Source organism: Poromitra crassiceps (genome assembly GCF_964638095.1).
Source record: "Poromitra crassiceps genome assembly, chromosome: 7".
NCBI lineage: Eukaryota > Metazoa > Chordata > Actinopteri > Beryciformes > Melamphaidae > Poromitra > Poromitra crassiceps.
This window is the reverse complement of record NC_139628.1, coordinates 58,164,634-58,236,722: the sequence shown is the minus strand read 5'-3', so window position 1 is coordinate 58,236,722 and position 72,089 is coordinate 58,164,634. Positions and strand designations below refer to the sequence as shown.

The 72,089-nt window shown below is 43.9% G+C and overlaps 5 protein-coding genes across 5 annotated transcripts in view; 4 read left to right on the top strand and 1 right to left on the bottom strand.

The window, feature by feature from the left end:
* The window catches only part of LOC310779986 (tripartite motif-containing protein 16-like), a gene marked incomplete at its 5' end in the record, with an annotated part of 5,429 nt that extends 4,406 nt beyond the window's left edge, over positions 1 to 1,023 (bottom strand). The window contains one exon of the mRNA XM_083640512.1: positions 793 to 1,023. Within this exon, the coding sequence (XP_083496638.1) occupies positions 793 to 1,023 (231 nt within the window). The remainder of the gene's footprint in view (positions 1 to 792) is intronic.
* Positions 1,024 to 26,044: 25,021 nt separating this feature from the next.
* pfdn2 (prefoldin subunit 2) lies at positions 26,045 to 29,457 on the top strand. The gene is made up of 4 exons (XM_083640526.1): positions 26,045 to 26,138; positions 26,625 to 26,713; positions 27,459 to 27,582; positions 28,075 to 29,457. Exons 1-4 carry the CDS (start codon positions 26,058 to 26,060, stop codon positions 28,264 to 28,266), a joined length of 486 nt encoding a protein of 161 aa, XP_083496652.1. The 5' UTR covers positions 26,045 to 26,057; the 3' UTR covers positions 28,267 to 29,457.
* A 1,907-nt stretch (positions 29,458 to 31,364) lies between these two features.
* Positions 31,365 to 36,369, top strand: b4gat1 (beta-1,4-glucuronyltransferase 1). Its single transcript, XM_083640517.1, has 2 exons — positions 31,365 to 32,683; positions 33,860 to 36,369. Exons 1-2 carry the CDS (start codon positions 31,583 to 31,585, stop codon positions 34,049 to 34,051), a joined length of 1,293 nt encoding a protein of 430 aa, XP_083496643.1. The 5' UTR covers positions 31,365 to 31,582; the 3' UTR covers positions 34,052 to 36,369.
* A 17,596-nt stretch (positions 36,370 to 53,965) lies between these two features.
* On the top strand, positions 53,966 to 60,332 carry six7 (SIX homeobox 7; the record flags this gene model as incomplete). Its single annotated transcript, XM_083640525.1, has 3 exons — positions 53,966 to 54,373; positions 58,104 to 58,267; positions 60,119 to 60,332. The coding sequence occupies 3 exons, from the start codon at positions 53,966 to 53,968 to the stop codon at positions 60,330 to 60,332; spliced, it is 786 nt and encodes a 261-aa protein (XP_083496651.1).
* Positions 60,333 to 62,886: 2,554 nt separating this feature from the next.
* The window catches only part of LOC310779992 (actin-related protein 2), a 9,269-nt gene continuing 66 nt past the window's right edge, over positions 62,887 to 72,089 (top strand). The window contains exons 1-9 of the mRNA XM_083640519.1: positions 62,887 to 63,016; positions 64,559 to 64,669; positions 65,793 to 65,951; positions 66,723 to 66,852; positions 67,110 to 67,246; positions 67,510 to 67,659; positions 68,969 to 69,114; positions 69,310 to 69,442; positions 70,755 to 72,089. The exon at positions 70,755 to 72,089 is cut by the window's right edge and continues 66 nt beyond it. Of these exons, the coding sequence (XP_083496645.1) occupies positions 62,969 to 63,016; positions 64,559 to 64,669; positions 65,793 to 65,951; positions 66,723 to 66,852; positions 67,110 to 67,246; positions 67,510 to 67,659; positions 68,969 to 69,114; positions 69,310 to 69,442; positions 70,755 to 70,925 (1,185 nt within the window). The 5' untranslated portion in view covers positions 62,887 to 62,968 and the 3' untranslated portion in view covers positions 70,926 to 72,089. The remainder of the gene's footprint in view (positions 63,017 to 64,558; positions 64,670 to 65,792; positions 65,952 to 66,722; positions 66,853 to 67,109; positions 67,247 to 67,509; positions 67,660 to 68,968; positions 69,115 to 69,309; positions 69,443 to 70,754) is intronic.

Sequence of the window (72,089 nt, the reverse complement as noted above, 5' to 3'; positions counted from 1 at the left end):
CTTTCAAGTGATGCAGTGTAGGAAACTTAAAAGATATATTTTGGGGGCACATTTTGGGTTTCCAAATTCCAATCATGGAAGTTTGAAACCCTCAGTAGTGTTTTGCTTGCACCTGTGTTTACCCTGCCTTTTCGACACAAAATGGCCCCCGTGAGAAGGCTCTATTGAATGAAAAGGAAATTATAGAAATCTTGGGGCCCCTGGATCATGTTTTTTTTAGGGCATTCTGAGATTTATGGGGGCATTTCTGCCCTTGCCCCTGGCTAAATTACACTTATTACTAGTACATATTACATCAGATTGGTATGGGGCGAGCTGGCTAAACAGGTACTACATTGCGATGGGATCATGTCTATGTTCCCCGGGTTCTATATTCCCCGTTTTTCACTAACCTCTCCCAGCCCCCACGCCAAACCTAACCTCCCCCCATGCCTAAACCTAACCTCCCCCAGACCCTAACCCAAAACCTAACCTCTCCCACCCCCACGCCTAAACCTAAGGTCGGCATTGCGGGTGGTCGGTATAGCGGGTGGACACCATTTGGAAAAAACGGGGAACATAGGGATGACCCCATTGCGATGGTAATGTGGGCCAACGAGTAAGCTAACTAGCATTAAGGTAATTTTATAGCCTGCCTAACTTATTGCACTTCCTGAGTAACGTGCCCACCACTGTGAGTAACGAGCAACAACGTTACATGGGGTGTGTGTGACAAAAGTGATAACGTTACAGTACAGGTCTAGTTATGGACTGCTACGATTGTCCACTTCCGAACTTATTTGTCCAGCTCACCTCAGCCAGCATGTTGTTCCTCCTGAGAGCAGGCCTGGGAGTGAAGCTCTCCCTGCACTGAGGGCAGCTGTACACTCCCTTCTCTTCCTCCTGGTCCCAGCAGCCCTCGATACAGCTTCTGCAGTAACTGTGTCCACATAGCAGAGATACTGGCTCTTTGAGAAGGTCCAGACAGACTGAACAGCACAACTGATCCTGGTCCAGCACAACTGAATATTGCTGCTCGGCCATTTTACAGACAACCACGCACTTTCACACTTTCACACTTTCACACAACACCAGCAGCCTCTGAAAGTTTCGCTTTCTCTGAAAACACGCGCGGAAGAAGGAAGGGGTTGGACTTTCTGCTTCTTCATTGGTCTTGATCCTTAGCAACACAAACGTTAAGGCACACTACCGCCGCCTAGTGGAAGGCATAAACCTTAAGATACCTCTTCAAGTATGGAGGCATATTCAATCAAGATCCTTTGCAGAACACCACACTCACTCACTCACACACACACACACACACACACACACACACACACACACACACACACACACACAACTGACAAATGCAGCTTGTTTCAATGCAAACATCTATATATAAAATTGAGATGTGGGCTGTTTGTGTCAAGTTCTGTGTTCTTGACTTGGACTTGAGATTTGTGAACAATCTGATTTTTGTATGTATTAACATTAAGTAAAGGTCTACTAATGATAACACCATCTAATCAATGCTGATACTATATGCTGATAGATAAGGAGTGAGGATAATAACATTATATGCTTTGAATTCCTTAGGTTTAGCTATGCAGCGTTCTAAGCAGACGGGATGACATGCGGCAGATGATAGAACGCTCATCCATAAGAGACTTGACTTGGACTTGTGAGCAAATACTTGACTTAGTAGACTATAGCTCAAAGACTTGAGACTTGACTTAGACTAGACATTTACCATTTAGACTATAGCTCCAAGACTTGAGACTTGACTTGGACTTGCAAAAAATGACTTGAGCATGTCTGCATTCTTTCATAAACTCACACCACTCTGACATGTCCACACTTGGCATTCTTCTTCTCCATCCGCTTACATTGTGACCACTTTCAGATGTTTTCTTTTTAAGATTCAATGTCAATTTGAGGAGAAATGAGTCCAGACCATCACCTACATTAATACATCCTAACCATCACCTAATACATCCTGACCATCACCTACATTAATACATCCTGACCATCACCTAATACATCCTGACCATCACCTACATTAATACATCCTGACCATCACCTAATACATCCTGACCATCACCTACATTAATACATCCTGACCATCACCTAACACATCCTGACAATCACCTACATTAATACATCCTGACCATCACCTAATACATCCTGACCATCACCTACATTAATACATCCTGACCATCACCTACATTAACACATCCTGGCACAATGACACGATCAAGTCACAGTGAAATGACAAGTGCAACCACAGCTGTTGTCAGACTATTACTTTGGATCTTCTGCATCCAAATGGATTTTGTTTCAGTAGTTTCTGTCAGATGACTATGTCCATTATATTCAGTGGCATTCATTGCAGTTACAGTATCATTAATGTCTTTTATGCCCAGTTTAAACCAAAGATTCACCACGAGATGAAACCAGCCTCTACCACACCATCAGCCAAGCTGGAGTCAAGATGAGACAGGCCAGTTTACAACACTGCAACTTTTCCCTGCAAGGTTCTAAAAGGGTTCCGTCTGGTTGAGAATCGTTGGTGTAAACTGGGCTTTTTAAATGCCAGACAATTCAAGGTATTAAATTCCAGGGACAAACACTAAAACAAGATGACCAACACACACTCATCATTGACTCGTATCTACTTTATTCACGTGTGTGTTTACACATTGACAGCAAGTCATAGAGTTCAACAGTGAGAGAATTCCCCATTCATTTTCTCCATGAAGGTTTAGAAAAATCCATATATAAAGAGTTTTGAGCCTGGAACAAAGCCAACCAGCAGCTACTGAATCCTAAGTGACCATTAAACAAAGTAGGGTAGGCTTAGGCGTAGTTCCAGGCTTAAAACTCTTTATATAAGGATTTTTCTAAACATCTATGGAGAAAGTGAATGGGAAGGGAGCTGACAAAAAGTGGTCACTGTTGAAGTCTATCGTGATTCAACCTGCTGTATGAACCTGCTGTATCGCCAGTTCAGCAACAGGGCTTTGTTTGGAAGTAGCAGAAGAAGAAGGACAGAGTAGTTATCATGAACAAAGAACAAAGAGAAGAGGAACTCAAACTGCATCAACAGAAACATCAGAGGAAAAATACGTCACAGTCCTGGAGACACTGTTTGATTGACAGGTTATCTCTAGCCAGGCTATTGATTGACAGGTTATCTCTAGCCAGGCTAGCCATTGTTGGCAATAACAGTTGATAACAAAGCATTTTGTGGGTATGTTGCCCATACAAACACTGCAGCAACATGTCCACACAGAGAGAAGTTAGACAGTGCTCTGTGTACAACTGGTTTAATGAGACACAAACAAGACACAAGTGCCAATAAACAGTCTTTACTACGATTTTAACTACTGTTGATGCACGGAGCAGCCATCTTGGAGTTTTGAGGGCGGGGCGGCTGAGGCTCCTCCCAGTTTGGCAGAGAAAATCCTAACACTGGTGACGTCACCGTCAGAGCTGATGACCTTTGAACGGTCACATTCCCATTTCCCAGTTTGGATGCAACAGCCCATTAAAATTAATGTGGAACAGGGGCGCCCCCAACTGGTCAAATACGGCAACTTCTCACCTTACGGCTAATGTGGATCACAAATGCCGTCACGGGTGATGAACTATGTTAAACAAAGGAACAGGTGGCTGTATGCGAGCCCGTGTAGCGGGCGAGGCCGAGCACGCACGTGTAGCGTGTGAGCTGCGTCTGCGAGCCCGCGAAGCGCGACGAGACCTCGAGGCCAAACCAACGAGGCAGACACGGTGTGAAGAGTGATGATGAGGAGGAGGAGGAGGAGGAGGTGGAAGGAGGAGGAATGAGCGCTGCCAGTTGAGTGGGCGTGGCGAGGGGACGCTAACACTGGTGCTGCCTACTTGAACATGGAGCACTGCAGTGCCTCAGTGGCTGAAGAGTAGCTCAGGATGTTCTTAAGGAACTGAGTCAGCTCCTGTCGGGTGCGTTTGGCTGCTTTCCTGTATGTCATTGACAGCAGCTTGGTGCACAGGTAGTGCAGCCACAGCACGTTAGAGTGGGGATGGAAGGGACTCCAGTTGTTCCTGGTGGAGGAGAGACAGAAGAAACAGAGCGCTGTCAGGACATGAGTCACATGACCATAGAACATTTCACTCGGGCCAAAACCTACAAATGAAAAAATAAAGGATAAAAAATATATATATATTGTTTCGGTCCACCGTCCAAGTGAAATGTTATAGTCTCTCCTCATTCTAAATATAGCTGAATCACTTGGTTTGACCCAGTAAAACTATTTTTATAAGCATTTTTACTAAATGTCTATGGGAAAATAAATGGCAGATGAAATCTCTTGGTGCGTATGCCTAAACCGAAAGTGGGCGAGGCTTTGGCTCTCTCTACTGAATGTATAGACACAGCACACAGACTCAGTTACCCAGCAGCACGCACACACACACACTCTTACCCGTTCTCCTCTCTCATCAGCCTGTAGATATCAAACTGGTAGTCCCCCTTGCCCATGAAAAGTTCCTCATCCTCGGCTATGTCGCAGGACACCGTCAGGCCATCTGGAGACACACACACACACACACACACACACACACACACACACACACACACAGTACATGCTTTACTTTATTTAAGGAAAGAGTCTGGAAGTATACTTCTGGGTTGGTCAGTGGAGACGTGAAAGGGTTTTTAGAATGGGGATTTCACTTAAATACATAAAATAAGGTCTGTGGTTCACAACAAGTTTATGGGAACGTAAATGTGGGTTCAGCAGGATAATCTTCACAAACGTTATAACCTTTATGACTTTTGGAACGTAAATGAGTTTTTTTAACAACCTTTTTAGAAAACGCTTCAAAGGGCATAAAAGTGATTACTGCATGTCACCGCCCCCCCCCCCTTTTTTAAACTCTAATTGTCTCCGCCCAGTTTTAACAACAGCTGGGACATGGTCCAGTCAGCTGGGACATGGTCCAGTCAGCTGGGACATGGTCCAGTCAGCTGGGACATTGGTCCAGTCAGCTGGGACATTGGTCCAGTCAGCTGGGACATGGTCCAGTCAGCTGGGACATGGTCCAGTCAGCTGGGACATGGTCCAGTCAGCTGGGACATTGGTCCAGTCAGCTGGGACATGGTCCAGTCAGTGTAACTGAGCGAAGCGTTTAGAGACTGAGAACTGAGTCTAGCCACCATGTGATGTGATGTGATGTGATGTGATGTGATGCGGTGCGGTGCGATGCGGTGCGGTGCGGTGCGGTGCGGTGCGATGCGATGCGATGCGATGTGATGTGCGCTAGTGTGACAGTAAACAAGAAGGATCCAAATAAGTCATATCTTACCAATCTCTAATCTGGAGAGCGAGTAATCAATGACCCGGACGAGCACACCTCTGTTGTCCAAAGAGTGGACTGCTCCATTCAGGATAAAGCTCCCCTTCTTTTGCTCGGTGGTCTTGACCAGCACGTTGCCCCAGTGGAGGTCCCTACAAGGACAACAATGGGAGGTCAATCTCTGCTCCCACACAGACATCACCCTGACGCACACATACATAGCAACAGAAGAACCTACGACGTCAGGGATCCTCAACTTGCTTTGCCCGGGGGCCACTTTCGTGAAATGATAGAAGGCCAGGGGCCAGTTAATAAACAAACAATATACATTTTTCTGTAGCGGATTGTAGGTTTTTGGGGTGTCAGCCGGAGTTTAGTCTGACAATGTTGTGCACACCGGATAGTTAGTTAGGTTAAGTACATACATAAGTGCCTGGGTAGCGAGCAGACGGCAGTATTTGACAATTTAGCAGCTAAATCATAGATTATTCAAAGATATTTCATATTCCAGACTGAAATGCTATAACAGAAGTGGAGTATAATTGGCCAGAATGACATGAACATTTGGACACTAAAGGCGCTGACAAGGTTCTGTGCAGCATCGACTTGGAGCCTTGCCGCACACAGCGAGACTGTGCATACTCGAACGTAACTCGTCCAAAACACATCCAAAACGTTATCGTGTCGTTTACCAAGAACTTGCAATCATGTCGGTGGGCGGACATTTGATTGTCCCTCCATTTCAAAACTCATTCCGGTGAGCCTGCAGAAGGCTTTGCTAGATGAGGGACAAGCACGTTAAATGAGGAAATGGCATTTCCTCATTCCTCACTACAAGGAGTTGACGCCGCGGAGTCACATTTTCGAGGAGCTGCACGGCCCCTCCGCCGAGCTGTGCCGATAGGACGCCCAGCTGCGGCGACCCCCTCGGCGCAGTCAGCGCCGGCGATTTCGCTCGAGCATAATTTGCGCCTTATTCAGCAGGTATCTTGCATGTTGCGTTCAGGTGCACTGTAAAAATATATATATATATATATATATATATATTTTTTTAATATATATATATATATTTTTAGGGCTGTCAATCGATTAAAATATTTAATCGCGATTAATCGCATGATTGTCCATAGTTAATCATGATTAATAGCAAATTAATCGCACAATTTTTTATCTGTTCTAAATCTACCTTAAACCGAGGTACCTTAAACATGGGAGCTTTGTGCAAAGATGCACTGTTGTATTAATATGGGTAGTAGCTATTATCATTAGTATGGGTAAGTATTTGGCCATTGGTATATTGTTATTATTACTACTGTTACTGGGAATACACATCTCTCAGGATGCTCTGTGTGAAATTAACCTGCTATCCAGGAGCAGCTGTGTGCCAGCTCTCTCTCCCCCTTTCGCTTTCTCTCTCGGTCTCTCTCTCCCGCTCTCCGTTGGTCTCTCTCTGGTCACCCTCCTGTCTTTCTCACTGTCTGCCTCTCTCTCTAGTCTCTCCCTCTCTCCACCCCCCGCTCTCCGTCTGTCTGTGTGTGTGTGTGTGTGTGTGTGTGTGTGTCTGTGTCATGTGTGTGTCTCTCTCTCTCCCTGCAACGGTCTGATTGCGCTGACGCGCTCTCTCTTTCTCTCCCTCACCCAAAATGCGGGACAGCTTCTCAATTTGAAGCTGAACTTGCCATTATAACAATTTTCTTCCTCCTTTTCTGCTCACGGAGGTTTCTTTCTGCTTGCTATCAACATTACTGCTTCCTGATTTCCAAAACTACGGCGCGGACCAAGGCTCAAACATAACAGAAAGTGCATGCGTTAATAGGAATTTGAGTTAACGCGATTAACGCTGACAGCCCTATTTTTTTTTATTAATTCCATCGCGGGCCACACATGTGGCGGGCCGCAAGTTGAGTATCACTGACCTACGTAGTACATACAGACGTGTGTGTGTGTGTGTGCACTACCTGTGTTCGAAGTGGAGCCCCTGCTCAGCTACAGCCAGGGCAGCAGTGACCTGGTGGAGGACGCTCTTGGCCGCCACCAAAGAAGTCAGCTTGATGATAGAAGAAAGAGAATGGATCAGTGTTTATGTATTCACCTTATGTAGCCCCGCCCACTTGACCCAGGTGTGTTATGACTTCCTGTTCAAAACACCGCCTGTTTGACCTGCTCACTAGTACTGTCCTGTCACAGGAAGTGTCAACACAACAGGAAGTAACTGGCTGAGCCCTGTGTTGGAACAAAAGGTGAATAAACGCGCTAAAAGGGTTAGCTCGTGTGAGCTGAGCCGGTGCGTTTGCAAACACATGAACGTACAGTGAGCGTCGATAACGGCGCTCTTATCACGTTTTTCTCGCTCTCTCACCTCGATAATTGCCCGCATGGTGTTTACATGCGTGTGCTAAGTTACATAAGAATACAACTGGTTTTGCCGTCTTCTGTCTCCTCTTCCTACCGGTCCGCAGGCAGGGCACAGACAGACAGACAGACAGACAGACAGACAGACACACACACACACACAAGCAGACAGACAGACACACTGCGCTGTGGACTTGAGCCTGTTTGTGGGCTGCGTTTGTTAAGACAGCAGCAGTTACCCAGACGACGAGCAACGGTAATACCGCAATTTACTTTCAGAATAAATGTACTCAAATTCTCACCTTCGGAGAAAAAAGGTATTTCAACGAAGGAAACAGCAAAGTTAAATACTGATGTTAAGATGACATATGGAGTGAAAGTGTGGCTGTAAAAGCATGAGTCAAAATTAATATTAAGGTTACATTACATTTACATAGGTTCACGTTACAATAAGAGTTTATTTGACACTCATGCACTAGATGGGGGGGGGGGGGGGGGGGTAAAACTAGCCATGCAACACTAGGCTCCGCGCCCCGCTCGAGTTTTGCCACCTTGCGCTGCGCTCCAAGTTCTAATTGTTTAAACTTTGACCTATTTATTTACCGCTGAGCTTTCTTCCTCTGCTCTACCTCGCGGTGAGAGGGGAGAAGATGCCTTCTCATGTGGGGACAGCTTGAGCTGTGCAGATGCTGTGGTGACGTTTACCTTTCGGTCCGTTCCATTCCAGTTCTCCAGGTCACTCCCGCCAAACTCAAACTCCAGGATGAGAAAGAGTTGGTCCCTTTCAAAGAAGTCTAAACGGACACACAAAGACAGCTGTCATATGGGCTGGGAACAGTTGGTAAGAATATAAAATCTTCTGCACTATTTTGCAGTGCATTTTTCTGTGGGAAATGTGCATTGAATGTGAAATATATAGATATAGATCATATAGATATTCTTTCCTCCTGCTGACCTGGTCTGTCGTTTTCAGAGACTTTGCGTTGGTCAAAGGCGTCCCAAGCTGCCAGGATGGCTGGAGGGTAGCAGCCTCGTACGCAGTGTAGACTGTGAAGGAACCACATAGAACCACAGACACACATTACACAGTGTAGACTGTGAAGGAACCACATAGAACCACAGAGACACATTACACAGTGTAGACTGTGAAGGAACCACATAGAACCACAGACACATCAAGTCACATTACACAGTGTAGACTGTGAAGGAACCACAAAGTAGGGATGTTCATCAATTATCGAAAATCGATAATTGATCGTTAAGGAATTGATTCGATCATGTGGAATTTTGATCGATTATTATGATTATTATTAAAAAAAAATTTTTTAGCGGACTAGGTTTGGGTGGAATTCGTTCCTCCTCGCCCCACTCCATTGCACAGCCGACTAACGTGAGGTGGAGCTTCATATAGTCTCTAGTTTTCTGGCTGGGCACGGGCCTTTGTGCCAACAAAACTGTTTTAAACATGGGGAATTCACACCGGCATGCGCCGGGGACACAAACAAACGCACCCAGCGGTCTGAGGACCTCAGTGAGGCTCAGGCCTGTTGATTTGACTCTTGTGCCGTCAGCTAAGCTGGAAGACGCCGATTGCCTTACATCATGTAACCTGACATGTAACATGTTTGTTTACCTGGCCACAGTGCTAGTGTCTGATATTCTTACTACACAGTGGCATCGCCATTATAGCTGGTCAAGAACGTGCAACGTTATTACCAGAGACCAGAGTAAAAAAAAAATATATATATATTATTATTATTAACACGTTGACTCTTGGGAGAAGTGAGAGAAGGATGCTTACTTATTTAATCCAATGAAGCCACACGTCTGGTTATTCTGCTTCTCTTTCAGGCTACTCAGCTCCCTGGTAGAAAAACACACTCAACATTATTATACACATAACATTATATATATATAACATTATTATATACAAGGCATCTCGCGCGCTACACGCGCTCGCCCCTAGCTCAGCCTCGCCTGCCCTATTGCCGCGCGCGGGTGTGTGTTGCTCACTAAATGTTATTGCATCAGTGATTTATATATACAGTAGATAATTATTATTATTATACATTCCATCGTGATCATGGCTTGTGTTTAGTATTCGTCAGCTGTCAAATCTCACATCTTTAGTGTCTCAGCGGGTCAAGAGCAATTCTCCTCCCCCACACACACACACGCACACACACACACACACACACACACACACACACACACACACACACACCAAATCACATCTGGCTACAGCTCAAATGAGGGTGGGGGAGCCTCAATAACTCCTGTGAGGAGCCTTTTGGTCATCTGTGCATATCTACCAATGGATTAGTGTGTAGAGTTAGTGTGTTGCCATTTTCCATGCATTATTATGAAAGCACGTTAGCACGACATGTTGGTGTAGTTAGTAGTTACTTGGAAATTATAATCTCATGCAGAATTTCTCCAAAGGTCTTCTGGTCCGCTCCATTGACCTTCTCACTGCCCTCGATTGGAATTATCTATAAAGACAAGGAGGACAAGGATCATTTTAGTCAGCAACACACATATAGGCACGCCAGGCATGCGCACACACACACACACACACACACACACAGAGCGCTAAAAAATGTATGATAAATCTAAACATTGCCTCAAACATTGCACTAAACATGAGATATCTTGAGCACAAAAGTACCAGAATTTTAACAAAGTGCAGAAAAGAAACATGGATGTAGAATTAACTATTACAACTGTACAAATTCAAAGTGGCACAAGAGCGATCGAACACACACCTTTAGTGCAACAGTGTCTCCAGACGCGTTGGTGGTGGAGAAGACCTCCCCAAAGGTTCCCTCCCCTATCTTCCAACACTGTTCTATACGCTGAGGCAGAATGCACTGCTCCCAGGGCAGTGCCGCCTGCTGGTCACATTCAGCAAACACCTTCTCTGCGTCCGACAGCTCCCCTTCCTCACACATAGCCTGCAGAGAGGAGGCAGGTCGCAGGTCACACACACACACACACACACACACACACACACACACACACACACACACACAGTCAGGAGGCTTCTATGGTGCATGAGAGGGTGTGTTACAATGCGCCCATGTTTGTTTGTTTGTTTGTATGCATGTGCGTGTTTGCGTTAATGTAGGGCTGTGCAATTAATCAAATTTTAATCTCAATTACTATTTTGGCTTCCCGCAACCATGAAAACAAGATAGTCGAGCTAAAATAAATAAATTATATATTATTTATTTTAGTTAGCCTATTTATTTACCTTTTTGTTTTGTTTTTTACTTTATTTTAATTGATTTCTGTTTTTCAGTTCATATTTAAATTTCAAAGAAATGCATGATTTTTTTCAAGTTCAATAAATGCATGATGTTGCCAGTCAATGAGTAATTGCGTTAAATAATCGTGACCTCAATATCAGTCGAAATAATCATGAGGAGGATTTTGCCATAATCGAGCAGCCCTACTGTACGTGCGTAGGAGATCATCTGTGTGTGTTTTTGCATGTTTGTATGTACATGGCTGTGTGCCTGCATGTGTGTTACACAGTTGTGTACTCTGCATGTGTGTGTGTGTAGTACCACAGAAGCGCTCCTCAGCAGCTGGGACGCGAAGCGATCACGGTCACGGAACTTCCGAAGGGGCGTGGCAAAGAGATCCTGACTAAGATCTACTAGCTCCGCCCCTCCAGGAAAACCTGGCATACGGGTACCCCCTGGAGTAAGCATCACTGGGGGAGGAGGGGGGTGGGGGGGGAGGAGGAGGGGGGTGGGGGGGGGGGAGGGGGGTGGGGGTAGAAAAGAAAGATCAAACTTAAAGTCCAGGAAAAATTAAAAATGCATTTTTTTCTTTTTTAGATCACATCCCTGGTTATACAGTGCACCTATTTAACAATGTATGCAATTATTAATATTGTTATGTTTCTGATTTTGAAGTCATACTTGTCGTTACCCAGGTAAGATGGCGGATGATTATCCCACGCTTAATGAGTTATTGAGAGAGTTGATTTAAACACGATTTCAGACGGAAGCCCGTCTTTATTGTCACACGAACACATTACAACACACTCATGCTGACGGTGGCCGGTGAAATATGTCCTCTGCGTTTGACCCATCCAGGCTTGTCCTTTCCTCCGGGGGGCAGGCCGGGAGCAGTGGTCGCTTTTTCTTTCCAGCGCCCGGGGACCATCATTGGACCAACTTCAGATGTTGTCGTCACTGGTCGGATGACGATCTTCTGCATGTTTTTAGTGGGGGGTTATGTACGGAGGAACCCCCTGGGGAGCACGGGGAGAACATGCAAACTCCACACAGAAAGGCCCTTTCGACGAGATAGCCCACCTGGGCAGTAGGCACTGAAGATATGGGGGGGGGGGTGTCACAACTCCAGCGCCCACAGCGTCCCAGGCGAGAATCGAACTCAGGACCTTCTAGCTGTGAGGCGACAGCGCTACCGACCGACTGCGCCACCGATTTGAGTGAAGTTGTGGACCAGTGACGTCATTTGTGAACCTTTCAGACTACAGACTAGTGTTATTATGTCTGTGACTGAACCTTTCAGACTACAGACTAGTGTTATTATGTCTGTGACTGAACCTTTCAGACTACAGACTAGTGTTATTATGTCTGTGACTGAACCTTTCAGACTACAGACTAGTGTTATTATGTCTGTGACTGAACCTTTCAGACTACAGACTAGTGTTATGTCTGTGACTGAACCTTTCAGACTACAGACTAGTGTTATTATGTCTGTGACTGAACCTTTCAGACTACAGACTAGTGTTATTATGTCTGTGACTGAACCTTTCAGACTACAGACTAGTGTTATTATGTCTGTGACTGAACCTTTCAGACTACAGACTAGTGTTATTATGTCTGTGACTGAACCTTTCAGACTACAGACTAGTGTTATTATGTCTGTGACTGAACCTTTCAGACTACAGACTAGTGTTATTATGTCTGTGACTGAACCTTTCAGACTACAGACTAGTGTTATGTCTGTGACTGAACCTTTCAGACTACAGACTAGTGTTATTATGTCTGTGACTGAACCTTTCAGACTACAGACTAGTGTTATTATGTCTGTGACTGAACCTTTCAGCTCATTCAAATGTCCACAATTCAGCGTGCGTGAGTGGCAAAATGCAACAGTGTGTGCGGTACCCTTGGTTCTGTGTGTGTGTGTGTGTGTGTGGTTCCCTTGGTTCTGTCTGTGTGTGTGTGTGTGTGTGGTACCCTTGGTTCTGTGTGTGTGTGTGCGGTACCCTTGGTTCTCTGTTACCGCTTTCAGACAGACACGGTTCTGGTTCTGGCTCTGGCTCCGTTCTGGAGTCTCAGAACCTTGGTGCTTTCTGGCGAACCAGCCCGTGTTCACACCAGTTTAAGCGGAACCAAAGTGGGAGGACATTATTCGGTAGTCCTTCTTCATTTTTTTTAATTTTTTTACGTTTATTAATTATTTGGTCTGGCGTTCGAGTGAACCCAGCCTTGGCCCTCTCTTCTGCAAGTTCAGCATATGACTTGCTCTTTCTTGTACTGCTTTCTAGCTTTTCTTGAGATTCGGTAGATGCCCAAATTGCCACTAAACATTTGGTTTCCTCAGGAGACCACTGCAAATTATTTTTCTCTGTGTTGTCACTGCCTTCTTCTCCTTCCTGCTCGTTTTCACAGCCTAGAATGAGACACGCCCACTGATGATGTCACAGTTCCCAAGGAAAACCAACTATTTTTTGGTTCCGCTGAGAACCAACTTTTCAGGTTCCGAACCAATTATTTTTTCGGTCTGAACGCGCCGGCCAGTTCAGATTAGGGTTCTGGAACCGGAACCGGCACGGAGCCCTGCCGGTGTGAAAGCCCTATACGTGTGTGGTACCCTTGGTTCTGTGTGTGTGTGTGGTACCCTTGGTTCTGTGTGTGTGTGGTACCCTTGGTTATGTGTGTGTGTGTGTGTGTGTGTGTGTGTGGTACCGTTGGTTCTGCGGTGAATAGAGAGGGCAGCTTTGGTGTGGCGCCAGGTGTGTGTCTCAGGTATGAGGCCGGCCATCAGAGAGGACATGTTTTGTCTCATTGGGGTGGACAGCATCACGTCTCCAGGCAGCTCCTAGAGACAGACAGGACAGACTGATGTCACAGCTTCCTAGAGACAGACAGGACAGACTGATGTCACAGCTTCCTAGAGACAGACAGGACAGATTGATGTCACAGCTTCCTAGAACTAGGAGCAGTGGGCAGCCGCAGTGCAGCGCCCGGGGACCAACTCCAGTTGAATGCATCTCCCAAACACAATGAAGAAGAAAAATCTGATGAAGAAGACGAACAACGAGGAAACGAGGAACGAGGAAAAAAAACACATGCACGAAACTTGCTGATCAAAATTTGTTTTCCGTCAACATCTGATGATTCTGAAAATTGTGTAGGCATTTCCTGAAGATTTTTATACACTAAAACCGACATCTCTGGTGTAATAATTATTTTGAGAAATGTGCCTATGGTATGTTTCCCTGCCAGCGGGCATAGAAGTCGGCTTCTAATTGGTATTTCACGGCACTTTCACATGTGCGCTACTGAAGAGGGTAGGCTCCGTGAGTGATGAACTTTTTAAAAATTCGTTTTCCAGCAACACCTGACAGTTATGAAATTGTGTAGGCATTTTCTGAAGATTTTTGTAGGCCTACAAATCCGACATCTCTGATTGAGAAATGTGAGTATGATAGACTATAATGTTTCCCCTGCCAGCGGAGGAGGCAGCGCATGCAACAAATAATCTGCTCACATGATGATCATGTTCTCTCACCTTCAGCGGAGAAAGTTTAGTGGTAAATACCAGTAGGTCACAGTTCAGCTCAAATTTTATTTGATTTCATGTACAGGCCAGAACTGGCATGCAATGCTCTGCTGCGCTGAGAGGGAGGTGCGGCTCTCCCCATAGACAAGCAATCGTGTGGGGGGCTGTAGCCAACTGATTAAAATAAATGGTTTAAATAAACAATTTCATACTATTTACAATCTTTGCTGAGCAATATTTTTGTACAAAAATAATTAAAGCAGGTCCCAAACTGCCGCAGGTCCCATATTGACACTAGTGCTGCACGATTTGGGGAAAAGGTGCGATTAGCGATTAGGGTGGACAATATTGCGATTGCGATTGTGATTGCGATATAATAAACAAGAGGTTTTTTTTTACCTTTATTTATACAGGGGGAGTCTCACTGAGAGCAATGCTCTCTTTTTCAGGAGTGCCCTGTTCACATTCACACACACATTCATACCTGGAAGCTGACCAGTACAACCACAGTCTGATCTGCTGGCCACTGATCAGCTCCACTGGAGCAGTTGGGGTTAAGGCCTTGCTCAAGGGCACCTCAGTGGTGGTAATGAGGGAGGGGCAAGCGCTGCCTTTTCACTTTCCCCACCCAGATTTATCCTGCCGGTCCCGGGGATTGAAGCTCGCTTCTCTAACCGTTGGGCCACCACTGCCACTAGGTATCTAGGGATGTGCCGGCATGAGTTTTTGACGGTATGATAACCTTGGACAAAAATACCACGGTTTCACATATCACAGACTAAAATACATGAAATATGTTACAATTTAAAATATATTAAAACTAAAAAAATAAAACAATTTGAAATTAAATTATCTTTACAAAAAAATAAAACATTTTGAGACATTTGCCTGTCCCAAACATGTAAAAAAGAAACACCAGTCAAATAGAAACTGCACTGTGTTACAGCACATAGAAGATGGCTCAGCAAAGTTGCAAAGTTAGTTACCGTAAATTCCGGACTATAAGCCGCGGCTTTTTCCCCGTTTTTTGGCCTTTTTTGGCCCCTGCGGCTTATATAACGGTGCGGCTTATCTATGGATTTTTTCCAAAAAAAAAAAAAAAATCTCTCTTTTTTAGCACTCTTTCTAACTATAAATCCACTTGTTTTAATTTCCTCTCTTGCCCTCTTTTAACAACATAACATAACATAACACAACACAGGTAAGCAGAAAGAAAAAGACGAAGCAATCACGCCATGAATGAGGAAATGACTCACCTGCTGGAGGCTGGAGATACACGGCTTGGGCTAAACTTTTACTCCGTGAAACACTATCGATTAAGTCCGACATCGCTCAGAGGTTTTGAGCAGCTTGAAAACAAGTTTGAAAACGTGCAGAAGTCCATCCACTCACTAAAGAAACTAAGGCAACCGTGAACAGAGTTTATAATGCGGAAAAGCGCATCAGCGCACTGGAGGACAAAAACAACACAGTGAGTCCGAAAGTGGATAAAATGCAAAAACATCGAAACGCTGCACACGCAGGTTGATGACTTAATCAGCAGGAGTAAAAGAAATAACATTCGCCTGATCAATGTAAAAGAGGGAGCTGAGATTGGTGACACGGACGCTTTCGTGGCAAAATCCTGTGTTACATCCTGGACCTGAAGGAAGGCGAGAAACCACCAGAGGTGGACAGGGCACACCGGGCGCCTCGGCCACGTCCAGACCCCGGCCTGCCACCGAGGGCCATCTTCATCTGCCTACTCCGCTGGCCCGACCGTCAACTCATCCTCCAGGCTGCGGGGAAGAAGCCCCTCACCTGGGAGGGTACGCGCTTTTTCGTCCGGCAGGACCTCTCCGCGTTGGTGCAACAGAAACGCGCAACATACAACAGCATCATCGAGTCAATGGATATCGCTTTGGCGTACTGTACCCAGCGAGACTCGTCATAACCATTGATGGACAGCGGCGGAACAAGAGCTCAAAGTGAAACTGCCGAATATCTTTTGAGTTGGACTGGTCAATAGTACTGTGAGTAACTAAAATAAAAAAATAAAAAACGGAATTCTCTCTTCTTTAGCACTCTTTCTAACTATAAATCCACTTCTGTTTTAATTTCCTCTCTTGCCCTCTTTTCACCACACCGCGGACACTGTGTGCACTGTAAAAAAAACAAAAAATACCATTAAAACACCCGCGGCTTATAGTCCGGTGCGGCTTATATAAGAAGAAAATAGTCAACTTTGAAGGTGCGGCTTATAGACCGGTGCGCCTTATAGTCCGGAATTTACGGTACATGTCTGTCCAGCAATACTAATGAATGATACACCCCGTTTATTTATTTTGTAGCGACAGATGGCCTTAAACGCCACACTCACGTGACGCTTCTTGAGAGAGAGAGGTGAGAACGTGCATCTGCAGACTTTTAACGAGGGGACCATGAAGGCGTCATGTGACAGGCTAGTTAGCTAGCCTGGAGGTGATGCTGCCAGTGCTGGCAGCTGCGACAGTGTTTTGCTATCAACCTTGTTAATCTCGTTATATTCTTCATCACAGCGGGTCATCCCCACTGTGTACTTAATCGCGCACTAGTTCTGCATAAGCACCTGCAGCTCTCTCCTTATTTTACTGACGTTCTCACTGATCACACGGCTGTTTACATGCGTTTCTGAACGAACGGCTAGCTAGTTATTAGCATAGCTTGCTGTTAGCGATCATGGATGTTCTCTCTCGCCCTCTCTGTAGATAATATGTACCTTGCTGCACATAACATTACTTATTTGCGGGAGTGCATGGGAGAAGTCTCCCGCTAGTATTGATGCCCAGTGTGATGGCTGAGAAACGTGTGTTTGCTGCGTCGCGTGTAACGTTAGTTTAAAGGAGGCTCTCACACACAGTGTGTGTGTGTGTGTGTGTGACACACACTAGGGATGTCAATTTTCGGTTAATTTCACTTTCGATTAACCGACGCTAATAATCGATTAACCTATCGGTTAATTCATAATTTTTTAATATTAAAAAAAAAAAAAAAAAAAAAAAATTTTTTTTTTTTTTTTTGTCTATTTACTCAATGAACTCATGCCCAAACAAGGCGTGTCTATTTAGATGCTGAAATGTTAATGCTTTTTGTGTTAGAATTTCTAACACAAAAAGCATTAACAAGCATTAACAAAAAGCATCAACATTTCAACACAAATTCTTTTTGTGTTAGAATTTGTAACACAAAAAGCATTAACTCATTCACTGCCAATATCTGACTGGCATTTTTGGCACAGGCCAAGTATTTCCATAATGTTTGGTCATCTTTCAAGACCCACAGTAAATTCTGTACTAGGACTACAGTGATGTCCAATACCTCGAAATGAAGATCTAAGTCTCTACTTTCACCCCCAAAAAGAAAGTTAGCTTTTAGCATGTTCTGTACTCTACTTATAACCCTTTTTATACACCCCATGTTCATCAAAAAAGCCTGTCTGGGAAGAGAAAAGGGAGAAAAAAGCATTTTTGTAAAAGGGCACAATCTCAGGCATAACTCACTCTCAATTCTTTTATTTTGAACTGTATTGACATCAGACATGTAAATATTATTCGTTAGGACACAAATGACAAAAAAAAAATATATATATATATATATATATACACACATGAAGTGCTTTCAACAATACAGTTTACTCGGTGTGAGTGTGCAGACAGACAGACAGACAGACAGACAGACAGACAGACAGACAGACACACCGACAGACAGACAGACAGACAGACAGACAGACAGACAGACAGACAGACAGACAGACACACACACACACACACACACACACACACACACACACACACACACACACACACACACACACACACACGATCCCCCTTTTAGATTTCTAACCCAACATAGGATAAGCAATAACCACGCCCTGTGGCGCTGGGATTGGCCAGGAGCAACACTGGAGGGCACGCAGCCCAGCGATTTCATAACTGAAGAGCTCTTGAGAAGGACAGCGGGCTGCTGTGAGTGCCTTCTGCCCGCTGCTGCCTAGCTGTTCCTGTGTTTATTTTTGATTTGTTCTGGTACACCCGTCTCCCTATCAACTCTGCTATTTGATCGTTCCCGTTTTCCCCTCGGCTATTCAACACGTCCTCACCGCCCTCGCAAACTGATCGATCATTTCCTCATTCCTCCGATGATCAAACACATCTCTTGATTACTTTCTCCCGTTTTCTCCTGGCTGGCACAGAGGAAGGCGACTCCAGCTCGTTCCGAGGGCGTTTCAATTGCGTTTCTCCTGTCTGCACAAGGAAGCGTTACCCGTTCTCTGCTTTTCCTCTTGCTAGATTTCAAAACAACAGCTGCGGTATGTGTTTGATCGCGTGCTGTCGGCTACCCTTTGAAGGCAGGGACCTGTGTCTGTGTGACAGGCTGGGCAAGTGTTTGCTGCAGGCGCTGCACCAATAAAAACAAAAACACGTCAAACACGTCCTTGGCGGGGAAGGCCATTGCTGATAACACGTCAAAGACGTCATTGGCGGTGAATGAGTTAACATGTCAGCATCTAAATAGACACGCCTTGTTTGGGCATGAGCTCATTGAGTAAATAGACCAAAAAAAAAAAAAAAAAAAAAAAAAAAAAAATATTAATATTAACTGATAGACCGACAGCAATAACCGAACAACGACGTTAGCGACGGTTAATCGATTAACGGTTAACCGTTGACATCCCTAACACACACACTCAAAAAGACGTGAAAAAAATTAAATAATCGCACACTTTTGCGGTTATGCAATCGCACGTGCTGACATCGCGATTGCGATTGCGATTCGATTAATCGTGCAGCACTAATTGACACGGGGTCTGGCTACATATTTTGTCAATTAACGCCCGGGCTAATAATTGGTATTTTACGGGACATGTCTTTTGATGGTGGGAGGAAACCGGAGCACCGTCGCTTTTAACTGCTGACAGCTACTATGCAAACCCAATGAGTCCTCTATAAGTTTTAGCTCTTTCTGCAACTGCTGCGCCTGTTGCTTATTGTACTTTTTATACTCTTTTTTTAAAGTTTTGTTGTGATGCTTTTAAATGTGCATTTTATTTCTTCTTTTCATTTATTTTCCTGTCAACCATTTTATATGAAGTTGCTTAATGCACTTTTTATACTCTTTTTTTTTTAAGTTTTGTTGTGATGCTTTTAAATGTCCATTTTACTCTCTTCTTTTCTTTTCCTGTCAACCATTTTATGTGAAGCACTTTGAATTGCCTCTGTGTATGAAATGTGCTATACAAATAAACTTGACTTGACCTGGAGAAAACCCACACGAACACGGGGAGAACATGCAAACTCCACACAGAAAGGACCTGGGACGGACCGGGGTTCGAACCCCGAACCCGAATATTTCGTATTGGACAGTCGAATTCGATTCGACTGGCAGAATCCTGAGTCAGAGACAGCAATAATATCATGCATCCATAACAAATTCCATAAGCAGTTGCCACCCAGGTGATGAACTTTGATTGTGTATGTGTCTTGTGCTTGTGCTGATCTCACCTCGGGCTGTGTGTAGTGTGCAGTCAACAGCTGATTCAGGCTGCAGTCCGCCTCCTTGCGACCGCCTCCCAGCTCCTTCCAGCTCTGCATAGTCTTTGTGCCGCCTTTGGTTTTCCAGCGACTCACACTCAGACCGCTCACACACGCCTTCCTGGCCGTCCCGGGTCGGGCCGTGGACACGCTCCTCCTCTTCTTCTCTTTAGGAGCCTGAGAGACCTTGTTTCTTTTGGGAACAACATCACGAGAATTCCTCACGGCTCCTTCATTGTCGGAGGCAACTTTGTCCGCAGATTTTGCGGAGCCCCTCTTCTTCCCAGCGACTTTCATGGGGCGACACAGATGATGTTGGGGGGTGTAAGCCGTGTGGTCGCTCTCACACCCGGAAGCATCTGTGGGCGACTCGGTTGTGGCGTCTTTGCGCTGCTTGGAAAGAGTGGCTCTCTTTACCTCGACTGGGAGTTTGTCAGTGAGCGGCGCTTCTGCTCCGTCAGTGCCTGAAAGCAGGACGGAACTACTATTGTCTACTGCCTGTCTGTCAGAGGACACCTCGCTCTGAGCGGCTTGCCTGGAACGGGTGTGGTCATCATCAGGGTGGTCATCAGGTGGTCCCTGGAAACCAGAAATGTTTTTTTATTATTTAGCATTTTGAGTTCATCACATCACAGGAACCTATGTTAATAAGCCACCAGCCAAATTTGAACGATGATATAAATTTAGGTTTGACAGTCATGACAAAAGTCATGAGAATCAATTAGATTTTAGACTCTCTTTTCTCCCGCGGACTGTGTGGGCGTGTCCCCTGTGGTGCGTGCAGCCAGGACTGCAGCTCCTCCTCCGAGAGAGAGAGCGAGAGAGAGAGGGAGGGAGGGAAACAGAGAGAGAGAGAGAAGGAAAGAGAGATGGAGTGTGTGTGTGTGTGTGCGTGCGACAGAGAGAGAGAGAGAGAGAGAGAGAGAGAGAAGGCAGCATACACAGGCGTCAGGCACACAGAGTGGGAGGTACGGCTCTGGCGGGAGGGAGACAGACAGACACTGAGCGAGCGCTGTGATTGGCCAAATCTTATGACGTGATAAGATCATTCAGTTTAGCACCGCGCACACCGCTCTCTTCAATGAGGAAGTGGAAATCCAGACCTTGTAGAAAAGTGGCGATTTTGGGGCTTTTGGTTGAAACTAATGTCTCCTACTTTCTGAGGCACACAATTACTCACATAAGACCCTCAATTTAATAGTTAGAAGGTTTTTGTGGATTTTGGTTTCCAGGGACTTTAAGTTATCCCCATGGGGAAATTCATCCTCTGCATTTGACCCATCCTCTACTAGGAACCTTCCTAGAACTAGGAGCAGTGGGCAGCCGCAGTGCAGCGCCCGGGGACCAACTCCAGTTCTTTTGCATATTATTATTGGAGTATTAACCTAACATAGATGTCTTTTGATGGTGGGAGGAAACCGGAGAGCACCTGGAGAAAACCCACACGAACACGGGGAGAACATGCAAACTCCACACAGAAAGGACCTGGGACGGGCCGGGGTTCGAACCCCGAACCCGAATATTCGTATTGGACAGTCAAATTCGATTCGACTGGCAGAATCCTGAGTCAAAGACAGCAATAATATCATGCATCCATAACAAATTCCATAAGCAGTTGCCACCCAGGTGATGAACTTTGATTGTGTATGTGTCTTGTGCTTGTGCTGATCTCACCTCGGGCTGTGTGTAGTGTGCAGTCAACAGCTGATTCAGGCTGCAGTCTGCCTCCTTGCGACTGCCTCCCAGCTCCTTCCCAGCGGCCTTCCTGGCCGTCCCGGGTCGGGCCGTGGACACGCTCCTCCTCTTCTTCTCTTTAGGAGCCCGAGAGACCTTGTTTCTTTTGGGAACAACATCACGAGAATTCCTCACGGCTCCTTCATTGTCGGAGGCAACTTTGTCCCCAGATTTTGCAGAGCCCCTCTTCTTCCCAGCGACTTTCATGGGGCGACACAGATGATGTTGGGGGGTGTAAGCAGTGTGGTCGCTCTCACACCTGGAAGCATCTGTGGGCGACTCGGTTGTGGCGTCTTTGCGCTGCTTGGAAAGAGTGGCTCTCTTTACCTCGACTGGGAGTTTGTCAGTGAGCGGCGCTTCTGCTCCGTCAGTGCCTGAAAGCAGGATGGAACTACTATTGTCTACTGCCTGTCTGTCAGAGGACACCTCGCTCTGAGCGGCTTGCCTGGAACGGGTGTGGTCATCATCAGGGTGGTCACTTTCATACAGGTTTGCTTCTGGAATAATAGACTGCTCCTGGCTCGCTAAACACCTGGCATAGTGCGCCAAATCTTGGAGCTGCTGAGTTACGCTCAGCAGTGATAAGGACATTTTCTTAAGCCGAACTGAGGATTTCCTAGTGAGGCATTTGTCCTTTGCTGCTACTACCATCTCTTTAGTGCCTGTGGAACTAGACCGCGTCTGCTCAACGGACTGGCTGTTGAGCAAAGCTGAGCTCAACTGGTCCAAACAGGAGGAGTACGAGGTTTGACTGTGACGCAGTTCGTCAACTCTCTCCAGCTCCACTGAGCAACGCTTAACTCTCTCCAGCTCCACTGAGGAACGCTTAACTCTCTCCAGCTCCACTGAGCAACGCTTAACTCTCTCCAGCTCCACTGAGCAACGCTTAACTCTCTCCAGCTCCACTGAGCAACGCTTTGTCAAGCAACTGTCCTTCAGCGCCAGTATGAGACACTCTGTCCCTTCCGCCGCTGACATAAAACAGCTGCTGCCTTCAATTTGTGAGGAAACCAGAGGGAACTGATTTGGACTTGCTACTTCCCCACCATGGTTTTGGGTCTCTGTGGCTCCATTTGGGCTTTTTGCTCCCTGACTACAGCTACTTCTCTCCATGCTCCTCTGCTTCATGACTGAATGGCCGACAGGCTCTACACAGCGAGGAGTGCGTGGTTCTTTCTGTGGCTCGCCAAGGCTCCACTCCTCCTTTTCCCCAGAGCTGAGCTCCCCGACTGGTGCAGACGGCAGTGGAGTGGAGGGCTTCCCTGGTGAATCCCCATCTTCTTGGGATGATCTCAAAAGCCCTATATGGCTGACTGAGATGGACATAGGACTGATGGCTGAGGAGGGTGAGGGTTTAAGGCGTGGCCGTCTGCCGAGGGGGTGTCCTGAGGGTGTGGAGCAGAAGAGGGGCTTTGTGGTGCAGGGTCCCAGGCTGTGGTCTGCAGACTCATCGAGGGAAATCTCTCGGAAGGGGTTGGCGGCGGAGCTGGCATGCCCTGCAGCGTCCAGAGAGTTCTCAGTATTTGAGACTGCAAGGTCCTTGAGGGCCCTCAGGCCTGCCAACCTGGCAGGCCGCAGAGACCTACGGCTAGCACCTCCTCTCGGGGCAAAGTCATCCGAAGAGTTGAGGAGCCCACATGCCCGGAGGTCCCTCGACCTGGTAGACCGAAGAATCCTATGGTCGTCCGAAGAGTCGAGGACACCGACCGTGGCTTTAGGGAATTTGGGTTTGGAGGAAGGCGCTCCCCTGCGTTTGGTAACAAAGCGGCCAATGGACGGAACGCCAACGCTGAGACAAAGGAGGAGGGAGAGGAAGAGAGCTGGTGGTTATAACATACTGTTTGTATACTGAGAACATTTATGTATCACACACCATTCACCTAGTTCAGTGATTCCCAAACCACGGTATGCAAAGCTCCACCTGGTGGTACACAAGAGCCTTGCTGACTGCCATCAGCCAATCGGCAAATAAGATGTTTGTCTGTTGTGTGTTGCATCAATTTTGCGCTGGCTAAATGTTTTTGTGGGTTATTTACAGTGCGACTCGAACAACTGTAGCCTACTCAGCTCCAGAGCACGACTCTGGCATCTGGTGCTACTCAGCTCCAGAGCACGACTCTGGCATCTGGTGCTGTGTGTGTGCTGTGTGTGTGGTGTGTGTGTGAGTGTGGTGCTGTGCGCATGTGTGGTTTGTTTTCAAATGACTTATGAGTTGCTTAATGCTTATGCTAACAAACAAGTGCAATGTTTAACAACTTTTAAGGTCATTCTTCATGATGCTGCAGACAATATCCCATGATGCATCAGGGGACTTAGGGTAAAGAAAGATAACTTGAATAATTTTGTATTTCTCTTCCCCTAAACTAAAGCATAGGATGCTTGACAACTTCACAGCCTCTGTTGCGCCAGTAGTGTCAACAGTCCTAAATACAGACACTGCTGTTGTAAGTAACACATAACACACACAAAAACACAAAATAGTGCCACAAAGGTGTGTACATGCTGCTGACACAGGCAGTGGTGGCCTAAAGGTTAGAGAAGCGAGCTTGCGACCGGAAGGTCGTCAGTTCGATCCCCCAGAACCGGCAGGATAAATCTGGGTGGGAAAGTGAAAAAGCAGTGCTTGCCCCTCCCACATTAGGGCACTGGGATGCCCTTGAGCAACCCCTCCAGCGAGGCTGCTCAGTGGCCAGTAGATCAGACTGTGGTTGTACTGGTCAGCTTCCAGGTATGAATGTGTGCGTGAATGTGAACAGGGCGCTCGTGAAATGTATATATCCTTTCATAATGCATCCTGTCCATGCCTGCAGCTTGTTCATACAGACCTGGTTGTCTTGGAGCGAAGACGCTTAGGAGAGGGGAGGTAGCTGTTCTCCTCATCACTGTCCTTCTCCTCCACTCTGGCTTTTCTCTTGGCAGAACGCAGTGCTCTGTGACTGGCAACACAAGAGAGAGAGACACCACTATTTAAGTGGGAATAACTTAAAGGACAGGGGAAATGAACACTATTTAAGTGGGAATAACTTAAAGGACAGGGGAAATGAACACTATTTAAGTGGGAATAACTTAAAGGACAGGGGAAATGAAAACCAGGACGTGTGTATGACTGTTAATCAGAGTTCCTTCCTACACATTTTCAATTAAAAAATTCCATCGTTTTTCCAGACCTTGATTTTGTTGTTTTTGTTTTGGAGATTTTGTCTGGTGTTCAATTAATATGATTTATGCAGATAGATATATTGCCCCTGCTACTAGATCACATCACTGGCTACATAGATGACTGTTTTTCACAGCGATTGGCAGGGTTGATACACGGCTTCCATAAATAACTTTCTCAGACATTACACTGTATTATGTTGTTGACTGAGTGGGTTTGATTTTGGTTGGTTTTTGATACGATGCATGATGCTGGGTAAGAGCATCCCTCTATCTGAAGTGAATAGTATGCTTCACATCAACAAAGCCTGTGGGAAAGTGGGTCTAAATTACAACATAAAAGCTAGAGTTGTGTGTATCAAACCTGAACCACAACATTGTCCATACTTCCCAAACTATTCAAGACTTGGAAGTGATACCAAGTCATTTTTAATACTTTACCGACATTCCAGACGTGCGTAGGAACCCTGTGAATAAATAGTAAATATTAGCAGCAACGTTACTGTCTATGTGAACTTACTTTTTCCTTGTTGGTTTTGCTGGCTCAAAGACGGAGATGTCAGACTCCCTGGTCGTGCTCAGACTGTCCGTGCTTTCGAATGCCCGTTTGCGGTTGTCCGGTGTGATCCAGGCAGAGAGCTTTCTCTGCCCGTATTTGCTATACGTCTTCAAATATGTCGGCTGTATTCGCTTCATTGTTTAAATTCAGCTTTAACCGTCTACCGTGAGCATGTACCGTACGGTTACCGCTTATAAACGAGTCGTGTATATACAAACGTCAAAAAGTAGTTCACTAATTCCAAACAGAAAATGTGGGGTTAAAAAAACAAAACAGACAGCTAAATTCACGTTAGCTAACTACTAGCGGTTAGCTAAAGTTAGCCAACAAACGTTAGCACTGGCTGAGGTTAGCAACGAACGAGAGCTGCATTAACATTCGTTCAGGGTTCAGTCCGATTGTATCCATCATCAGTTAACGTTACCTCTGTTTGGCGAAACTATTTCAACCCATATTTCAGTGCAAGATATCTGAATTCTGAAATTGCATTAATCTCTGGACGACGTGACTGTCTTGTCTGCCCGCTTCTCGTTCAAAATCTAGCCCAGCCCATCAGTTTGTCGGCTTTCTTCTGCGCCGCAAGGCACTCTGGGTAGCCACTCTAGCAACACCCTTCCAAGATGGCAGCCAACAGTAGCAGCACGGGTAGCAAATCCAGCAGCAGTGCTGGGGGAAAACAGTCAGGTCCTTCTGCTGAACAGGTATAATCGTTTTCCCCACAATCTTCTCCGTCACTGTATTATTGTCCGTCGTCACTCAGTCGAGTCCCGGTGAGGCTACAGCCATCAGTCTCACGTCCTAGCTAGCCAAAGCTAACGTTAACAAGCTAACGCTAGCATCGCCATCATCTATCATTCTGCTTTCTCACCCACACATAAGCATGTTGCAGAGTCAGCTAACATGACTACTAAATGTGATATACAGCTAGCTATGGCGCAGATTAAATGTCATTTGTCATCAGTTGATTCAACTAAGTGTTATAGTGGGATCTTTAATGCATTTTAGCTGCTGGCACACGCCTTAAAAGGAATGTCGTCTTTGGTGAATGGGTCTGTGACTGTTCCGTGTAGTTGACTGGCAGTGGGAAAGGCTATTTTTATCATTGGCGAGACCACTCAACCAATACGATTTACAGGTTGTCATACTACACACACGGCTGATGATGGGTGTGTGTTTGTGTGTGGCAGGTCGTGGCAACGTTTCAGAGAATGCGTCAAGAGCAGCGCAGTATGGCTTCAAAAGCTGCAGAGCTGGAGATGGAGATCAACGAGCACAGGTTGGTATAACGTTACTGAAGCTGACACCGTCACACCTCCACCTCTGCCCGCAACGTTACTGAAGCTGACACCGTCACACCCCCACCTCTGCCCGCAGCCCCGCACCCACCCCTCTGTTTGCTTCTGCTGCAACTCTGATTCTAGCTTCTACGAATATGTTCTGGTTTCTTTACTTCTCTATAGCCCATGGCACACCAACCAAACATTCTGAATGTTTCATTTGTGTGCCAGGGGCTTATGACAGTAAACTGAAAATGATTTGGCTTGTGGACAAAACAAGAGATGTGAGGATGCCATCTTGGGCTTTGGGAAACACTGAACAACATTTGTCACCATTTTATGACATTTTGTAGACCAAAACATAGTAATGGAGAAAATAATGGACAGATGAATCGATAATGAAAATAATCGATGGTTGCAGCCCTAGCTCGTTCCTCTGTCACTAAAGTTTCCTCACTGGTTCCAGGCAGTCGAGTCTGGATTAAAATGCTAATTTACCAGCCCTGCATCAAGGCTCTTTATTTTCATTCTCTTGACATTTCATGAATCTACCAATTTCAGTAGTAGGTTATCATCTTGTCCAATTCATTTGTGACAAATGTCAAACACTTCAGGTTTCTTATATCCTTTCTCACAGTAGTGTGCAAGTGATTTTAGATTCTTCTGTTGTTGTTGTTGTTGTTTTTGTTAGCTATTCTTGGTGGAGTGATTCTCACTTTTAAACATCATTGTTTTTCCATCCAGCTTAGTGGTTGACACCCTGAAGGAAGTGGACCCTTCTAGGAAATGCTTTCGTCTGGTGGGAGGAGTGTTGGTGGAGAGGACAGTAAAAGAAGTTCTACCAGCCTTGGAAAACAACAAAGAACAGGTAATGTACCAGAATGAAAACAAGTAATCTAGTTGTCTTATCGATTGTTAATCCCCTCGTGTTTAAAGCTTGTGAAGAATATAATGTGCCGCTGTGCTCAGGAGCATGTTTTATTTTGTATTTAAATAAATAAATAAATTTAAGATGGACTATATAGGATGCTTTAATACAGTACTATGGATATTTTTTTCCCCTCTTCTGAATGATCACATTAAGTGGTATAAATGCTTTATTATTCTTGGCAGGTATACTGCTGATTCAGTGTATAGTATAGACAAATCTACAATTAGCTGGCACTCAGACCTTGTCAGTTTTGTCCATCAACTCAGCTCACACTCCTGCATGAAATTATGTTTTTCACTTCTCCTGACTGATGGAATACAATTTATATTCATTAAAATATATAAAAATAGATGCTGTCAGAAGACAATTTCATGCTCAAAGCTCAACTTTTAATGAAAATAAGTCTCACTGTGTTTCTACCACCCACAGATCTCAAAGATTATAGAGTCCATCAACACACAGATGCAGACGAAAGGGCGGGAGCTCACAGAGTACAGGGAACGCTACAACATCCGATTGGTGGGAGAAGGCGAAGGAGAGGCACAGGGCCAGTCAGCGGCGTCCTCCAGGGACAGCGAAGGAGGCGGGTCCAAAGGCGGAGCTGGTGTTTTAGTGTCGTAGCTTGTAACAATGGAGGCCGCTCGTAGGGCCCTATGATTTCTGTGATACTGAAAACATAGGTGGAGTCACAAAATCTCGGTTTAAAAAAAATGGAACTCTGACTTTAAACACAGGATAACTTGGGATTGGAGAGTGAAACAAATTCAAAACAGCACCCATAACATCTAAGCGGGGGCGGGGCTATGTGCTGGATGCTCTGCATATGTTCAAAGTGAATGTTGGTGTGCCTCTGTGTGTAATTGACGGCGTTTGTTTTACACTTGCATTTCAGTGAAGCTGACTTTTTTTTATTGCTGAAACGGTGTGGCGTTTAATTCATGATCATAGCTTCTAAATACTACTTTTCGTATTGCTCTCTCATTTACACATGATCAAAGACGGATTCATATTTTACCGTCTCTGGTTACACGAAATTCGTTCTTTTTGTCTCTGTGACAGTTGGTTGTCTAGGTGTTGAAATTAAACTGCAAGGTCTCCGAAAATAATTTGCAAGTCCATTAAACCTAAGACCATGTGGGGGCTCGCGGCTATCAATAAATACTTCACTGCAAAACATGTTACTTGCATTTTGTAAGCACTGATAAATATTACAATGCAGATTTTGGATGAATGTAAGAATTATATAAATGGGGGGGAAATAACTGATTTAATCATAGGGCCCTAGAGTAGGTTGAAATTGTGTAGAAAGCCATTGCCAAGGCGTAACCGGTCCTGGAAAGGCGATTTCTTGTATGTCTCAAGCATGAACAAGAGATTATACTGTAAACCTTTCACTCCAGATCTGAATGAATCCTTCACTGTGTTGGTGACCTTCCCTCTGAAACAGTGATCATGTAGCCTATACAATTCAAAAGATTTCAATCGAACATAAGCCACTCAACACTCCGACTCAGTCAGCTGACCAGTGAGTGACCATCAGTGAGTACTAGCATAGCACCTTTGTGAATAGGGCGCATTATCAAAAACACACTGGGTTATCATCATTCTCTTTGATTTGATATGTAGCAGCACATGATCGTTTCATCTTGGATCTGGAAACAGGAAATGGATGAAGGGGTCGTATGTTAACCTAGCTTGAACAGAGGAAATGCCTCCTATGGACCTTAAGCGCACTGTCCACAATGTTCATATAGCCATGAGGACAAAACTGTTTTTGTTAATGGTTATTAATTAAATAATGTCGCAATTGTGCTTTGTGGTGTGGTCTCTTATATTCTGGTCATATAGTCCGTCCTACTGTTTAGAATCCAATATGAGATACCAAACATTTTTCACTTAGTAGCCCCAGAAGAAAAACACGATTTCAGACGGAAGCCCGTCTTTATTGTCACACGGACACTACAACACATGCATGCGGCCACAACACACACTCATGCTGACGGTGGCCGGTGAAATATATCCTCTGCATTTGACCCATCCAGGCTTGTCCTTTCCTCCAGGGGGCAGGCCAGGAGCAGTGGTCGCTTTTTCTTTCCAGCGCCCGGGGACCATCATTGGACCAACTTCAGATGTTGTCGTCACTGGTCGGGTCGGATGACGATCTTCTGCATGTTTTTAGTGGGGGGTCATGTACGGAGGAACCCCCTGGGGGATACGGGGAGAACATGCAAACTCCACACAGAAAGGCCCTTTCGACGAGATAACCCACCTGAAGGCCACCCAAGCAGCAGATAGTTCCACATGGAACTTTTGTTTGAAGGGTTTTATATGATTAAATTCAAGTTAAGTTCAAATATTCAAATCCTTTAGCCTGTCTGGATAAATCTGGATGGAAACAAGTGAATAGTTTGTGCTTTAGCGCCTTGCTCAAAGGTTCTGTGATGGCAGTTGCCAAAGGAGGGAAGAGCACCCTTTGACAACTGCCATCACAAAGCCCTTGAGCAAGGCATTAAACCAGTGGTTCCCAACCTTTTTTGTCTTATGTTATGTACCCCTTGAGCTGTTTTTCCATGCCAATGGTACCCCCTCGCTCACTCATGCCTGTTGATGATTCTCCTAAATGTGTTCTATAACTTGTAGTTGAATATGCAGACCTACAAGTAAATCCATACCAAATAGATGTTTCACTGAACTGCCGGTGTTTGGGCATGGCCTCTTTTTTCCTTTTGTCACCAGGCCCCTAAACCTGAATCTGGAGCGATAGCAACTGGACATTTTTGAGGCATTTATCATTATAAGTTATATTATTATTAGTTATATTATAAGTGGCATAACAGTGTAGCAGCTGACACTTGTCGGGGGGAACTAGTTGCGGTGCGCACGTACCACTTTAACAATGGGCTCATGAAATGACTTGGAATATATAGGCCTACCGGTATATATATATACTGTATGTATATATATATATATATAATTATATAATATATAATTATATATATATATATATATATATATATATATATATATATATATATATATATATATATATACATATAATTATTTTGTAAGTAAATTGTAATCCCTTAATCTTTCCAAGTACCCCCTGCACGCTGCTCAAGTACCCCTAGGCCATGGTTGGGAATCACTGTAATTATTATTATAAATCGGTAAATTAATTTGCTAAAAGCAAGACATACCGTGTGGGGATTACACACTACCTTCACTACAACAATTTCAAAAAGCAAAGTTTATCGACGAGGATGGGATTCGAACCCACGCGTGCAGAGCACAATGGATTAGCAGTCCATCGCCTTAACCACTCGGCCACCTCGTCCTATGAGAACACTTGCCTTAACCGATTCCTTTATATAGTGGCTCAGTGCTATTTCTTCAATATACCTACATTTTTTTGTGATTGTCGCACATTGCCATTTTTGCCCCAAACCCCTTTAACCCAACTTCAATTATATTGAATTATAACAAGAGGCGTCAAAGGAGTCGACGCTTTCCTCGAACGTTACACCCGAAGTGAAGCAAATTCAGCGTCGCCTTTACTCCGGACAATACGGTTATTACGCATCGACATGCGCCAGTGTCGCAGCAGCAGCGCAGAAAGCTATGTTTTGACCGTTTTGATGGAGGAGACCACTGAAACGGGCACATTAGAAAAGATGAATGATGCTAATACAAAACATTGCGATCGGGAGCCGTATGGAAACCTGAGGCAGCGTTTCCACTAAACCAAAGTATGGAATCAATTATGTGCCGCATTCCCAGCCTTATTGGCTTCACTGCTCGAATCGTGGTAACGTTAGCAATGTAGATCACGCTAGCTGGCTGGGGACGCCTGGAAATACCCGACGAACAAATAGCTGCTGCCTGCTCGGTTTGAACCTGCTTCATGTACAGTAAATAGCCGATTTGTAGTTGCTCTGGAATGCATCTCTCCAAGAAATGTTCAGTCTTCAAAGTAGTGCTGAGTGCTCTGCTGATAGTAGCGCTCCTGCAGCTCATATACCTGTCCTTCCTATCCAAGTTCCACGGCAAGCAGCAGCGTTACCGCTACTCCGAGCTGTTTGGAGGCTCCGGTAAGAAGAATGCGCAGCCCGAGAAAAACTCGCGCAAAGAGCGTCTGAGGTACTCGCTGTCCACGGGGGGTATCTTCGACAACAGCGGGCAATACAGAGTGTACAAGAACTTGATCAAAAGCGATTTCACGACTAATCAAAAGCCAGGGTCTGACGCCAGTTCAAATGTCCTGGCTTTAGCCACGCACACAACCATCAACAACCTCTATCACCTGGAATCCCTTCTTGAAAGGTGGCAGAACCCTCTGTCTGTGGCCATCTTTGCACATGGGCAAGATGTTAAGTTCGCCACAGCATTGGTCTATGCCCTCAGCTTCTTCTGCCCGCAAATCCAAAGCCTGGTGGACTTCCACCTGGTCTGCCTCTCAGGGGAGATGGCCAGTTTCCCTGAGCAGGACCGTGAGCATTTTGCAGGCCTGGAGGACTGTGCTTCTGTGTTCACCAGGCTGGAGACCCACAGGGATAAATACAAGAACTATGCCATCAGTGGAAACATCTCCTATCCCAACAACCTCCTCCGTAATGTTGCCCGTGGTGGCACAGAGTCCTCCTACATCCTGGTCATCGACATCGATATGTTGCCAAGCGCTGACCTGCACCAGCAGTTCCTAGCCATGATCACGAGGAGCGAGCCAGGCAGTGGCGAGGTCTTCGTCTTACCCGCCTTCGAGATCCGCCACGTGAGGAAGCTGCCTGCTACCAAGTCAGAGTTGGTCCAGCTCTATCAGGTTGGGGAGGTACGGCCGTTTTATGAAGAGCTGTGCCCCCGCTGTCAGGCCCCTACCAACTACTCTCAGTGGGTCAACAGTCACGGCAGGGGCCCAGGACCCCTGGAGGTGGCCTACACCCTGACCTGGGTGGACCCGTGGGAGCCTTTCTACATCGGGCCCCACACCGTGCCTCTCTACGATGAGAACTTCAAGCAGTACGGCTTCAATCGTATCAGCCAGGTTGGTGTGTGTAAACAGGGGTCACATAAAAACCTGCAGGTTATGTAAGTTTCAGGTAGAATTTGCAAATACTTTCTGTGGTTTATTTTAGGCCACATGTAGATGACTGGGTTTGACGCAAAGGGCAACACAATAATTCTCACAACAAAGTACACAATCGCAAAAAACAATGCACTGTGGGTCCAAAAGTTCAATATTTACCCAATTCACTGAAAATGAAGATGGTTGGTCTATGTCAAGTCTAGGGCTGCAACTACTGTAATGGTTATCATAAAATATTGATTAATCTATCAATTATTAATTATTATTAATCACTAATCAGGTGAAAAGGTAATGCCTGAACTTGATTTTGAGGTGAACTATTGCTGCTTCACAACTTAACTTGCACTACATTGTCAAGCAGGACACACTTTATTATTTGCAAATACTATTCCCCCGTGTCTAGTGTTGAGTGAGTCACTATTTTCTATCCTACTAAATCTATCTTATACCCCACACCGCTACTGTCGCTTCTTTATACTCATCTTCTCCCCTTCTTTCTAGTCTCCTATGCAATCCTCTGCTCGCTGTCTCCTCTACACTTCTGCCCATCTCTTTTTCACTCAAATCCTCTTCGCCCTTCATCAATTCTCATGGTTTCCTCGGCTGTCCCTCACAACACTTCCTCCCTACACTCTATTCTCTATCTCACTCCATCCTTATGGCCACCTTTCCTCCCCTCTGTCACCTCTCCCTTCTCCACCTGCCACCTTCTCCGTCACCTCTCCCTACTCCACCTGCCACCTTCTCCGTCACCTCTCCCTACTCCACCTGCCACCTTCTCCGTCACCTCTCCCTACTCCACCTGCCACCTTCTCCGTCACCTCTCCCTTCTCCACCTGCCACCTTCTCCGTCACCTCTCCCTTCTCCACCTGCCACCTTCTCCGTCACCTCTCCCTACTCCACCTGCCACCTTCTCCGTCACCTCTCCCTACTCCACCTGCCACCTTTTCTGAGCACATTTTCACTCCTCTCTCCTTCTTCTTCACTCCTCTCTCCTTCTCACCTCTTGTCTTTCTTCTCACCTCTTCTACCCTCTCGGCACAATCTGTCTCATGATCTGTTGGTTCTCCTCCTCCTCCTCCTCCTCACCTCCTCCTCCCTCTCACGTCTGCCTCCTCTCCTCGCCTCCCCAGGCCTGTGAGCTCCATGTGGCCGGATACAGGTTCTCGGTGCTGAGCTCTGGCTTCGTGGTCCACAGGGGCTTCAAGGTCCAGGGCGAGTTCCACGCCAGGAAAGACGAGGAGAACAAACGGAACCGGATTCTCTTCCGCAGCTTCAAAGAAGGTCTGAAAACCAAGTACCCGTCGTCAGAGCGACGCTGCTGAGAGGAGCTCATTGGTCTTCTTGCTGAAAGGGAAGATGTACACTTTTCACATTGTAAGCAGATTTAGCTCCGTTAGGCTCTCCCCAGCCAACTTTGAAGATCGGCATAAAAACCCTCATAATCTCTGGAAATGAAGGAATTTAATCTGATCCTATTCTTATGCTTATTCGAAGTCCTTCTCAACATGAGCATCAGTTAATTGCCTAAAATCTACAATGTTCTGCTTTCTGAGAGTACCTTGTTGGGGTTGGGATGGAAACGTTGGTGCTGCTTAATCAGCTCAAATCTAAATCGTAACCCACCCCGACTGGAGATGAAGTAATGACGATTAGAGACTCGTTGCATCAACACTCCTGAGAAATTAGTTTATATCCTGTGAGCTAACTGGTGCTTGACCCAAATGGAAATCTAGAATCAAAGGCATTTGATAGTTATCATCACTGTTAAAACATGCATCGTAAAAAAAATATAATAATAATAATGAAAATGTACTAATAATAATAATAAAAAAGACCAGATTATTTTCATCACTTCTATTTTAAAACGTTTCCTGGGCTAGTGCAATATGCTGTATTGTGTTGTTGACAAATGGCCATGTTCTTGTGTGACATCAGTATATATAAGTGTTACAGATGTACTGAACAAAATACTGTAAAATCTCACACATCCTATTGGTACGGACGTTACACTTATCTGGCTAAGATAACACACTTTTCAGAATCGGAATCATCAGAATCATTTCTATCATGAATGCAACTTTTTGGGTAGTTGGAGACATTGCAGTGACCACAGGATTGATCTCTGAAGTGTCCATTACTGTCTGAGTGTCTTTGAGCAAGAGCACAACTTCCTCCAGGCTGCACCTGTGCGCTGACTGCTCCGCTAAAATGTGCACAGGTATGTGGCTTAGAGGAATATCCCAAGAAACAAACTGATCATTAAGATGTGTTAACGTGAGGTTTAAGCTTTCTACAGTTCACAACAGCTGATCTAATGCCCCGCCCCCATTCATTGTATCCCCTATCTTCCCACAAATGTACCACTCTCTATACGATGGGAAATCAACTAGTCACATTTGCAGTTTTGAATTCCTTGTGAATTTTGAGCCAATCTGCATATATGTGGTCCAACCACTAGATGGCAGTAGACACCCAAGTGTAAGTGTAAGGTTGCAGCAGTACATCAGCCTAAACCAGGGATCCTCAACTTGCTGTGCCCAGAGGCCACTTTTGCAAAAGGCCAATTAATAAACAAACAGTAAGTATATGAATTATTCTGTAGCAGATTGTAGGTATTTGGGGTGTCAGCCGGAGTTTAGTCTGACAATTTTGTGCACACAGTATAAGTTAAGTTAGTTAGTACATATAAGTACCTGGGTGGTGAGCAGGTGGCGATATTTGAGAATTTAGCTGGAGCTCAGTCGAACTTTATAGTTCTCATTGTGAATTAGAAAATGGCCAGGGGGCCACTTGGCACCCTATCATGGGCTGCATCTGGCCCCCGGGCCACAAGTTGAGTATCACTGGCCTAAACTTGAAGTAAGGCAGAGGACACACTACTGCAGAACACAGGGGTTAGACAACAGCAGTGTTGCTTGGTGCTGGGAGGGGTGTGAATGACACACTGCACTACAACTGTCAGCACATTTCATACGTTTTCACTACATTATGATTTAGGACTGCTCTTAAACTACAGTATGACTGAAGAGACTATTCTTGCCTCATGACAACAAAGCACTGAGAAACCTTTCAGAGAGACAAGTGCCACGCTAGCATTTTGCCAACACTGTATATTGATGGTTCAGCCTATGGAAAACTACTGTATTATAACACTGAGGATCTGACGTTATTAAACTAGATTATCTAGGTTTTGGGTGCCCAAACCTAGAATATGCCACAATAGAAGACAATAGAATAGAAGAATATGCGACAGGGCAGAGTGGAAATGTAGCAAATGTACATTATTGAGCATAAACATAATACTATTATGTGCCCCCCCCCTCCCCTTAATTGTTATTTGAAATAATTAACTTGTTTGTTTATAGTGTTTATTATGATATATTTATATTGTGGAAACTGTAAATGACTGATCCTATATTTGAAAAAAAACAACACAGAAACTGTAGCATACAATTATATTTGTTATTGAACAATTAAGAGCTAGTGTTTTAGAACCGCTATGAAATAATTTGGTATTTTGGAGCGAGCTGAATTTCAAGAATTGACTTAAAGTGTGATGATATGGTGTCGTGCTTTATTTTTCATGTCTTTTCCTTTTTGAGTATGCATTTTATTGTATTTATTATTTCTGTTGACAAGTGATAATACCTGGTTTGTATTGTTGGAGTTTCTATTAAACTTAGAGTATGACTTTTGTTGGACTCTGTTTATCCTTTTACTCTACTTTCTGTTTTGAGGCCTTTTGAACTGTGGCTGGCTACCCTCAGAGCGCCGCCGACTACACGAACAGGAAGGACGTCATCTTCTTGATGGGTTTTACAGGTGTTTCCATCGGGTGGCTGTGCCACCATATGTAACTAATGAGATGGAATAGCCCTGCTTAGACCTCGGTCTCAAAAACATGTCCCTAAGTAGTTCCCTGAAGTTGACTTAACTCAACTCAGCTGACATTATGGAACAACTGTAAGGTGTGATGTGGAGGAGAGTCATGCATCATTCACAGAGTATTTTGACACACTTGACATTCCCTGTGGTGTAACATGGCTAAGGGGGGGGGGGGGGGGGGGGTGTTAAAGGCATCCCTAACCAATAGTATGCAAGGGGTGATTAAGGCCAGCATCCAATTAAAAACATCTATTTAGGAATTAACATCTGTATTAAAGTGGAGACCTGGGGGATCTCACTCTCCCCATTTGATAGGGGCATGGACTGAATAAGATCTGTAACTCGAACAAAATTTTTAGGAGGGTGGCAACAGTAGCCAAGTACCAAACCACACCAACGATATCACTGAGGAGGGATCTGTGTCACTCCCCTATTAAATATCACTCTGACAAAAATACCTTTGAGAAGATTGATGTAGGAAATCAAACCTACCAATTCAATACCAAGTTATGGATTTGCAGAGCTTGAACAATAGCAAGATCAAGTGATCAGTGAGATGCCATCTGTTAGCGAACAAGAGCACGTGTGAGATTGGTCACCTGACGAAGGTCCGTGGCATTTTGTGGCTAAGCCTGCATTACTGGGCTCAATAATGAGACCGACACGAGAGGGAATAACACGCAACTCCAAAGCTCTGGATTTACACTCGTTGGTCTTTGCAAAATCCCAGGAATATTCAAAGTTGGAAACTTTCCTTGGGAATTAACGGGAATATGTGGGAGTTAACTGCAAATTTTGGGGTACGACAGTAACTGTATTTACCTTCTCATATACAGATAGAAATATGGACATTTTGTTTTGTCATGAGCAGACACGCATGCAAACATTTCTAATACAAATTACATTTTTGACTTCATCTATTTGTGAGTAGAACTTTGATGGATTATTTCATTGAACAACTCATCAACAACAACAATCACATGATGTACAGATCATTCCCAGCAGCCTGCTGGATCATAGCCTCTCCATGCACATGACATGATTCAACAGTCCTGTTTGTTGTTGCTCAGGTGGACATGAGGAGGACATTGATGAGGTCCAGGAAGAAAACATTGAGACCTGAAAGGATTCAGAGGAAAAATGCAAAAAAAAACAGAGGCTTGAGACACTAGACCAGGGATCCTCAACTTGCTTTGCCCGGGGGCCACTTTCGTGAAATGATAGAAGGCCAGGGGCCAGCTAATAAACAAACAATACTGTATACATTTTTCTGTTGCGGATTGTAGGTTTTTGGGGTGTCAGCCAGAGTTTAGTCTGACAATGTTGTGCACACCGGATAGTTAGTTAGGTTAAGTTAGTTAGGTTAAGATGTACATACTACATAAGTGCCTGCATGGGTAGCGAGCAGACGGCAGTATTTGGCAATTTAGCAGCTAAATCATAGATTATTGAAAGATATTCCATATTCCAGACTGAAATGCTATAACAGAAGTGGAGTATTGGCCAGAATGACATGAACATTTGGACACTTATTCAGCAGGTATCTTGCATGTTGCGTTCAGGTGCACTGTAAAAAAATAATAATAATAATAATAATAATAATTTGCAATTCCATGTGGCCCGCGGGCCACAAGTTGAGTATCACTGCACTAGACTATGCTTTCATTTGACATTTTGAATGGGACTTGTTCTTTCTTACTCTGTAGTTTTTTGTATAGCGGTATAAGATAAGGCACTGTTACATTGATTTGATTCAACATTCATGTTTTGTTGTTGTTCAATGAAAGAATCCATCAAAGTTTTACTCACAAATAAAGTCAAAAATGTCATTTTTGCAACATAATAATAATGCAGTTATGACCAAACAAAATGTTTATATTTATGTCTGTATGACAAGGTAAATACAGTTAGTATAAATTACCCCAACATTTCAATTTATTCCTGTTAATTCACATTTAAAGTTTTCAACTTTGAATATTAGGAACACGCACAAAAATGATCAAAATTGCCAAAATTCCCAAGCTTAACTTCGCATGGAAAAGTTCCGGAAATTTTCCGCCCCATTGCAACCCTACTCACCCACCTAATCAAATTCTTGAGTCAGTAAAATATCTGGCACACTTGCTTTCTTCCCCTGGTCGATTTATTATACCTTTATCTTTAAATATCAAATCCTCATTAGTCATTACTCATGAGTCATTACTCCTGCTCCTGCAGTAATGTCTAGTTTACTTTGCCCTTTTTAACCTGTTATTCTTGTTTTTAGGCCATATGTTTTTACGTCCTTCTTCTCCTCCTCCTCCTCCTCCTCCTCCTCCTCCTCCTCCTCCTCCTCCTCCTCCTCCTCCTCCTCCTCCTCCTCCTCCTCATACCATTATCCTCTCCTAGAATATACATCTCTTCACTGTATCACTTAAGATCACTATTTTCCTGGAACACACAGTACCCCAAGTCAGTGGTTCTCAAATGGGGGCCCGGGGACCCCCAGGGCTCCGTGGCACTTTGCCAGGGGGTCCGCGAAAAGTTTTCAGGAAAATAAAAATAAAACCCTTGGGTTTTTTTTTGCAAAAGCTTCATAGAAGCAAGAATGAAAATATTGTATGCTTTAAATCTAAAATGGTTCATGGATTACATTCTAATCTAACAAACCTATCAATTTAAAAGTCAGCACGTTACCGTGGAAACAATTAAGCTTAGCCCAAAATCACAAATCAGAGTGAGGGGGTCCCCGGTATATTTTCTATCTTGTAAGGAGTCCTTGGCTGAAAAACATTTGAGAACATCTGGCCTAAGTAAGTGGTCAGTAGCAATTCACTTGAGAAACATTTCAAAACTTAATATTTCATGATTCTACAAAGCTTTCTTCTACCTACTGGTATTCATGTTCTTATCCCCTCCCCTCTACTGGGTGTTAATGTGGCAGAAGGTAATGGGAGTGGGGGGGGGGGGTGTGTGTGGATCAGGAGGAGAGGCAGGTTTGGTGCAGTAAAGTGGGGTTTATCTCCACAGCTTTGGGGAGTGAAGGCTTATTTGGGTCAGAGGGCTTTACGACAGAAGCAATTAGGGCTGCCCTCTCTTGTGTGGGCTAGCAGGAGGGCTGTGTGGGCTAGCAGGAGGGCGGCCTCCCTCATCATGTAGATTAGCCGCCCCGCTAAAGGCAACGAGAAGCTCCACGGCTTCTGGATGGTGGAGGGGACCAGCTGGAGGGAGAGATGAGGGGGTCCTTTGGGAGGAGAGGAAGGGGGCGAGGCCGACCAGACCAAGGGGTCAGCTTGTAGACAGATAGGGGCTTCTGCACGGGTCAACGCATGGGTGACAACTGAAGGAGTCAATGACCCACACTGATGACCCACACTGAGGACCCACACTGAGGACAGGCATTTGTGACATGAAACGTGGCTACAAATGAATGTTTGTCCCTTGTAGCATGTTGAACAGCCGTTTAAAAGGCCTGTGATGAATAGCACTATAGTGGGTGTTTGTTTGCACTACTCACTTCAACATCAGCAAGTGCTTAGTTTGACTGCAAGGATTTACAAGTGATTACAGCAAATGCTCTCAAAGGGGATATTAAATTGTCGTTTTTTTTTAACAAAAAATGGAATAGATACATTGATAACATTTTATATTTTACAAGATCATTTACCTTTAATTGGAACTGTGGTGGGGGGCTGTGTCCAATCAATTAATCGGATAGAGATGAAGCAGTTTGAAAACTGTTTAAAAAAAAGATGGTTGTCTGTCACTCGAAAGCAAAATTGTAATTGCACCTGGATCAACGAGTATTTGAGAAGACTTTTTGGGGTTTGCTTTAAGCGACGTACGTGCGTAATGCATAATGGGCTTTTACCACACAGGTAGGCTCACAGGTAACACATGACGTCCTGATGAAGTCAAACCCACTCATCCATGCAGGCTCAAACAAACGCTAAGAGGTTTTTATAGATGCTACTTGACTCAGGTTTGGTGTCAGAATGAGAAAACGTTCCAAGATAAGGGCTTCATCTCAACCTCTCCTCTCCTCATCCCTTCAGCATCACATGTTAACAGAAGGAGCGTTAGATGATGGGGTAACCTCGAGACAGTAGCCTACTGAAACTGTGTTTTAAATGACAGTTCATGTTATTACTACTATCTCTTTCTACACTTCTATCAGTTTAAACCCTGCTCATCTCTGCAATGATCACACCTTCAGCATCACATGTGCTGTATGTGAGCATGTGATACGTTTGTGAATGTGGAGTGCCAAGTAGTGTCTGCTTGTCTCTTTCTCTGGACGATCACAGCAAATTGTGACCTCACGCTGAGCATGTTCCTCCACTCAGAGATGAGACGTCCGTGAAGGCTTAGCTGCCATCAATGGCAGCTTTGGGAGAAGGTTACCTGTCTGCTTACGGGCAAAAAGCCTCTCAGGCAAAACGCACACATATCACTCTGCGTCTAAACCTGCTGTCACATATCACTCTGCGTCTAAACCTGCTGTCACATATCACTCTGCGTCTAAACCTGCTGTTCTTGAACGCCCGGGCTGCCTGCGTTTTAAATGGATCCCACACTAAAGCCGGACTATCCAGGCTGGAGTGCAGCAGTAACGAGACGTGACACTGGCCAGGAGGAACGAGAAGATCGAGGTAATCCCTCCTCAGCAAGCTAACGCTTCTTTAGCCTCCCGCCCCCGCGGGTCACATGATCCCAGCAGGAAGGAACAGACAGGGAGGAGTGTGGAGGCGGGCAACCCTGATACACACACACACACACACACACACACACACACACACACACACACACACACACGTTACGTAGGCGTGTACACACATGCATGTGTCGCATGCACGCACACGCGCACACACACACACACACACACACACACACACACACAAACAAGTGATATAAGTGCACTACTAAGATTATCAACAAACATACATCTAAACTCCCTCATGGCTTTCTGGAGACAAACCTGCACATATGTGCACACGCACCCACGCACCTACACACACACACACACACACACACACACACACACACACACACACACACACACACACACACACACACACACACACACACACACACACAACTGTAAGGGCTCCTGCCGTAGCCATGCAGGGTGAGTTAATTGTGCCTGGATCGATGCATACAAGGCTCATATCTGGCATCATTTAGTATCAGATGATGGAAGCTATGATACAAGAGCCACTGTTTGCACAACACACTGGGTGCTATCATCACAACAATGAAGGATTCTGAGAGATATTATCATGATTTACTGGAGGAACCATTCTGCTGCTATTACTGTACATTCAGGTGATAGATACTTACTTACTTACTTAATCCTCTTCGTGCTCGATAGCACATAAGGTCTTTACCAACGAACGCCAATGCTGCCTGTCTGCTGCCCAATGCTGCACTTGGCCCCAGGTCCATCCCAGTTGTTTCATTTCCTTTTCCACAGATCTTCTCCATGTCTCTTTGGGTCGGCCTCGTTTTCTTTTTCCAGGTGGTGTCCATCTCATGGCCACCCTTGGGATAGCACTTGGGTCCATTCTGCAAACATGTCCGATCCATATCCACCTTCTGTTTTTGATCACATTTGACAGTGGGGTCGTGCCCGTTCTCCTGTAAAGGTCTGCATTTGAGATTGTCCTAGGCCAAAATATCCTCAGTATCCTCCTAAGGCTTCTTGTCTGGAATACATCTAGCTTGTGACAGATGGTCTTTGTCACTTTCCATGATTCTGCACCATACAGGAGAACCCCAAGGACGTTGCTCTTAAATATCCTCAACTTTGTCTATCTCAGGTGATAGATAGGCCCTAGAAAACAAACAAGACAATAATGTACTTTCCTGTAAGGACCTGCGTGGAGAGCCACACATAGTGAAGATTCAACTTAATGGCATTTTGTAGAAGGAAGCAATTTTGTCGATATCAACAAACCGTTCGTCTCTACAATCTATTCAGACACCTATAGTGTGCCGTATATGTATTCTATATAAACCTATAGTGTGCCGTATATGTATTCTATATAAACCTATAGTGTGCCGTATATGTATTCTATATAAACCTATAGTGTGTAGTATATGTATTCTATATAAACCTATAGTGTGCTGTATATGTATTCTATATAAACCTATAGTGTGCCGTATATGTATTCTATATAAACCTATAGTGTGTAGTATATGTATTCTATATAAACCTATAGTGTGCTGTATATGTATTCTATATAAACCTATAGTGTGCCGTATATGTATTCTATATAAACCTATAGTGTGTAGTATATGTATTCTATATAAACCTATAGTGTGCCGTATATGTATTCTATATAAACCTATAGTGTGTAGTATATGTATTCTATATAAACCTATAGTGTGCCGTATATGTATTCTATATAAACCTATAGTGTGCTGTATATGTATTCTATATAAACCTATAGTGTGCCGTATATGTATTCTATATAAACCTATAGTGTGCCGTATATGTATTCTATATAAACCTATAGTGTGTAGTATATGTATTCTATATAAACCTATAGTGTGCTGTATATGTATTCTATATAAACCTATAGTGTGCCGTATATGTATTCTATATAAACCTATAGTGTGTAGTATATGTATTCTATATAAACCTATAGTGTGCTGTATATGTATTCTATATAAACCTATAGTGTGCCGTATATGTATTCTATATAAACCTATAGTGTGTAGTATATGTATTCTATATAAACCTATAGTGTGCCGTATATGTATTCTATATAAACCTATAGTGTGTAGTATATGTATTCTATATAAACCTATAGTGTGTAGTATATGTATTCTATATAAACCTATAGTGTGCCGTATATGTATTCTATATAAACCTATAGTGTGTAGTATATGTATTCTATATAAACCTATAGTGTGCTGTATATGTATTCTATATAAACCTATAGTGTGCCGTATATGTATTCTATATAAACCTATAGTGTGTAGTATATGTATTCTATATAAACCTATAGTGTGCTGTATATGTATTCTATATAAACCTATAGTGTGCCGTATATGTATTCTATATAAACCTATAGTGTGTAGTATATGTATTCTATATAAACCTATAGTGTGCCGTATATGTATTCTATATAAACCTATAGTGTGTAGTATATGTATTCTATATAAACCTATAGTGTGTAGTATATGTATTCTATATAAACCTATAGTGTGCTGTATATGTATTCTATATAAACCTATAGTGTGCCGTATATGTATTCTATATAAACCTATAGTGTGTAGTATATGTATTCTATATAAACCTATAGTGTGCTGTATATGTATTCTATATAAACCTATAGTGTGCCGTATATGTATTCTATATAAGCCTATAGTGTGTAGTATATGTATTCTATATAAACCTATAGTGTGCTGTATATGTATTCTATATAAACCTATAGTGTGTAGTATATGTATTCTATATAAACCTATAGTGTGTAGTATATTTATTCTATATAAACCTATAGTGTGCTGTATATGTATTCTATATAAACCTATAGTGTGCTGTATATGTATTCTATATAAACCTATAGTGTGTAGTATATGTATTCTATATAAACCTATAGTGTGTAGTATATGTATTCTATATAAACCTATAGTGTGCCGTATATGTATTCTATATAAACCTATAGTGTGCTGTATATGTATTCTATATAAACCTATAGTGTGCCGTATATGTATTCTATATAAACCTATAGTGTGCTGTATATGTATTCTATATAAACCTATAGTGTGCTGTATATGTATTCTATATAAACCTATAGTGTGCCGTATATGTATTCTATATAAACCTATAGTGTGCCGTATATGTATTCTATATAAACCTATAGTGTGTAGTATATGTATTCTATATAAACCTATAGTGTGCTGTATATGTATTCTATATAAACCTATAGTGTGCTGTATATGTATTCTATATAAACCTATAGTGTGCTGTATATGTATTCTATATAAACCTATAGTGTGCCGTATATGTATTCTATATAAACCTATAGTGTGCCGTATATGTATTCTATATAAACCTATAGTGTGCCGTATATGTATTCTATATAAACCTATAGTGTGCCGTATATGGGATTAAGTGGGCTTTATACCCAGGATGAGAAGCTAAATGTAGGCTACATGAAAGAGCAGAAGCATGAGAAAGCAGCATTAAGACAGTGTTGCACTCATGAATTCACTACTTTAAGGTTGAAACAGGCACAAAGCAGTGCAACTGCTCCCCGGAAATGATGGTGGTGTCCAGGAGGTTTCCAGAACCTTCCAGGACTTTACAACCTGCCCATGACCCATGACCTTCCCTGGATCCTAACCCTCCCCCCCCCCCCCCCCCCCCATCCTGACAGCAAGGTCACCAAGGACAGTCCCTGCTTTTATGTATAGGGGCCCATCTTTAATCCCTATGTCCATAAATCCCTTGGCGGGATGGACCATGCCGCCCCTCTCAATGTTCAAACAGGACAAATTATATCCAGAGCCCCCTGATAGCCCCTTCGGGGCACCACCGGTAGGGGCCCCCTTCCGGTGGTGCCCCAGTCCGGTGGTGCCCCAGTTTTCATAGATTATTTATCTACTTACAATAATCATGGAATTCTGGACAAAATCATATCTAACAATACAAAATATTTGGGATGGGGGTCGATGTCCGTAATGTATACTTTATTTTACGAGTGCTTGAAAAAGATTGATAATCACTGTTGTAGGGACCTACAGTTCTCCCACCCCCACTCTGCGCTGGTCAAGTCACAACAAATAGACCGTCGTGGTGGCACGCCTATGCAGATGCAGTTTATCCCTATCTTGCCATCCCTCGTTCCCACGTCCGTCCAGCCATCCATCCATCTGTCATCCATACGCTCCTAAACCTTCATACAAGACACATGATCCTGCGTGTGCTGGATCACGTCTGCAGACAGACACATGGTCCTGCGTGTGCTGGATCACGTCTGCAGACAGACACATGATCCTGCGTGTGCTGGATCACGTCTGCAGACAGACACATGGTCCTGCGTGTGCTGGATCACGTCTGCAGACAGACACATGGTCCTGCGTGTGCTGGATCACGTCTGCAGACAGACACATGATCCTGCGTGTGCTGGATCACGTCTGCAGACAGACACATGGTCCTGCGTGTGCTGGATCACGTCTGCAGACAGACACATGGTCCTGCGTGTGCTGGATCACGTCTGCAGACAGACACATGATCCTGCGTGTGCTGGAACACGTCTGCAGACAGACACATGATCCTGCGTGTGCTGGATCACGTCTGCAGACAGACACATGGTCCTGCGTGTGCTGGAACACGTCTGCAGACAGACACATGCTCCAGCGTCTGCTGGATCACGTCTGCAGACAGACACATGATCCTGCGTGTGCTGGATCACGTCTGCAGACAGACACATGATCCAGCGTCTGCTGGATCACGTCTGCAGACAGACACATGATCCTGCGTGTGCTGGAACACGTCTGCAGACAGACACATGCTCCTGCGTGTCCTGGAACACGTCTGCAGACAGACAGCGGGCATGATGACATGTCAGTGCCGGGCCGCCCAGAGAGGATCAACGGGAGGTAAGTCACTGAAGCAGGAATTAATGAGCATTATAGTATTAGGTGAGAATAAGTGCCACCTTAAATCCCTTTGGGATTCCTAAAAACACCTGTTACATAGCATGGAGGGAGAGGGAGGGGGGGGGGGTGTTACATAGCATGGAGGGAGAGGGGGGGCTAGAGGCTGTGTTGTAGTACCACCCCTGACCTGCTAGAGGCTGTATTGTAGTACCACCCCTGACCTGCTAGAGCAGGGATGTCAGAGATACGGCGGCCCGCGGGCAGGTTTCATCCGGCCCGCGAGATGTTTTGGAATATAAAAAAAAAAATAAAAAAAAAAAAAATATTATTATTAAATTCGCACCCCATTATCATGTGGCTAATAAGCAAGCTAAGAGTTCATTCATAAGTTAATTAACCTGCACTACAAGGAAGTATGTCAGTAGGTCATCAGGTGTAAACAAAGCCGCCATGATGCCACGCTGGAATTGAATCGCGCATTCGGCTAGTCAAAAAATAAAGGAAGCAACAAGATGCTGTCGAAAAAGAGAAAGGTTGACACGGAATGCAGGCAGTTTCAAGAGAAATGGAAAGAGCAGTATTTCTTTTGTGAAGTAAATGGGTAAATGAGTCGAATTGATTTTAGTTTAAAAAAAAATCCGGTCCCCATGAGGTCTCAGTTGAACAAATCCGGCCCTCTACCTAATATGAGTCTGACACCCCTGTGCTAGAGGCTGTGTTGTAGTACCACCCCTGACCTGTAGAGGCTGTGTTGTTTACTTGAGAGTCCTGGACTCATTTTCTGGACTCTTGACTCGACTTCGACTTGGGCACTGATGACTCGGACTTGGACTCGAGCATTCATGCATTTGAACTCAGAAGTTGGAGACGAGGACTCGGACTTGTTAATTGATAAAGACTGTTTTTTTGTGGTAATAGGTCCTAATAATTTGGCATAAGATAATTGGTGCAATTTGGGGCAGGCACGTGTGTCCCAACCCACATGTGGATTCACGCTCATGTTCAGTAACTCTGGACCGGGACTCGGGTAATGGGGACTCACTCGACTCAGACTCTTCTTTGGTGACTCGGACTTGGAGGACTCGACAGCTGGGGGGCTCGAGACTCGACGCGGACACGAGATATAGTAACTCGACTACAACAGCTGCATCTGCAGCAGCAGGCACTCAAAACCATGGTTTGAAACATAATGACATTCGCCAGGAAAAAGGGTACGGCTTGTAAAGACCACAAAATGTCAAGTCACTTGGGCCAACACACAATTGGTCTGACTCTGCACATTTCTTTCATTTAGAAACCCTTTAAAAAAACGTTTCATGGCCTTTTGAGGGCAACGAACGCACCGAGTGCCACAACCACAATGAGCATGCGAGCAAACAAAGCAGTGATTGGCCGGGCTATTTTTTAAAAGGCTTAAATTAGAGTTTTCCAGCTAAACCGAGAGCTTGTGCTAAGCTGCTCGCTCACACAACAATGATGATAGTGTCTCGGGTGGTGGTTCACTATCTGAAGTGAGCAACAAGCCCGTCTGCGTTTTAATGCCTGGAAAGAACATCTCGATCTAATGACATGAATAATCTCCATCGAGCTTCTCAGACACCTGGAGGTGTAAGGAGCTTGTAACACTGTTCAGTCTCATTCATTCGTTCAAACGGAGGGGATTTCCCCTGGACATACTAGAATGTTAAGTAACCTGACCTGGTGACAGAGATGCATAGGTAAAGTGTATTCACGAAGGCTAGACGACACGGGCCGTCGGATCTCTTAGTCAAAACAAGTCACTGTCCAAATGTCCTTCTGCCTTCCAGGTAGCCTGGGTAAACCCATCCCCCACGTGACCTGCTCTCAGACCTGTTCTCAGTCGCTAGTGACTGGGAACTGAGAGAGCAGGTCACGTGGGGGCTGGGTTTACCTAGGCTACCTTCCAGGTACTTCACGAAAGCTTATGAGAAGATACATGATCTCTCAAATAACATGTGTCGTGACCTCATTATTGCTGGAGCTGGTTAAGATTGAGAAATCTTGAAAATCTTGCACTCGCTCGAGGCAAACCATGAGGGCAAAATATGACTTCAAATTGTCTTTTTACGTCCAGAAATTGACTGGAATATCCAGACTTTGCTTTGTGGATATGGAATTGGCACAACATACAGTGTCTGTGAAGAAATATTCCCTGCAATACTTATTAGTCAATTGCAGACAGCAATCTAGCAGGTTCTAAAGTGATAATGAACTCAGCCAACAGAAATGTGTTTCATTGACTCTGTATCACCTGTGTCTATTGATTCAAGAGATCTTCCTCCTCTCACCCCACAGCCAGGGATGGGGAAGTAAATGATCTTGTTTGTTTGGTGAAGGCTCCATGGAGGGAGATGTTGGGGATGAGGATGGGCCAACAAGGAGGGCTGGGTGGAAGGAGGGGGGGGGGGGGGGTGCAGGGGGACGGACCTGTCTGAGAGGATACTGCTATTGAGTTGCAAACGAGCTTGTAATTAGCCTGTACACATTTGCCTGGAGGGAATTAGTGTGTGTGTGTGTGTCTATGCTAAGTGTGAGTGAGTGAGTGTGTGTGTGTGTGTGTGTGTGTGTGTGTGTGTGTGTGTGTGTGTGTGTGTGTGTTTTAACCCATTTTCCTTACAATTGGAGTTGACGGTGATAAGCAGATAATACTAATTACTTCTCCTCCCAATTGCTTGTTAATTGTGCTTGGTGTGGATTTATACAGTGTGGTAATACCCCTCCCCTCACACACACACACACACACACACACACACACACACACACACACACACGCGCACACACACACACACACACACACACACACACACACACACACTTGCTCCCTGATTTGCCTGTTGGCAAAATCAACAGGTCATTTTTTAAGCAGGGAGCTTCTGTTTAAGCCACTAATTAATTATGCCAAATGGGGTTCCACCATAATGGTCCAGTCTAATTATGTGTGTGTGTGTGTGTGTGTGTGTGTGTGTGTGTGTGTGTGTGTGTGTGTGTGTGTGTGCGTGCGTGCGTGCGTGCGTGCATGCATGCATGCGTGCTTACTGTACATGTATGTAGACAGTACATGTATTATAACATACTCTCCACTAGTGCGTTCCTGAATCAAATGATAAAGCATACGATTATAGTAATCAAATACAATCCATGGAACTTCTTGCACAAACTATATGTAATTGAATGAAAGGCTTGAGAAACATACTTTCTCTCTACATAAATGATACTGTTGGTTTTGTTGAAGCAGCCATTGTCGCCACAGAGGCCTGCAGAAAAACAGACGTTTTCCAGACATGAAAAGAAAAATCCAGCAGTAACACTTCAATGCAATCATGACAGCTGAATAAACGTTCATAACAAATATGAAACATTCATTGATACTAATCCTGCTACGTACACACGAATGCTACGTGCACACGGACGGATACTAATGCTACGTGCACATGGACGGATACTAATGCTACGTGCACATGGACGGATACTAATGCTACGTGCACATGGACGGATACTAATGCTACGTGCACATGGACGGATACTAATGCTACGTGCACATGGACGGATACTAATGCTACGTGCACATGGACGGATACTAATGCTACATGCACACGGACGGATACTAATGCTACGTGCACACGGACGGATACTAATGCTACATGCACATGGACGGATACTAATGCTACATGCACACGGACGGATACTAATGCTACGTGCACACGGACGGATACTAATGCTACATGCACACGGACGGATACTAATGCTACGTGCACACGGACGGATACTAATGCTACATGCACATGGACGGATACTAATGCTACGTGCACACGGACGGATACTAATGCTACATGCACATGGACGGATACTAATGCTACGTGCACACGGACGGATACTAATGCTACGTGCACACGGACGGATACTAATGCTACATGCACATGGACGGATACTAATGCTACATGCACACGGACGGATATTTCTCAAAACACATTTTCCCCCTTCCTCTGTTAAAAAAAACACCTGTCCACACCAACGTATTTTTAGAACATCTCTGTCCACACGAGAATGCAACAACCCTTCAAACACCATTATTTCCTATGGCAGGTAATAGCCAGAAACCTGCAATAGCCAATGAGAGCGAGGTTAGTAATAGCCAGAAACCTGCAATAGCCAATGAGAGCGAGGTTAGTAATAGCCAGAAACCTGCAATAGCCAATGAGAGCGAGGTTAGTAATAGCCAGAAACCTGCAATAGCCAATGAGAGCGAGGTTACTGCGAAGCATCAGAAATCAGAGCCACGCAGCTGTCATTCTGCATAATAAAGACATATGTAAATATGTGGACATGTGTGTTTGTGTTTGGACTGTGGAAAACAACATGAGTGGACAGTAAAGCCCACAGACAGTAGCCTATCTACAGCAGTGAGCTGACAACGTGTTGAATCTGTCTGCACCAGCGAGGGGAGGGGAGACACCTGCATGACACACATGCCCTTATATGGACATCAATCCGCACTAGCAGGGGTGTTTCCCCAGACAGTCTATGCTGGGCATCAGTGAATGAATGGAGGAAAGGTGCAGTAGAAGGATGGCTGATTTCAAGTAGAATACGAGAAATACAGCAAGTATTTAACGTATTTCCTAACAGACACATCAAGTAGGAACATTAGGCTCATAGGTTCCTGTCACATGCTCATTATAATTTAAATAAAACAGCATTGTTGAGGTTATGATGTCAGATGTTGTTCAAAAATCTCCGTTTCACCTGTCCACAGCAATACAGGAAAACGGAGATCTCAAAAATCTCCATCTTGGTCGGAGATTTGCAAAACGGTCAGTTTTCAGTGACTGTTTGCAGCGTTTGGGAGGCCAAAACACATAGAAAAAGCTATGTTTTCAAAAATACCCATGGGACAAGCCAAGTGCTTATATAATGAATGTAATTGATAGAGGTGGAACAGTGTGTCAATTTGTGGGGAATAATTTCAAAATAAGACTCTGCTCACTCAATCATCATCTTCTGATTCAGCCTGGTCCAACGGCTTGGGAGTGCTTAAGCAGATCAGTCTGCTCTCAAAGTGTTAAACAGATTGGAGTTTGGGGTCTTTTGAGCAGGGGGGGGGATTCCTTGTAATGATGGTGTGTGTGTATGTGCGTGTGTGTGTGTGTGTGTGTGTGTGTGTGTGTGTGTGTGTGTGTGTGTGCACGCATCAGTGTGGTCGGTGCCGCAGTGTCTGAATCTTGGAAGGCTTAGATTAGCCGTGAGCATGATCTTCACTGAGCTCATTTCTCTCCTTCTGTGCCAAAGTGTGTGGGACACACACACACACACACACACACACACACACACACACGTGTCCTCTTTCCATTAGCCCAATCCCACCTAGTATTTTAATCTCGATTTAGGATCTAACGCGTATCAAACGCTTTGTCCCACTGTTCATAAATTAATTCGACACCCTAATCACTGCCTACACCTTAAACATGAACAGCGTCTCAGCAACTGATTAAAAAAGCTTGAGCCCAGCTGACAATGAAAGTGTTTTGTATAACAGACACCACTATAACATCTTTATGTTTGGACAACTGCTATAGGATCAAAAGAGATTTGTGCAAAAAAACAAAAAAAAACAATGATAAAATGTCACCACATGTGTATAAATTACAGATTAGGCAAGAGGTATCTTTGAAATGTTCAAAAAGTTTCTAATTTTATCTAAATTATTTTTAAGTATAAAACTGACCTATTGAATCAGCTATTAAAAATGGGGTTAGTGACACAAACAAATGTACAGTTCAACAGTAAACACGTAAACAACTAACAAGTTAATTCTGTTCAGATTGACAGGGTTTCTGTTATTGTTGTATATGTCACCTATATGTGCGTAATGTATGTATGCAATATGTAATTATTCAATTACGCAATTAATTGCACTAATGGAAAATTTAAATCCCACTACTGAAAAGGTGTATTAATTATGATGATGAAAAACATGTTTGCTAGACTCAACTTAAGTTTATTTTAGATATATATAAAGCTCCACAACACAGGGATGTGAAAGGAAAACTGACAACCTGCTAACAACTTAATTGTTGCATAGGACCCCTACCTCAGTCTACTCATCAAGTCCAATCAAATATTCAAATTATTTGCAACGACACAAGCTGGGACTTCATATGTTCATATATAGCTAATCCCACAGTGTCTGGCAGGGTCATATTTGTGTTCTGCAGCCAGACAGAACCAGAACTAAAGCCCCTTCAGCTAATATGTAACCACATGACCTCTCACCTCCCTGCAACCTTATTATACCCATATTCACTCCAGCTAATCTGTCTGTCTGCTGGAGGTCAACTGTATTAGACTAATTGAAATTATGGATTCAATCTATGTTATTACTTTCTTTATTCAGGCTCTAAATTTGATGCTGGCCACAAAAGTGCTATGCAATAATGTTCCCCCTGCATTGTAGTCTGTGCAAATTAAGTGTGACATGTTTGCACTATAGTAGACAGATGCTTAAACCTGATTCATAAGAAAATGATCCTGAGTAATTAATTTGCTGAGATCAGGGGCATTGAACCGGGCAGCAGATCATAATTCCGCCGTGGCCTGGAGTTGCTCTGCCGCGCCGTCAATGTCTAGAGAGACATTCTCCAATATGTGTTGCGGCTGCCCTGGGGAGAGGTCATGGAGGATAGCCTATAAGGTCCAGCCATGTCTGTTTTAATTAGAAGGGCATTAGTCCGATCGCTGTGGATTCTTAGCCGTGTTGTGTCTTAAAGTGTCCAATCAGTCAGATGGAGAGGCGTATGGCGCATTAGGGGCTACATCACAGAATCAAAACCTTATCAAACTAACCTTGCCTTGGTGTCTGCTGTGCAGCGGTTCAGTCAGTGTCATTGTTGCTGATAGCCTTGTTGATAGTTTGTTTTGTTGATATAAAAAATAACAGTATGAGACAAAGCCTTTGGTTTTCAAAGTTTCAATCATTTCTAGATTGACTACTGCATATTATTTTTTGTATTATTATTGTTATTATAATATTATTATTATTGTTATTATCATCATTATGATATGTTTTTAAGATGATTTATTTATTTATTTATTTATTTATTTATTTTTGCCTGTTGGTCAAACACTCTTAAGTTGTTTATCTCTTTCACTACACATTTTGCTCACACTCATCCATCTCCTCCTTGGGGCAGGCCTATTTCCACCAGACCAATTAAGTCAGCTATCCTTGCTTGTTTGCTCTGTGCAATCCTCCTGCCAGTCTCTGTATCCTCAGGCTAAACCAAACAAGCTGATCAGCCAGTCACCTCTGCACACACACCACCCCCCACTAAGAGGCTAATGACCAAGACGTATAATCCTTCTCAAAACAACTACAGAGATGCTAATTGTATCTAGCTATAAATACAGGTTGACTCCTGATGGTGTTTCTTTACTCGTCCCAACTCCATGAAGAACCTGGATCTGCCGCCGCTGCGCATTGGCTAATCTGAAACAAACCGCCCGAATTCCAGGAAAGGCTAAATTACACAAGGAACTCAGTCCAACTCGGTTTTGTAAGTAACGTTTAAGTGTCGACAAACGTAGCACCATTTCATCAAAATAAAAACAAATCGAGACGGGACGGCGGACGCACGGAGCTTTTACGCGCGGTTGGATACGTTAATCCAATGCGCCTTGTGAACATTCACCACCCGATGACCAAAGAGCACAGTCTGCACTGAGCTAAGAAGCGACCAGGTAAGATGTTCCCACTGCCGATGTTCACCCCGGAGCAGGTCGCTCGGGTGTGCGAGAACCTGGAGGAGACCGGGGACATCGAGCGCCTCGGCCGGTTCCTCTGGTCCCTGCCCGCCGCCGTGCCTGGCACCGCGGGGGAAGCGCTAAACCGACAGGAATCCGTGATGCGAGCGAGGGCGCTGGTCGCCTTCCACGGTGGGAACTTCGATGCTCTTTACCAGATCCTACAGAGCCACCGTTTTACGCGCGAGTCTCACGCCAAACTCCAGGACCTGTGGCTGGACGCGCACTACCGAGAGGCCGAGAGGCTCCGGGGGCGGTCGCTGGGGCCGGTGGAGAAGTACCGGATTCGCAAGAAGTTCCCCCTGCCCCGCACCATCTGGGACGGCGAGCAGAAGACGCACTGCTTCAAGGTAAATCATCCCCTGGACTGGACTGAGTACAGCCTCGTATCTATATGTGATGGCTTGGCTTAGTGGTGCTTGCCTGACAACGCCACCTAGGTTTGTTTGGATAGAGCCTAGGAACTCTATAAAAGGTGGACCCAAATGTACCAGGTAGGTTCTTTATATACAAGGGAGAGCAGTGTAACTAGACCCAAGGACAGAGACGGAAACAGCTGTACCCAAAACAATTGCCTTTTATTTTCTACAATATCTATACACGGGTTTAACTTGACAACACACGTTCTAAATTGCCCCTAGCTTACCTCCTGTTACAGTGTAATGCAATGAATAGCTGAGAGGAAATACGCTGTTTCAAACTGTTCCCTAGCAACACAATTCATACTGCAACATATTTATTTCAAACTAATGGAAGACGAGTTTATTCACATGTCCACTGGTGGTCTTACAGTATTTCCTCTGCTGAAGTGCCCATGAGCAAGACACTGAATTAAAAAAATAAAATGGACCATCAATACAGTAGTCTTTCACAAGACTTGCATTGTCAGATGACAACTTGCTTCATCCCCAGCAGTTGGTATGTCTAACATGTCAGTTGGTATGTCTAACATGTCAGTTGAACCTGTGACTGTGTGCTGTATCAAGCAGTCTGCTGTGTGAGCTGTTAATGTGATCATGGTGTAAGAGCCCTGTGATCCCCTGCCTTCAGCCCTGAGCCCTGGTTAAAGCACCTTAGGCGTGGTGTCTATATTTCAAGGTCAGAGATCTCCTACAGGTCAGGAGATATATATTCTCCTGGGTTAGGGTTAGAAAGCTTTCTAAGGTGATCAGGATATTGTCTACTTTGAGACACTATTATCTGGGTTAGACAGTTTATAATGCTTTAGAACATGGCTCTCTTGAATGACCGCTGCTCTGCCACACCTGGATTAATCAGTTGATAAGAGCATTTTGTCTGCAGACACTACTAATTAGGCCAACCAGTTGCAGCTGTGGTGTCTTGTGTGCCAATTACAAATGAAACCGCTTTGTCGTTGAAAACGCTATTAAAAAATCTATTTGAATAATTATTTTTGTCAGATTACTGAAATAATTTAGTTGTAGGCCGTGTTCTAAGCGGGATAATGTATAGTGAGCCGGTGATTACTGGAAATAATGACCTTCAGGTGAATGATTAAGCCCTCCGCTGCGCGTCGGGCTCAATCATTCACCTGTCGGTCATTATTTCGCCAGTAATCACCGGCTCACAATACATTATCCCTTACGTATAGCTTTCCCAGGTGCTGAAAGACCACACGATTGCTACCTACTCTACTCTGTATAGATCCGTAAATGAGAATACAATCACATTACATCACATGTTGTTTTTCTTCATATTCTCATAATTACTCTCATTTGTTATCCAGTATGTTGGCATTTTATAACATCACATTTCATGCTACATGTCTGACATAACTTTGTCTCAGTAAATTCTGTTGCTCATACTTTTTCTTAAGTACATCTTACACATTGTTCTCACAGTGATGCTATTTTGCACCTCATGTGCTGTAATGTAGGCTACATTTCCCATACCTTCATTTGAATTTGTCAGCTGGGTATGTTAACAGTTTAAAACATTTTCCCACATGTATATATTATATCTTATGTATATATTACATATATACCGGTATATTATATTTTGTTTGTGGTCACCTTTTACTAATATTTGCTGCTGCTGCTGCAGCCACATTTCACACAGGGATCATTCAAGTTGCATGTTAATTGGCAAAATATGAACAGCACTCTATAAGGAGCTGTGGCGGCTCACAACACATAAGCCAAGGTGGCCTGCAGGTAGACGAAGCCAACCACCTGCTGTCCAGCAGCCACAGCTAACGAGCCATTCATCCCAGCTTGAAGAGCTCAGACAAACGCACATGCTCAGTGCGTCACATGCAGACTGCACATGCTCAGTGCGTCACATCCAGACTGCTGTTCAGCCTGAGTTCATGACCCACTCACTTGAGTGTGTGGTGGTCTGGGCCACTCACTTATGTGTGTGGTGGTCTGGGAGAACCCTTCACAAAGTAGCGTATAGGTCGAGCGTATAGGTCGAAAACGAGTTCTGCAGGTATTTTGAGTGATTTGGTTACTTTCATCTCCGTAGTACAGTGAATAATTATTTTCATCAAACAAAATGGAAAGTATTTATGGTTCTGGTGGAATGCCACTGTAGAAAATGGAATGTTGTGGAATGTTTAAAGCCATTTTCCTCCACGTTTTACTTGCACATAACAGATTAAAATATGCATAACTTTTGAATTGAGAGAGAGCTATCTCAGTCATTCAAAAAGTTATACCGCATATAGGAGAGGGTTTCTAATTTATGGAAATATCAAAAAGTGAAAATGTCAGGCCACCACCCATACTGTAATATGGCCAGGCTTCTCCTGTAGGCACCACCTGTATCACTAAAGCTGCTGTTTAAAGTTTAAACATCAGCCAAAACGCCTCGTCCTACCTCTGATACAACAATGCCGGGATCTGACTCCAAAATCACAGCACAGCTTGAGAGCAGGTTGAGCAAATATAGCAGCATTTACAAGCAAGTTTCAATGTCTCTAAGTTTGAGTACTTCATCTCTAGTTTCAGACTTGAGTTTGAATGCTTCATCTCTCATCTCTAAAGCAGAGATGGGGACTTGGACTTGAGACTTGGACTTGAGTCGCACTTAAGTCACACACAGCGTGACTTGAGACTTGACTTGAGACTAGTCCTCAAAGACTTGAGACTTGACTTGGCCTTGAAGGTTTGGGACTTGTGAACAATCTATATTTTTTATTTTATTTCTTGGTGCATTAACATTAAGGAAACGTCTACTAATGATAATGTAAACAATCAATGCTGATATGCTGTATGTTAATAAAGGAGTGAGGATAATACAGTAGCCTACATGCTTTGAATTCCTTAGTTTTAGCTATGCAGTGTGACTGGATGGCATGCAGCAGATGATAGAATGCTCATCCATAAGAGACTTGAGACTTGACTTGGACTCGTGAACAAGGACTTGAGACTTGACTTGGACTTCCCCCTCAAAGACTTGAGACTTGACTTGGAGGCTATTCCAGCCTCTTAGGCATTTGTGTGTGTGTGTATGGGGGGGGGGGGGGGGGGGGGGGGGGGGTAGGCTATGTATGGTCAACGTGCCATCTCCCTCCTGTGGCAAAATGAAGTAATGTTCATGTCAACTTTAATTCTAAACCTCAGGAGGGATGATCTCACAGTATTAAGCCCCTTAACATGATCCAATTGACTGGATATACAGTGTTATGTACCTCTGATGTAGATTAGAATCACCACACTATTTATAAATCCAGTTTAATATTAATCAGATTATTCTCAGCATTGTTATAGGATGACATTAAAATGGCACTAACCACATGGCTGTGCCTATGGCGTCATTCTAAAATGCTATGCCTCCATTTTCAGGGGGAAGGGAAGGTTTCATTGCTCAAGTCAAAATGTAAGAAAAAGAGGTGAATCCGTGCTAAAAAACAAAAAAAAGTGATTTGAAGGCAAAGTTCTTAAAATCACGAATGAATTACATTTACTTACCCTCGTCAGGGCAGATCACTGTTTTCAAATGGAAACTATCCATATCATGTCTACTTCGACTGAACAACGTGCGGCATGAGATATCCACTGGGATACTAGTAAACCAAGCACTAAATATTTCCTATTTTCATGTGTTCTTCTCTAGGAAAGAACTCGCAGTTTGCTGAGAGAGTGGTACCTCCAAGACCCGTACCCCAACCCGTCCAGAAAACGCCACCTGGCCCAGGCCACGGGACTAACACCCACGCAGGTCGGCAACTGGTTCAAGAACCGGCGCCAGAGAGACCGGGCCGCATCGGCAAAGAACAGGTACGTTGAGAATTATAATGATGATATATCTCTTAACCCATTGATACCTGATGCAGCATTTGTGTGTGTATCCCTTTAAGACCGCGAACCGCGTTAACGCGGTTCGCGGTCTTAAAGGGATACACACACAAATGAGGGATATACACGCAAATGCTGCATCAGGTATCAATGGGTTAATAAGGCAATGTGATTGGAGTGACTCCATACTGAGTGTGGACAGTAAACAGTTGGTGCACATTATGTACAACTGCAAAGCAGAAAGCAACACTGTTAGATAAAGAATAAAGTAGTCTAGTGATTATGAAAGAGAAAGACATCATCACTGTTGACTCAAAAGCAAAATGGAGTTTGCATTATAGAAACATGTGCAGAGCTGCTGTGGAGGCTAAAAGAATGTCGTCAGTTGAGTTAAATGTCAGTGGGTGGGTGGAGCAAAAAAGAACTACAGCTTTTCTAGCCTGGTGAAAAAGGCAAGAGGTAAGAGAGGATTTAGCAAATATTTTGAAGCCTAGCACTCAAACTAACTAGCCATATAACCTATAGCTATCAAACCAACTAGCCATACAACCTATAGCTATCAAACTAACTAGCCATAAAACCTATAGCTATCAAACTAACTAGCCATATAACCTATAGCTATCAAACTAACTAGCCATAAAACCTATAGCTATCAAACTAACTAGCCATACATAACCTATAGCTATCAAACTAACTAGCCATATAACCTATAGCTATCAAACTAACTAGCCATAAAACCTATAGCTATCAAACTAACTAGCCATACATAACCTATAGCTATCAAACTAACTAGCCATATAACCTATAGCTATCAAACCAACTAGCCATATAACCTATAGCTATCAAACTAACTAGCCATAAAACCTATAGCTATCAAACTAACTAGCCATATAACCTATAGCTATCAAACTAACTAGCCATAAAACCTATAGCTATCAAACTAACTAGCCATACATAACCTATAGCTATCAAACTAACTAGCCATATAACCTATAGCTATCAAACCAACTAGCCATATAACCTATAGCTATCAAACTAACTAGCCATAAAACCTATAGCTATCAAACTAACTAGCCATACATAACCTATAGCTATCAAACTAACTAGCCATAAAACCTATAGCTATCAAACCAACTAGCCATATAACCTATAGCTATCAAACTAACTAGCCATACAACCTATAGCTATCAAACTAACTAGCCATACAACCTATAGCTATCAAACTAACTAGCCATACATAACCTATAGCTATCAAACTAACTAGCCATACATAACCTATAGCTATCAAACTAACTAGCCATACATAACCTATAGCTATCAAACTAACTAGCCATGTAACCTATAGCTATCAAACTAACTAGCCATACATAACCTATAGCTATCAAACTAACTAGCCATACATAACCTATAGCTATCAAACTAACTAGCCATACATAACCTATAGCTATCAAACTAACTAGCCATATAACCTATAGCTATCAAACTAACTAGCCATACATAACCTATAGCTATCAAACTAACTAGCCATATAACCTATAGCTATCAAACTTACTAGCCATATAACCTATAGCTATCAAACTAACTAGCCATACATAACCTATAGCTATCAAACTAACTAGCCATATAACCTATAGCTATCAAACAAACTAGCCATATAACCTATAGCTATCTAGGTAAGCTAGTTAGTCTACAGGCCTTCCAAGATCATGAATAAAAAAAAACACAAGATTGACCTTTAACTTAACCAATGAGATTATTATGAGAAATACTTGTATTTCAAACCCCGATCCATGACTCAAACCCTTACTGTGTGGTCTCCTCCCCTCCACCCAGACTGCAGCAGGATGCCTCCCTCCTGCCTTCAGAGAGCTCCCCCGGTGGTTCCCTTCAGGAGCGCGGCCGCCACCACCCCCACTTGCTGCCTGCGTCGCCCCGCCACCTGGACAGCCCCGAGGCCAGTGACTGTAGCAGCGGGACCGAGCGCAGAGGCACGGGGGGCTCCACCCCGGAGATCTCCGTCAGCAGCGACAGCGAGTTCGACCCTTGAGGGGACAGACGCTGTCTGACCTGTTTGACTCCCCGAGGCCACCAGAGCTTTGGTGTAGCCTCACAGATAATACTAAAGACACAGATGAATGCATGAACCCATTGATACCTGATGCAGCATTTGTGTGTGTATCCCTTTAAGACCGCGAACCGCGTTAACGCGGTTCGCGGTCTTAAAGGGATACGCACACAAATGTGGGATATACAGGCAAATGCTGCATCAGGTATCAATGGGTTAAGACAATCTGAAAGTATCTGTGGCTCTGGACAGACTGGAGGTTCTCAGCAGGACGGTGACGCCACGTGATGTGGTTGTTAGTGGACAATCATAAGGGAATGAAATCAAAAAATATGCACTTAAAAAAGCACCATGGCACATAACCTCGACTGTTCTATAAAACAGAGCTACATTAGCTTCCCACTGACTATGGTACTACTCAGTGAAAACACTTATCGATGTGGGATATTTCCTACGGGTACTTCTACATCGATAGCAGTGTTTTACAAATTCTCAGGCAAAGTATTTATAGAAATGCCCGCGGTCTATAGATCACTTGAATATTGATATTGTATGTTTTGATACTGGTTTCAACATATTTTGGAGTAGATGATTTTCTAATAGTTACTGTGTCAGTTACAGAATATGTTTGTTATTGACAATCGCTCAGACACATCCTGTGTGAATGAACAATGCCTTGAGTCGGCTACTGCTGCAAGCGAGTGACAAGTCATTGGTGAAACTACAATGATCGAAAATAGCCTATATCAGGGCAGGGTTTTCAAAGTCTGAAACTGTGGGCCTCATCCCAGACAAGGCTTGGAAAAAGCCTCTGGCCTATATGATTTCCAATTCAACACACTTCACTGCCTTAAAGATGAAGGGCATCACTCACAATGCAATACCCAACATCATCATCATCATCATCATCAAGTTGAAATAGACTAAGCTACTCTGTTCAACGTGCTTTCACAACAACGTAATAATCTTCTGTTCTTACCAAATACCAACTGTGTTGTATCTGTTCATCTCTCCTCCTGGGACGACTGTCTGAAAGACTTCAAGGCGTTAGATGCTCCTCAGCTGCCCCCAACGATACGTCCCTGCTGGAGCTGCAGACAGACAGGATGAAACAGGGATTATTATGAAGAACTACCCGGTCTTAACTCAATGTGCCTGGTGTTACAGTGAGACCTGATATGATATTGTGTTCTCATGTCTAAACAAGGCCTGCTACTGTTTCCTGTCTTACTTTATACCTGTCAATCAATTAAACACTACACACACCACTGCATTTCATTGAAATGATGTATTTTCTAAACATTTTATGTAAATAAATGAACCTATTTTTATCCAAACTCATTCTTGCCTCATCAATTTTCAGGTGCAGAATGCATGTAGGCTACGTTCGCATGTTAGTTAGCATGTAAGCTAGCCTCTTAGCTAACAAACATATGGGCCAAAAATAATGAATGCTGGGTGGGTCACTCGCTTTGACATAAAACAAGACATATATAGGCTATTAACTCTGTAGCCTACGCAGGTAGCCTACCTCCAGTTTCTTCACTAACGGTTACGCTTTGAAGACCTCGTCGCAGCTTTGGAAGTTTTTATGGTTCCATGTCGCTGTGCCGACCTCTCGCTGTTCCGACCTCCCCTCTCCCAGCCCCCATGCCTAAACCTAACCTCCCCCAGACCCTAACCCAAAACCTAACCTCTCCCACCCCCCCCCCCCCCCCCCACGCCTAAACCTAAGGTCGGCATTGCGGGTGGTCGGCATAGCGGGTGGACACCGTTTTGATCCAGTTCTGCGCCAATTACGAGCTAGTAGAAATGCAGGGAGGTTAGGGGGGTTCACATTGATTTAACTAGTAGGCGTTTTAACCATTTTATTAACTACAGTGAGTTCAAGATTAATGTCAACATTTCTACCGTTAACATTAAGACCAATGATTAGACACAAATGCCTCATTCACAAACGCTAATGGGCTAATTAGGATAGATTAGTGTCCTCTAGAGAGAGAGTGGCGTCAATGGAGGACCAAAATGCGAGACTCATTTGTTAGCCAATGAACAGCCAGGAATGGGTCTCGCGCTACTTTTGCATGCTAAAATAAAGCTGATAATGTACAATTTGATTCAAGGAGGGGGGGGGGGGGAACCCTTTCAGAGTACAACACACACTGTCTATTTTGCTGCAACTCCACAGTGCTGCTTAATCCAGGACCTTACTTCCTGGAACTCTTGAGAGTAAAAAACTGGTCTATTGGAGTGAATGGAGATGTCGGGACTCTTCTATATACACAACTCTGGGATATATTAGGCTACCTCACCTGTCTCCCCCTCTCTCCCTTTAACTCTGGGATAGATTAGGCTACCTCACCTGTCTCCCCCTCCCTTCCTTTAACTCTGGGATAGATTAGGCTACCTCACCTGTCTCCCCCTCTCTCCCTTTCTGTCAAATCAATGGGCGTCGTCACTTTGTGTAAACCCGCCCCTCCTTGAAGCAGTTTGCGAGAGGACTTCTTCTTCCTATCTGTCACTTTTGTCACAACATCCATGTGGTCTGTTATAAATTGTCTGTCTGCGCTTGGTTTGTTCATTGCATCGCTATCCTGAGCGGAGGGACTGCTTTGACCATGGACAGCGACGGAAGGAAGGTGGTGGTCTGTGATAATGGCACGGGGGTAAGTCGAGCTCATATCGGGACTGTCTCCTTGGCCGACTGGTTAGCGTGTTCGACTTTGATATAACGCTAAATGTGGACTTCAAGACCCGGGTTCGATCCCCCCCTGGCCAGCGACATGGGGAGGTAGTGTGTAACCACACTACTTATCAACCCGGGTTGCCTTAAGGAGAGCACGCTGGCCCTTGGCCATTGGGATTGTCCCTTTTTTAAAAATTAATAGTATTTAAAAAAAAGTTAATACCAATGGATGCTTTCTGTGCTGTCAAATCTCTTCATTTTACCTAGGCTAGCTACTACTAAAGACAGCCATGTCACCTACAAACTCATTTGACAGTTTCAAGCTATTGCATTCAAAATTTTACACATCTGCTATATTTATTTATTGTTTTATTGTCATGTTGGTGTTGTTTTTAATTCATAGTGACTGTATGAAGGAGGCCAAACGTCTGGATCGTTTTATTTGTGGTATTACTGTAGGTTGCAGCAGTTGAAGGAGACCAGGGTGTGAATGTGTACTGTGTGCATAGCTCACACTGATCCCACATCTGTCTGGACTTGTCGTCACTGTGCCTCTTATGTGTGTGCACACACACACACACACACACACACACACACACACACACACACACACACACACACACACACACACACACACACACACACACACACACAGAACCATAAATGGTTGTGATGCTTTGAAGTGAGCTAACATTGGATGAAAACCAGGAAGAAGAACTTTATAGTGCTCAGTTGCAAAAACTCTTGAGCTGTCCATCAATACAGGCTACAGTGTAGCCTATTGTTCAAAATGTTGACATTTAGGCATCTGTATACTGTCGTTTCTCAAATGAACAAAATGGACCAAATAAGAAACTATATCTGTAAGCTGCAACTGCTCGTAGCCTATTTGGCTACTTCACCTGTAGCCTCTGCTTGGTATGCGTTGCACGGCCCCGGGGTGTGGAATGCATGCGTGGCCAAAAAGACAAGTTGAGACGGTACAAGGGCTATAGTCATGACAGACAGACATGTAAATAGATAACACACAATCACATGCCATTTAAAAAGTTCAGGTACTTGGTGCATTGGCTTTTTATAACGCCATATTTCAATCATTTAGATGCACTTTTTCTTTTTTTACTGAAGCATTGCACAGACTTTTGCAAATGCAGTGCAGTGAAATCAGATGTGGGATGATAAATAGCAGGCAATCTGTATGATTATAATAATACACTTGTGTTGGAGCAGGATAATATAACTGTTTTCCCGATCAATAACATCATCTGTCACTGTCTGAGTTTTACGTGTTCTCACCGCCTCATGTGGACATTGTGAAGCCCTTCGACACTGTAGCTGTGGTTAAGGGCTGTACAAGTAAACAGAAGATAAGGTTATGCTCTGACCACAGTTAACATTAGTGACATTGTGTTCTGCCACAATCTGGTTTTGGTTTCAGTGTAACACTCAAAAAGCAGAACTTCATTCTAAAAAAAAAAAAAAAAAAAAAAAAATCATGTTTGATTCTCATGTCGTTCCCCAGTTTGTCAAATGCGGCTTTGCTGGATCCAACTTCCCAGAGCACATCTTCCCGGCCATGGTGGGTCGACCCATCATTCGATCCACCACCAAAGTGGGCAACATCGAGATAAAGGTGAGATCAGGTGTAAGGTTGACAGACACTGTCGAGCCTTCTCCCTCAGCTGCTCTGTTCTCTGCACACTTACGGAACTCGAGTGGGCGGTGAAAGTGATTCTGAGCTGTGATCAGGGAGAATTCATCAGAATAAAACATGAACACGTGATTTTAACACCCATTTCAGAAAAGTCTTTCATGTTGTGGCTTCGCATCATGTGAATTAAAGAGGACATGAAACATTGGATCATGTGATTCTAGTTCATTTGCATTTCACCTCAGATAAGCTACGACACTGCTTTCAAGTCTGACATTTGGCTAGATTTCGAGAAAGATCGAGAACATTTGAGCTTTTCGCCGACTATGGCGCTGCTAGATGATGTCATAGTTCACTGCTCTGAATTAGTTTGGGCAACGGCCGGGTACATGATGACAGCAGCTACATCAACAAGGATAACAGCGATGTCATATAATATCAATGTAGTTGCACGAATCCATATGCTGCAATGCGGGTGTGTGTCTAAGTGTGTATGTCTAAGTGTGTGTGTCTAAGTGTGTATGTCTAAGTGTGTGTGTCTAAGTGTGTGTGTCTAAGAGAGATTGTCTGGACAAACACTACAAGACTTCTTCAGCTAATGAAACACCTGACCTTCTCATGATCTCTCAGGCCTTCTTACCTCTGAGCTGATATGCTTTAAAGTGTCTTAGAGCCGTACACCTGTCGGCTTCCTGAGACACAGTTAAGTTCATATGGTCATGTGACCTAAGACACAGTTAAGTTCATAATGGTCATGTGACCTAAGCGGTCATCTAACAGCAGCACTCGTACAGGCTGAGGTCAAGCAGATCATTCAGGCTTTTTACGCCCGTAATCCATGCAGGGCTTCACTGTGCGCACGCGTGTCGTGGGGCAAGAGTTCAAGGATAAAATGGCAACTTTTGCCAAAATAGAAACTGTGAGGACACGGCTATGTTCCCCTTTTATTCCTTCACTTGATTTGGCTAGCTGATAGAGTTAGGAAAGAGAGGAGAATGACATGTGATACCGATCCTCCTCTAGAACATCTGAACTCCACCTGACTTTACCCAGGACTTACCTAGTCCTCCTCTAGAACATCTGAACTCCTCCTGTCTTTACCCAGGACTTGATGGTGGGGGATGAGGCCAGCGAGTGTCGCTCCTTGCTGGAGGTTTCCTACCCCATGGATAACGGCATGGTGCGCTCCTGGGAAGACATGCTCCACCTATGGGACTACACCTTCGGCCCCGGCCGCCTGGACATCAACCCCCCCGACTGTAAGGTACAGCTGTGCATCAAGTTCTACCACCACGGGGAAGCATTTGTAGTCTAGTCACACTTCATCAAAACCTATTCTTCTAAAAACAATGCGAAGAAAGTCCTGCACATGGTCTTGGTTATTTACAACTGAAATATCTCATGGAGAAAAGACATACAATGTTTCAGTCTTGTGATGTTGGAAAGTCCATCTCAGATGAAGATGTACAAACGCTACAAGACCAAATGTTGTATGCATTTTCAAATTGTTGCCATATAAAAGAGAGAGTAGGTAGGACTTTCCTTGAACAAGGCAATACATTTTATTGTAGCTCAGTGCATACGGCGACTTGGAAAAGCAGTATGCACTCTTACCTTCAGGGCGAAGGTATTGTATGCCTAAGATGAGAACGAAACGAGGCATTACGTCCTTCGTTCCACGCAGCATTCAGCTGCTTTAACAAGTTTTAATTTCTTTTTTTTGGTTTGATCTTTTAGCCCTTATTGATCATGCACCTAGTGCTTTTTGATTGGTCATGAAGTGTGATGCTTTTTTATGATGTATGTATATTATGCTCATGTTTTGTATTATATGTGTGCCTGCCTGCCTGCCTGTCATGTTCATGTTTTTTGGGCTCTCTCTGTGCAGAGCAAATTCCCTGAGGGGCAATAAAGGTTTCATTCATTCAGTATAACCAAAATCCATAACACTGCCAAAATAACTTGCCTAATAACATGAAATTCTCTGATCTTGCTTTGTATTGCAATATTTGTATTTATGTTTTACCTGCACAAGGTGCTGCTGACTGAACCGCCCATGAACCCCACCAAGAACCGCGAGAAGATCGCAGAGGTCATGTTCGAGAAATACCAGTTCCACGGCATCTACGTGGCAATTCAGGCGGTGCTCACTCTGTACGCCCAGGGTGAGAGGACTGTGCAGTCCATTTCATCTGTTTACACCTCATCTTAGGTATTGAGGCGATGCCGTTATTGAGAGCAATTAACCATGATTGAATAGTGACAGATAGTGAGGTGGTTGCAGGAATCAAAGCTCTTCATTCAGCCCCAGTGTTCTGTCTATTTGCCCTATGAGACCTGTCATCATGAATGGATAGATTGATTGATTAGTTATTGGAGAGATGTTGGAAACTATCTCTCGTGGGAACTGATCTGTCTACAGGTCTGCTGACCGGTGTGGTCGTGGACTCGGGGGACGGTGTTACGCACATCTGTCCCGTGTACGAGGGCTTCTCCTTACCGCACCTCACACGCAGGCTGGACATCGCAGGACGTGACATCACACGCTACCTCATTAAGGTAAGAGCCATGACATCATCATTACAATATTTGGGACAACAGAAGGACTTAACGGAAGGGTTTTCCAGGGGAAGAAGTGGGAAAAACTACAGAGCCTCTAGCAGCATATGGTGGGGAAATGCCAAAAAGAAGCAGTTTGGTTCGATCTACTAAAGATTCTGATTTGGGATATTTAGGTCCATTGGCAGTATTGTTTTGGCAGTATAGCCTACCTTCTTTTAATCCCACCTGCAACCAGTGGCTTTGCATCTTCTCACCATCAGCTCCTGCTGTTACGAGGCTACGCCTTCAACCACTCGGCTGACTTTGAGACGGTGCGCATGCTGAAGGAGAAGCTGTGCTACGTGGGATACAACATCGAGCAGGAGCAGCGTCTGGCCACAGAGACTACCGTCCTGGTGGAGTCATACATGGTATGTTAAGAGAGCACTCATATATTTGAATGGAAATGTATTGTGGTTTAGTACAGTATACTACTTAAAAGTGAGTATAATGTACTCAGATTATCTGTCACTATGCTAACTTGTTTACCATGAGATACTCCAAGTCGGCCACTAAAACACTAATAATAATTTTCTTTTGTATTAGTGTCTGAAATGCTTATACTGTATATATAAATAGAAGAAATAAAAGACTCTAAATAAAAATGTGTGTGCATGTATACACACACACACACACACACACACACACACACACACACACACACACTCGTATATATATATAGTATATATATATTTATACAACAGGTAGTTCCGGCCGGGCAATTTGATTGGACAAGAGGGATCCTACCAGTGCCAATATTTCATGATAATGCACTGGCGCTTCACTGTGTGTAGATCACTCCGCTTCACAGCTGCCCTAATCAACAAAACGCTTCACAGCTGTAGAGTAGACAGTAGTAAAGTAGACAGCCTGCAGTTAATTAGGCTGATTAGGCTACATTTTCGGCAAAGCAGAAAGCTGAGGGAACTATTTCTGTTGGAGGAGGAATAAATACAGAAATCATATATTTTCTCAGCTTTTTGTCATTTTTTTAATCAGCTTTGTTTAATAGAACTGTTGTATAAAAGCAATATCACACTCGAGGTCGTGCTGTTGTTGTCTAATATCGGCACTGCTGTGATTATCTTCGGCACTCGGCCTGCGGCCTCGTGCCTACGACCGAATCACAGCAGTGCCAATATTAGCCAACAACCGCACTCCCTCTCGTGTGATATTGCTTAAATATATATATATATATATACCTTTATTTAGAGTCTTACTGATTGCTCTCACTGAGAGCAATGCTGTCTTTTTCAGGAGCGCCCTGTTCACATTCACACACACACATTTACACCTGGAAGCCACTGAGCAGCACCACTGGTGCGATTGGGGTTAAGAGCCTTGCTCAAGGGCACCTCAGTAATGAGGAAGGGCAAGCGATGTGTTTTCACTTTCCCCACCCAGATTTATCCCGCCGGTCCCGGGGATTGAACAGACAACCTTCCGGTCACAAGCTCGCTTCTCCAACCTTTAGGCCACCACTGCCCGCTATTGGAGTTTTGAAAGTAACGATCCTTAACGTACTTATATTGATAAATAAACGTCCCAAGACCAACTGATCAAACACTAGTGATTCAAACACACCACGGCAGTGAGCAGCAAAGATGTCGGCAGACTACAAACAGAACGGCAGATCTTGTGGATTTGCTGTAACTGTATCTCGTCCCTCGTGCGCTGCAGCTCCCTGACGGCCGGCAGGTGATGGTGGGCGGCGAGAGGTTCGGCGCTCCTGAAGCTCTGTTCCAGCCTCACCTCATCAACGTGGAGGGAGCGGGCGTGGCCGAGCTGCTGTTCAACACCATCCAGGCTGCCGACATCGACCTCAGGTAACCCCTCTCCTCACGCCACGCCTCCCCTCACCTTACTCAATGCCTTGCATGTAAACATGAGAAGAAGAATGTCTACTGATGTAGAGATTGGGTCACATGGGATATCAGCGCATCATGATTTACTTGTAGAAGATACTGTAGACAAGGGATGTAAACAAAACGCTGAATTCCGCCCTGTGTTCTCCTGCGCAGGGCCGACTTCTATAAGCACATCGTGCTGTCAGGAGGAAGCACCATGTACCCCGGCCTTCCCTCCAGACTGGAGAGAGAGATCAAGCAGCTGTACCTGGAGAGAGTGCTGAACGGAGACACTCAGAAACTATCAGTAAGCTAAGCTCTCATACAACAGAATCAACTTGAGATGCAGAGATGATGTGAGTCCACCTGGACTCACAGAAGCACCAGATGTTCAGTAGAGCACCAGACTGTTCAGTAGAGCACCGCAGCACCAGATGTTCAGTAGAGCACCGCAGCACCAGATGTTCAGTAGAGCACCGCAGCAATGAGTCTGGAAGTAGCACTTGGGTTCGTCAGGGAAAAAGTGAATGAGGTTTTACAATGGGGATTTCAAAATAAGGTCTGTGGTTAACAAAAGTTTATGGGAGCGAGAATTTGGGTTCAGCAGGATAATCTTCACAAAGGTGAATAACTTTTGACTTTTGGAACGTAATTTTTTTTTTTAGAAAATGTTTCAAAAAGCATAAAAGGGATTAACATTCGTGAAGATTATCCTGCTGAACCCAAATTTGCCCTCCCATAACCTTTTGTTAACCACAGACCTTATTTGAAGCATTTAAGTGAAATCTCCATTCTAAAACCCCATAGACTTTCCCCCGATTAACCAACATGGCGGCGATTTCTGGTTAAGCCTACACAAATACGTCATCGCTGCAGTACTCTATAAGGGCTTACATAACCGCTAACACGATCACTTCCATTAACGTAATAAACCATCAAAGCAGCAACAGTTTAGCGTCATAATCTGTATCATCATCTATCATGATAACAATACATTTCCCATGAATGTGATAGAAGTTACTTATCATCAATGTAATACGTTTCTTAACATAACTACTTACATTTATTGTTTTTAGTTTTTATATTGACAGGACGGTTACCCATTATCATCTAAGATCTTCTTCAGATGTACTTCTAATGTTGACCATGGTTAATGACCAAATTTGTGAATTACAGTTATGTATTGAATTTTCACTATTAGTAGATTATCAGTTTAGTTATTACCTTTTTGAAATCTGAAAATTTCATACTTCTCTTTTGTAATTCATACCATGCCCATACCAAGGATTTATTACATCACTGATGACATCACAATTGCTCGAGTGACATCACTAATGAATCACAATTGCTCGAGTGACATCACTGATGACATCACAATTGCTCAAGTGACATCACTGATGACATCACAATTGCTCAAGTGACATCACTGATGACGCACTGTTACCTGGAAATTCTTACTATTACGTTGATGTTTTATTACATTCAAGGATTTCTTTCCGTCAGCTGTTGTAACAGGTTTTTAATCTGTAGCCAGCACATAAAGGAGGGACTGTGCGTGTTGTGCGTTGTGTTTTAATGGTATCTGTATGTGGGACTCCTCCTCTCTCCTCGCTCTGTAGAAGTTTAAGATCCGTATTGAAGACCCTCCGCGGCGTAAACACATGGTGTTCCTGGGCGGCGCGGTGCTGGCCAACATCATGAAAGACAAGGACTCCTTCTGGCTGAGCAGGGCGGAGTACCTGGAGAAAGGCCTGGGGGTGCTGGACAAACTGGGGGGCGGGATCAGATAAGAACATGAATGATATCAATAAAAAATCAAAACAGCTTCCTATAGACAGTTTCAACTTGACAACAAAAATACCGGTATTCTAAATTGCCCATAGATAACTTCCTGTTGCAGTGTATACAGTCTGTGATGCTAATACAGTAGCTGACTAAACTGTTCCCTACCAACACAATTCCGTGAAAACCGTCTATAGAGCTCAACACTTTTTCGCGGCTCTGGTTCCAGGAAGTGAATTTCCCATTCATTTCTCCATTGACTTTTCAGAAAATCCTTATTGTATCAAGAGTTTTAAGCCTCGGACCAAGCCAACTAGCTAGCTGATGTATTGTGACCATAAAACATTTGATTCGGAGGAAAGATTAAAGGCTAGTTTTATTTTTTAAATTAAAATGTTTGCCTTTTTTCAGTCCTATTTGTGTGTGTGTGTGTGTGTGTGTGTGTGTGTGTGTGTGTGTGTGTGTGTGCGCGTGTGTGTTGCGAATCACTCTTTTATGGTGATGATCAGTCTGGTAGCTGGTTGGCTTGTTTCCAGGCTTAAAACTCTTTATAAGGATTTTCTGAAATGTCAATGGAAAAATCAATGGGAAATTCACTTCCTGGAACAGGAGCCGCGAAAAAGTGGGCAGTCACTGTTGAGCTCTATAGCCAATCAAATAGAGTAGATTTACATTATATCTACACCCTTAACATGCAAATCAAAGAGTGCATTACACTCTTTTTTGTCTGCTAAAGGCTATGGAAATAATGTGGGAAAATTTTGCATGCTGGGAAAACTTCACTGACTGAGTTGAAAAAAACGTTATGTAATTGCAGCACATAAAGTATAAACCTGTCAAACAAGCCATTAGGTTTGTAAAGTGGAGCACCAGTCTTTTACACAGATAGACTTTGAGAAAAGATTTAGATCACCTAACACCATGCAGTTGTTTTTTTGTTTTGTTTTGCATTCTGACAATATAAACTCTTTTATCGATCAAATGTAAGGTGGTTTTATAAGCATGAATGAATTTGATCATGAATGTTAATTAGGTTTTGTGCTTAGTGAGTGTACAAAGTGACTATTGCTGTATTTGATGAGTCAAAAAACTAAAATCATTGTTACAGAAACCAAACATGAAAATGAACTGAATGATAAGTGATTACTTTTTTTTGTACATGTCATGCAATT

Coding starts and splice junctions, on each gene's coding strand:
- b4gat1 (XM_083640517.1), top strand. CDS start 31,583: ATGCATCTCTCCAAGAAATGTTCAGTCTTCAAAGTAGTGCTGAGTGCT. Junction 32,684..33,859: donor GCTTCAATCGTATCAGCCAG/GTTGGTGTGTGT, acceptor TCGCCTCCCCAG/GCCTGTGAGCTCCATGTGGC.
- pfdn2 (XM_083640526.1), top strand. CDS start 26,058: ATGGCAGCCAACAGTAGCAGCACGGGTAGCAAATCCAGCAGCAGTGCT. Junction 26,139..26,624: donor CAGGTCCTTCTGCTGAACAG/GTATAATCGTTT, acceptor TGTGTGTGGCAG/GTCGTGGCAACGTTTCAGAG. Junction 27,583..28,074: donor TGGAAAACAACAAAGAACAG/GTAATGTACCAG, acceptor TACCACCCACAG/ATCTCAAAGATTATAGAGTC.